At 45.2% G+C, this 72,089-nt stretch overlaps 1 protein-coding gene across 2 annotated transcripts; it reads right to left on the minus strand.

Moving 5' to 3' along the window:
- Positions 1-19,189: 19,189 nt before the first annotated feature.
- On the minus strand, positions 19,190-48,147 carry TFAP2A (transcription factor AP-2 alpha). 2 transcript variants are annotated; one of them, XM_089516709.1, is made up of 8 exons: positions 47,983-48,147; positions 43,961-43,987; positions 42,017-42,451; positions 37,966-38,017; positions 34,906-35,137; positions 31,861-31,979; positions 25,367-25,508; positions 19,190-21,183 (listed from the first exon to the last, which is right to left on the minus strand). In XM_089516709.1, exons 1-8 carry the CDS (start codon positions 48,031-48,033, stop codon positions 20,895-20,897), a joined length of 1,347 nt encoding a protein of 448 aa, XP_089372835.1. In that variant the 5' UTR covers positions 48,034-48,147; the 3' UTR covers positions 19,190-20,894. The 2 variants fall into 2 exon arrangements, with proteins under 2 accessions (XP_089372835.1, XP_089372834.1); XM_089516708.1 differs by lacking the exon at positions 47,983-48,147 and adding an exon at positions 46,923-47,666.
- Positions 48,148-72,089: the final 23,942 nt, after the last annotated feature.

Genomic DNA, 72,089 nt, shown 5'->3' on the forward strand with positions numbered 1-72,089 from the left:
TAAAATTATTAAAAATATTATATATAAAATTATCTCCAGACTATATGTATGAGATGTATATGAAACATGAATGAATGTCATGTTCAGTCTTGAGTCCCATTTCCAAGAGATCTCGTTCTGTATATACGGATATTCCAAAATCCAAAAAACCCTCCAAAATCTAAATCACTTCTGGTCCCCGTCCTTTCAGATAAGGAGACTCAACCTGTATTATTTTTATATTATCTTATTGTTATCATATAAAATCCAAAACTGATGTGTTCCCCTACCGTAATTTCAAAAAAGAAATTAGGAAACATATCCAAATCTCAAAGTTAATCCAATACTTTTGTTTGATTAACATAATCAGTTTATCCATTTCAACAAGTTCATATAACTTCACTTGGTCCTCCTGTATTGGAATAACAGCTTCTTTCCGTCTCTAGGCATACAGGGCTTTTCCCCCTTGTGTTCAGTGTAAATGTTCAACTAATGTTTTAGGTTACTGCAATGGAGACTGGGGGGAAATTACACTGAAAGGTAATGCCCTCATTCCCCACCACCACCATAGCTACACCCTTCTTTATTTGCATGGATACATACAACCAGCTGCTAGGACAGGATCAATAGCATCCTATTCAAGCTGTCTACCTGAAGTGAATTTGAGATACTGAAGTTACCAATCGTTTCTTCATAATCCCAATTTCACTTTTGGAAACTGGTGTGTGCAAAGTCCATTGCTGTGATTTTTGCCAGTAAAAATGTATACATTGGTATACATTTCTATACAATAGGTGTCTTGAGTATTTGCAGAAAACAGTGTACCTAAATGGAAGGCTGGAATGATAAACTGTAATAGTTTGTTTACAGCATTGGTATGATTCAACATAATTTCAAATGTTGCTGTGCAGTGCAGCCCAATTCATTTTTGCCTTAAAGGAAATCTTGCCATTGTTGCCTGAATTACTTATGTTTGGGGAACAGTTAAAGATAGTTGAGTGACTTCCTGACTCTCAATCATCCAATCTGCTACATGAGAGACAGCTAACTTTGGATGCTTAAGAGCTCCTTCTTTCTTTTCCTCGATATCTTGTTGTACTGCTACTTCCATCAGTCCCAGAAAGCACAGTCACACGTGGGAGGAGTGATGGGAGTTGCACTCCAACCACCATATCCGGAAGGCCACAAGTTGCCCATTCCTGTTCCAGATTCTAGAATCTAGACTTGACACTAGTGTTTTCCATTCAGAGTCCCATTCTCCCCCAAGGGTACCACAACACTTTCCAACATCTCATCACTGGATCATTTCACTTTCCCCTTTTGCAACATCCACCCTAATCTTGAATACACAGATGCATCCATCATGCCTAGATGCATCCATCATGCCCAGTGATTGTGAATTAATGGTGTTTCTAGACCAACAACATCTAAGGACTAAATAAAACCTAAGATGCCATCTCACTTCTGTAGCTGCCTGGCCATTGCAGTCATCTTTTGTGGAACATCAACAGCTGACATAAGGCAAACAGTGATCAGAGAGAAGGCGTATTAGATTTTAGCACCTCATTTATAAAATTGTCTTCCTGAGTGGCTGCTACCAACAAATAAACCCAATCTCTGGTCACTACCTGCCTTGTTAGGGTTGGTGTCAGTGTCATTTTGTTTTTAATTTGTCCATATTTTCTAACGCTACACTTACAAAGCCATATTTTATTTTAAAGACAATAAGATCTTAATTTGAATGATCCATATTACTGTGATTGCTTAGTTTGCCTGCCCTATTGATTGTTGGGAGTTTTAATGGTTTGCATTGCTTTATATGTAACCAAATCTGAGAGACTCAGCTGTAAAACTGGGTTTAAAAAATCTGTAACAAACCATGAGTGTGAATGCTGAAAAAAGGGCAAATGAAGGAAGGGAAAATATGGAGAAAGGGATTGTATAAAGGTGAAGTTTGTGATACCGGCTTGTTATGGGGGATTCATGAGCATTGTCTTTCCTTGAGCCTCAGTATTTTCCCCCAAAAGCCTGAGGACAGGATTATTCACAAATTAATGGATTCAAATGTGAGTTCATAGGGCAGGGTAATAGGCTTTTTCCCAACCAGGAGGGAGAGAAAGAGGAACTAACCCAGATAAATGTATTATTAAAGGAACTTGGGCAGACGGGAGATTTACCCTCTGAGTTTTATCATTTTTGTCCAGGGACAATATTTGCCATGCAGATGAACCTAATTTCACAGAGAAAGGAAAGGCTTAAAACAAAATCTGGCCTTTAACTGGGGATGCTTTGCTTTCTTTCCCAAAACAAGGAGCCCACATGTAAGAGAAACAAATCCTTTCCCCCAAAGTCCTTTGATGGAGCTGCAGGGAACTTAGAAAAATCAAACGATGAAACCCACTCTGCCCCTCAAATATGCCAAAAACAAACAATGAGAGGAACTGGGTAAAGAACTGGCTTACAAGAACTTGTTAATATGTAAGAATCATACCACAAAGGCTCTAGTCATATTTCTGATCTTCCTCCCTTCCTTCCTTCCTTTTATTTAACCCCTTTAACATACATGGAGCCTACTCACAAGTGAAGTTACATTTTCGAGAACAGCAGATCTGGTTAGGGATGACTCAAAACTATTTTGTGCATGAGGAAAATGGTAACTCACCCCAGTTATCTAATTCCATTCACAAGTGTCTACTAGACTGGCAACATTACACCTGAGAAACAGCAATATAGCTTAGGAAGAACAGAGCAAGGTGTGTGGATACAGGTCTGTCCATTCAGTGCACCTAAGCATCCGCCATTTGAGGCAAATGCCTCAGTCTAATGAAAGAGTCCTAGAGTTGGTATCCCTGTTATTATTATCTTGCCTTTTCCCAATCCAGCACTCAGGGCAGCTTACAGAAGTTGAAACACATGCAGCTAAAGATTTGCACAATAGGAAAGTTGAAATATAGTTAAATTATCAATAAAATGAAAAGCAATTTTTTTAAAAAGGCCAACAAATGTTGACAGCACAGCAGCTGAAAGACCTGTAAGCAGCCAGCCCTCCAAGGCCTGCAAAACAAGATCTTTCCAGCCTACGAAAGGAGGGCACCAGTCTAAACCTTTTAGGAAAGAGCTCTAAAGCTTGGGAACTGTCACCAAGTAGGCCCTCTCCTATGTTCCCACTTGGGACAGCAAGAAACACCTCCAAGCCTAGGTCTGCACTGTACTATCTCAGAGTGAGGAATGGTACAGATAGCTTACATGCTTCTTTCTGCACAAAATATCCCTGTATATAAAGCTTGGTAAGAGGAAGGAGAGCTCAAACCGAACCTTTTTTCCTAACAAATGCTAGTTTTGTGAAGTCAAAGGCTTTCATGGCCGGCATCCATAGTTTTTTCTCTAAGTTTTGTCTTTGCAAGAAGCCACCTGTTTGCCTAAAGTAGCAGAAGCACCTCATCTGCTGTTGATGAGAATTAGATCTGTGGAGATCTGGTCAACATTCATGGGTCTAGTTACAAACCTTAACCTATGAACTACAAACCTGACATTTACAGGAGGAATTCCAAAAATGCCTTCCATTCTGAGCAGGAGGAAGAAGAGTGGCTTGAGCTTTTCTTTTGCCCTCCATTTTTCTCACACATGTCCAACATTTTGAGCAGGAGGAGGAAGGAGAAACTGATATTGATATGAGTGGCTTTAGCTTTTTTTTGTTTGGGTTTATCATTATTATTATTATTATTATACTCTGTTTTTCTGACCAGTCCAATATTGTGCAGGTGCCTTCTCCTCCTTGGCTGTGAAGAACACATCTGGCCACCCTGCAGCAGACACACTTTTGTGAAGCTTTTAACAAATGCTTCTCTTTCTCCTGTTGGGATCCCCATGACATGCTGGACCTCACTCATGTGAGGAGGAGTGAGTTGTGGTTGTGTTGTGGTCGTTTGTCCTCCTCCTCCTCCTCCTCGGCCCCAATCTCCCACACACAGACACAGACAGACACACACATCCCTACTACACAAAGGCTCCTCTTCCCCCATTTGCCCAGGCTGGGATGTGATCAAAGCAGACAGTCTTGGAGAAAGAAGTTGATTGAAATGGCGTGTGCCAAGCGGAGGAGAGCCAGGGAGGGACAAAAGCGTCCAGCATCCAGGGCCACTCCGGCAATTATGCCTCCCCGCGAAAGGTGGATTAGTGCGATGGAAAGAAGCATATGTTTGGCCTGGGGCGACTCTCTCCCCCTGGCTGGCTGGCTGGAGAGAATGAGAGCGCAGGGGGAGAAGAGGAGCCTGGACCTGGAATATCAAACTCCAGCAGGCAGGCAGGCAGAAGGAGGGAGGGAGGCAGGGAAGGAAAGAAAGAAAGAAAGAAAGAAAGAAAGAAAGAAAGAAAGAAAGAGGTGAAGATGACAATGGGAACGCATCAGCCCTTGCTTCCCTCCACCCCACAAGCCGAATTCGATTCTAGGGCCGGGGAATGGCTCAGAGGTCGGGGAAGCTGGGTTTCTGCACACACACCCAGCTTCTCCATCCTCCCTTGGAAAAAGGAGAGTGGTGTTTTGGGGATCAGAGGAGGGCTAGGTAGGGTGACAAGAGGTCCTCATCCCCAAGGAGGGGGGAAATGGGGGGACAGAGCCCAAGAAAAGCTAAAAACACTCATCAGATCGATAGCAATCCCTGCTTCTTCTTTTTTTCAGTCCTGCTCCAAAAGTTTTGCAATTCTTCCTGGGCAGGAGGTGGACATAAAGGGCATGGCCTGGAAAAGGAAAAGATGGCCAGACGTCCTCACAGCCGAGGAGGACAAGGCACCGCAAAAAATGGAGGACGTTCAAGAAAAACGTGGGACAGGGCCACAGGAAAGCTCAAGACACTCATATCAGTGCTTCCTCTTAAATCAGGCTCCCAATGGAGGACATTTTGGAATTCCTCCTGGACATTAGGTGGAAACGTAGGACATGTCCTGGGAAAGGAGGGCATCTGGTTACCCTGTGGCTACTGTTTGCCCATTTGTATGTCCGCTTTTGATTGATAGATAGATGTCCGTGTGTGTCTATGCTCAGTTTTGGAACCATCCTTGAAATCTGCGACACAGGACCAAGGCCAATTCTCCCCACCCCCCATCCCCGAAATCCATTTGTTGTTATTGTTGTATGCTTTCAAGTCGTTTCGGACTTATGGCGATTCTAAGGTGAACCTATCATCGGCTTTTCTTGGCATGTGTCCTCAGAATGGGTTTACCATTGCCTTCTCTTGAGGCTGAGAGTGTGTGACTTGCCCAAAGTCGCTCAGTGGGTTTCCAAGGCCAAGCCAGGATTCGAACCCTGGTCTTCCAAAGTCATAGTCCAACACTTCAAACCACAAACCATGTTTTTAATACATATATGGTCTTATTGCTTGCTTGATTTGTTTTTTAAAACCCTTTAGGTCATTTCCACAAGTGAAGATGACTCTATTTTTTTAAAAAAAAATAATTTATTAAGAGTTTACATAGTATAATAGTAAATTATCCCCTGTCCATAGAGCCACAACCCCAAATAACTGTCCATGATCCAAAGTACAATCCGATAATACTGTCAAAGACAATGTCGCAAGAGTGTTCATCGTGACAGCTTCCAGAATTTCATGTGGTTCAACAGTGAGCAGTGACTATCATTAACACTTATGTAAGTCACACTCTCTCAGCCTCAGAGGATGACGATGGCAAACCCCTTCTGAAGGAAAAGAAAACCCCCGTGATAGATTCGCCTTAGGGTCGCCATAAGGACTTGAAGGCACACAAGAACCACAGATATGTTATGAAGGGGGGGCATGTAGTCTCCAAAGTGTCTTCTTTTTTGGTGTGTCCATCCCAAAAGGCTTCCTCCTTTTCCTCCTGGAAAGACTCTTAAGTTCTTTTCCACTTCTCTGCCCCACAGAAAGAGTATTTGCACTGTCTCCTGGTTGGGTTTAACTAACTGCCACAGACTTCAGGTAGACAAGGTTGCTATCCGCATCACTCCTTCCACAAAAGCAACTCAAAAGGAGGTCTTCTTGCTTGTGCCAACAAGGCTCTTGGTAAAGAAGAAGCCAACCTGATTCTACAGTCTGGACTTGCAGACACACAAATGGTGTTTATTTGTAGATCCACATCCACCAGTCTGAAAACTGGACCATTTTTACCTTGAAAACTGGACCATCTTACCTTCCTTCCACCTCGTCTCCTAGAACTGAAGTAGCAGGGAGCTCAAGGTGAATCACATATGGATGCACTTTCCTATACACAATTACGCACACACTTGGATCAAACTCCATTAGATACAATGGGGTTCACTTCCCAGTGAGCATGTCTACCAGTAGATGATCTTCAGCCAAACCAGTGTGAGACACATCTCAGCCAAAGTGTAGGGTCTGAGACAGTCTTCCCACAACCTGGCCATTTTCAGATGAGTTGGAGTACAACCCCCATAACTCCCAAAGCTTAGCTGGCTGTGGGATTAAGGACCCTGTAGTCCAGTTTATGTGTCAGGGACAAAATCTGGGAAGACTGACCTGAGGGGATGTTTTCAGGCATCCTGCAATGGTGACCAATTCACACATGTAGTAACCACAAGTGCATCTGCACTCTAGAAACAATGCAGTTTGACACCACTTTAAGTGCTATAGCTGCATCCTATGGAATCCTTGGACTTGTAGTTTCACAAAGTCTTTAGCCTTCTATGCCAGTGTGTGCTAGTGCCTCACAAAACTACACATCCCAGGAATCTGTAGGATGGAGCCATAGAATTTCAGGTGAGGCCATACTGGCTTACTTCTACAGTGTAGATGCACCCCATGATTCTCTGGCCACTATTATGTACTCCAACCCTTTCCAATCCCCCTTGGGCCTACTACAATGTTACTGAAACTAATGAGACTAACTACCATCACCATCACAACCGACCAACACTAAATGAACCTTATGGCAAACAATCAGTGAGTGTGAATCTGAAATACAGCATGCAATACTTCTGAATTTATGGACAAGAAATACTAAATAGCTCACACTTTCACAAAAGGGAAGGAGGGGAAGAGGAGGAGGTAGAAGAGGCGAGGGGAGTTATGTCTAATGGGACCAACATGCTGAAGAATCATCTCAAAATCTGTGTCTTTCATCAGCATAATAGATACAGATAATCCTCCTCCAGCGGAGCTTCAAAAGGTTCCAATATGTATAATGTGCATTTTGGTTGGCCCAATACAGGTATCATTGTTTTGAGGATTTTGGATGATGCTGTACTTTGCTATTTAGCCAACTTAGCTATCCTCCTGTGAGTCTAGATAACTGGTTTTCCTTGTGCAGAATAAAACAATGACCAACCTCACTACTAAGTCAAAGCATTACTGGCAGTCTTCTCATTCCATACACACTTGAGGACCTGCATACTATGCACATATCCAAGGACCAATACCGGAAAGGCAGGTTCCCATTGAATCATCAATGAATCTATATTATGAATAAAAGAGTGGGTTACATCCAGACAGTCATGTTTAAAAAGTAGATGCATAGAAACCAATGAGTTTCTACTAACTTAAACCCCACTGAATTAAGTTGGTCAACTTGGAGTATGACTCAGCTGGGATCCCATCCCAGTACTCTGGGAATGCTACTGGGACAAAGTCTGAAGTGGAAGGAATTACCTCAGAGGAAATAACAGGGTCTCCTTACATCCAGTGGAAACGTGCTTTCTAACAGAGTAACTTGGGGAAGTAACTTGGGGGAAACTGCTCCCACCCAATACTCACTGTCATTCATAGGCCCTCAATTGAATGGTCCTCAGACTATTTGCAAACTGGACCGATTCAGTGATTTCGACAGTGGCTTCTAATTCTTAGAATAAAGAATTAATTCTTTATTCTTAGAATAAAGAGTGTGGAAAATAAACAAAGCAATGCTATATAAGAACAGGTTGAAGAAGTTGTGCACCTTTCTCCCAAAGGCTAGCAGGAAGTTAAAGGGTAACTTCTAGTGAAAATTGGAGGTGGGGAGTTAATATCAGAGTTCCACAACAAAATGCCCAGACTGGCTTCCCTCTTTTAAAAGATAACACGCCTTTTCAAAAACACATAAGTACATCCATAGACATAAAGCGATAGTCTCCTTCTAGTGGACAGCAAAAGCATCTATCCTCCAAGAAAGGTAACCTGACCCAGCAGAAATTGTTAAAGCTGTAGATGTAATGTGTCTCTGCTGTAACAATACAAAAAGGTCAACAACAAAGAATGAGCAGGTTCCAGCCAAAGGTAAGCTGCAATTCTGTAGATACTTACCTGGGAGTAGGTCCTATTGTACTCTGTCCATAGATTAAGTCTGTGTTTTAATAAAATCCTATTAATTTCAACCAGACATTTAACTCTCAATTTCACACTAGAAGGGTTTAAAATTACTTTACCTTCTCTGGCTTGGGCCCATTGTGTGTCAGGCTGCAATGCAAAGCAGTACACTTATTAGTAGAATGTGTGGCCCTCTAGATGTTGGACTGCAACTCCCATCATCCCTCACTATTGGTTCCTATGGGAGCTGCAATATCTGGAGGTTGGACCACAAGTTGTCCACCCCGTAAAAGGCAGATGAGATGAGGCATTGAACTCAAAAAGGAATAAACCTGTTTAGGATCATCTCCATTTTTCTTTTCCATTCAGGTTAATCTCTCAAGTTCTCCTTTATTACTGTTACAGCTGCAGCTTACTAATGGAGAAGTCACAATTATTTTAGTCTCTTTTGCTTTTAGGAGTGCAGTACATTTAATGTTTAATTCTCTTCCTATCGTTTTAAATGCTTTTAAAATGTAATAGGGATATAATGTAATTTTTTAAAAACGTAATACAGGGACCAGTCTGCAGTACTTCCTTTCAAAGATTAGATCCAAATTGTCAGAGATTCTGACATTCAAAATGCAGGACCTGGGAATGACCTTTCTCTTCTTTGCCTTCACCTTCCCTAGATGTATGCAAAGCACACTGGGTTTTTCCCCCTTTAAAAACAGAAAAAGAAATCCCTGGAGTTTAAGAAGTTCAAGGCCTTGTTTTCCTATACAAGGGATTCAAAACGGATTCTGATGATGAATTATAATTTCCATATATAGGATAAAGGTGTTTTGGCTTGTCTCAAGAAGGACCTCGAGGTTCTTCCTCTAAAACAAATAACTTAAGCTCCTTAAAACATATTCAGGGGTAGCCAAGTTGGCCATACAGCAAAGTACAATAACACCCCAACCCCCCCCCCAAAAAGGGGATACCTTTCTTGGCCAACCAAAATGCACAAAATACATGATCCAAGCTTTCAAAGATTGCAGTGGAGCTTCGAAGGTTTGCATCATGTATTTTGTGCGTTTTGGTTGGTCCCATAAAGGTATCACTGCTTTGTGGATTTCGGATGTTATTGTCCTAACCTCTGGAGCTTGCTTGTTAATCCTTTGGTTTACAGGGAGAACTGGTTGGTGCCATTGACCCAAACTCAACCAAATCGTTTTTGGGAGAGAAACGCCACTCCACTTAAGTTAGAAGCGAATGTTTCAATGGATCTACACACTTTAAGCCCCGCATCGAAAGCAGTATTACATAGCCTCATGCGTTTATTAAAAAGGAGTCCCTCTGAGTTCAGTGTAAACGCTAACGAGTGCAATTTTGAGGTTACTGAAGGGTCTTGGTTTCTTGCCTACAAACTAGACACACATACACACACACACCAAAAAAGATGTGACTAGGCAAATCAGTTTTGCCTGTGTGTTCACAAGAAAGTAAGAAGTTCCCATTTTCCTTTCTGTCCTCCTGCATCAACCTCGAGAAAGTTCATACTTGCCTTGATCCAAAGGAGAACGTTTTCCTCCATATAGACACTCCTTAATTCTGGATGAATTCATCCGGAACAATTTACAAATTTGCAAATTTACAATTTACACCTCCCTTGTTTCCCTTGAAACCACTAGTCTCGATGGCATGGAAATCACAAGTTCAGGTTACCATTTGGATGCCACCCAGAAACATTTCACGGGGAAGGAGGTGGGGAAACTACATCTCTCCACACACATCCTTCCGACTTTAGGAACAGGACAAGGATCGTTTAAATCTGGATCGTTCAATCTGGGTGAGACTGAACAGCCATGAATTGTTCCTTTCCTCTCGCGGGGAGCGGGTGCTCCTTTCCTTTCTCTCTAATAATAATAATAATAATAATAATGCATTTATATCCCGCCTCTCTGTGCAATTTGTTCACCAGGACGCACCGAGTATAGATCAAGAGGGTTCTGCTGCTTGGCAAAAGCAATCAGGAGGTGTAAGGGAAATTAATAATAATGATGATGATGATGATAATTGTATTTATACATCAGAAATGCTCTCTACAAATAGTTCATTTGACAGTCCTCAGGCTGACAATCTGAAAAAGACAGGACACAAAAGGAGAAGGGAATGGCAGCTGGGAAGGGGATCGAGTCCAACAGATACTGCTGGTTCTTCTCTCCCTCCAAGACCTGCCCAAGGAATGGGATGCTGATGGGTCATTCTGCTTCTCTTACCCAAAGATTATGGTGGCAGCTTACTAAGGGTCTCCCCCCTCCCATAAGCATTCTGCTCTCTCCCATAAATGAAATCTTCCTTCAGTCCCCCTCTTTCCAGCAATACAGAGGGTGAGATGCTGGGAAACGTTGGCACCTTGGTATCGGCTGCTTTCGCCTTACCTTGCCAACATTGTCCTTTTCCTTCGGAGACCTCAACTGTATTTCTAAGGACTGAGGCAACTTAGATCTCAAGAGGAGCATCTCTTTTTGCCTGGGTAATGATGAGGATTATTATTATTATTATTATTATTATTATTATTATTATTTTCCAGGAGTACCCACATGGCCAGAAGGAGGAGGAGAGACTGACCTGCATGAATGTCCCTCCAACAACACCTGGACTGAGAACAGCCACATCTTGACAAAATGCAGGCTTGAGACTAACATCCTCATTATTATTATTTTCCTCCTGTATGATTTTTAACTCCTTTGCTTAATAAAGCCAGTGGAGCTTTGAAAGCGTGCATTTGTACATTTTAGTTTAGTTTAGTTTTGTGGATGTTACTGTACTTTGCTACATGGCCAACCCCTGGATATGTATTTCTCAATGTTCAACTTTTAAGTTCCTGAAAAGGTAGAGATTGGGGAGGGGGGGGGAGTGAAGGAAAATATCACGGGGGAGGGGGCACAAATCCTTATGAGGTAATACCTTCATTTTGCAGCCCTTTCCCTTGTGCTAGAAGGAGTGATGAAACCAACTGGGTGATGACCATGGGCAAGTCACACTGTCTCAGCCGCAAAGGAGGGCCATGACAAACCTCCTCTGAGGAAATCTTGCCAAGAAAACCCCATGACAGGTACTCCTTAGAATAGCTATGAGTCGGAAACAACTTGAAGGTGCACAACAGAGAGAAAGAAGGAGAGATTTGCAAAACTGTACTGATGTGGGAAGGAAAGGAAAGACGGATCCAAGCGCAAAGGCACCCCTCCGCCTTGCATTTGCGACACAGAGGACCGGGATGAGAAGTCCTTTGTGTCACCTCCTAGCTCATCCCCCTCCCAACATACATCACACACACACACACACACGCCACAGCAGAGACACTCCAGCCGTGAACTAACGATCTGCCCCCGTTTTTATGGCCCTGACCCCTGCCCACGACTTGCCTGGTTTTCCAATCACGGGATGCTAAAAGGAGAAGGGCTGGGCTGCTGGGTGAGAAGGGGAGCAGATGGGGATTTTCAAGTCCTTGTCTAACCCGATTACTCTCGGGAGGCGTCAGGCGGGACCCAGTGATGGATAATGATGGGCATCCAGGAAAGAGACCAAGGGACAGACACCGTCCGACCCGGCCCTGCCTGGAGAAACCCCCCTGGCCTGCTGATAAGAAAGGGGTCTATAAGTGGGAATCCAACCTGGTGGGGGGCTTTGAGAGCCCTGGTTTCCAATCCCACCCAGCCATAGGTCTGACCTGCACTGCAGAAATAATGTAGTCTGGCACCGCTTTAACAGCCCTGGCTCAGCGCTATGGGAGTCCAGGATTTGTTAATTTGCTCACCTCGCCCATGAAATCCCTGGCTAAGTCACATGCTCTCAGCCTCAGGGAAAGGCCATGGCCAGCCTCCTCTGGACTTATCTCGCCCAGAAAAATCCCAGGATAGGGATTTATTTGTGAGCCGCCTTGAGTCGCTTTCGGGGAGAAAGGCGGGATAGATAGAAACCAACCAAATAAATAAACTGGCTCGCCATAAATTGCAAACAACTCGAAGGCACACAAGAACAACCGTTTTCTGAGGCATTGAGCCTTCTCTGGCAGAGTGTTCTGAGGCCACAACAAACTACAAATCCCAGGATTCCATAGGATGGTGCCATGACAGTTAAAGCAGTGACAAACTATGTTATTTCTTCAGTGCAGATGAGACCACAGAGACTCATTACTCCTTTCTGGGTAAATCGATCTGCCCCAGCTTCAGAGGAAAGCAAGGGCAACCTCCTCTGAATAAGTCTTGCCAAGAAAATCCTCACCATAAGATCGTTATAATCTGGAGGCAACTTGCAGGCACCTAACAAGAACAAGAAGCACGATAAAGTCAGGCAGGAAGCATGGAAAAGGTGTTGGGGGAGAGGTTTAGGGTGCTACTATGCCTATCTGGGCATCCATATTCTTTCTGCAAGGAATGAGGTAGCAAAATGTAAACCACATCCGAAGATGACTATACCGAACTCCAATGTGCAGTCTCTAGGGACTGAGGTCCCAAACACACTGCAGAAATAACCCAGTCTGAGACCGCTTTGACTGCCCCGGTTCAATGCTAGGGAATCCTGGGAACTATGTTTTTGTGAGGCATTTAGCCTTCTCTGTCAGAGGGAGCTCCGGTGCCTCAATAAACTACAATTCCTAGGATTTCCTAACCCTGAGCCAGGGCAGTAAAAGCGGTCTCGAAGTGGGTTATTTCTGCACTGTGTTTTGGACCTGAGTTATAAACCTGGAAAGTATCTGGTTCAACTCTCGAGCCTTGCTCTGAATCTGCCTTAGCCAAACTACTGTTTCAAAGCTTTAGAGCTGTGTAATATGAGGTAACAATATCGACTTACTCCCCACACACACACAGACACACAGGGTTGTTGCATCATTGACAAAATGGATGGGATGTTTTCTAGATAGCTTTTTAAAGGTGAGTGCATTTACTGGAATAGATCCAGACTCAGCCACGCTTAGTGAAGACCCATCGAAATGAATGGGGCTTAATTTAGTCACGACTGATTTCTCCCATTAATTTCAGCGGGTTTGCTCCAGGCCCAGACTAATTTGGATGCGATCCATTGTCATTAGCTACACTGAGGCCTCTTCTTTCCTCCAATGAGCTCAAACCAGTGTAGTAACTTTCCCCTCCCCCGACCCTTTATTCTCACAACAATAATACAAGCTGCATCCACACTGCAGGGAAAAACAATGATCCCGTTTGACACCCCTTTAACTGCCATGGCTCCATGCTATGGAATACTGGGAAATGTAGTTTTGGGAGATATTTAGCCCTCTCTGTCAAAGAACCCTGGCGCCACAACAAACTACAAATCCCAAAATTCCATAGCAGGGAGCCATGGCAGTTAAAAGTGATGTCAAACTGTGTTATTTCTACAGTGCGGATGCAGCCAGAGTCACCGGATCAAGTCCCCCTTGTGAATTTCATGGGGATTTGAACCTTGATCTCTCCAATCTCTCTCCAAAGCTTCAACCACTACACCACATTGCCTCTTCCGGTAATAGTAGCAGCGGCAGATAAACGCATAACTACATAAATTGTATGTAGGATGCAGTTCGCATTCCAATAAAGTCAATGGCAATATTCCCATAATTCCTAACCCGTTTTAGATATCATAGATCACAGATAATAGGGACAATAAGCAAGAGGCTTTTCCTGAATGCTGGAGAGACTGTAATTAAAGGGCAAAACGGGGGTCTTACAAGACAGCGCTAATTTGTTTAACCCCTAGAAGAAAACAGCTACAACAAAATACAACAAAATTTCGTACTTCTCCTTCTGTTAACTGTTTTCGGGATCGGCATATTCAACATCTTGTGCTATTAAAATCGATGAGTGTTGGAGTCTCCCAAACCACAGCGGCCTACTAGGAAGTAAATTCCAACTAGATTTATGATCCCAGGTAATTAGGCTCCAATTCCAGATCTACTTGCCCATTGAACTGCATGGACCTAGGCCTGAGTAGATACCTGTACCTATACTGTGTCTGTATATGCTTGCATGATATACTGTGGGCAGCCCAAAAGACAAACAAATGGGTCCTTGAACTGATTAACCCTGAAATAACCCTAGAAGTCAAGATGGTTAAATGGAGGCTGTCCTACTTTGGCCACATCATAGAAAGTGGAAAAGGCAATAATGCTAGGAAAGGTCAATCATAGGAAGACTAAGAATGGGGAGGGCAGCTATGAGAGAACTAGAAAATATCCTAAAATGTAAAGACATACAACTGAGCAAGAAAGTTAGAATCATACAAGCCATTGTATTCCCTATCAACTTGTATGGATGCGAGAGAGCTGGAGAATCAAAAAAGAGGATAGGAGAGCATTAATTCATTTGAGAAGTGGTGCTGGAGAAGAGTACTGAGGATCCCATGGACAGCCAAGAAGTCAAACAAATGGGTTCTAGAGCAGATCAAACCAGAAATCTCTCTGGAAGCCAAGATGGCTAGTCTGAAGCTGTCTTACTTTGGTCACATCGTGAGGAGGCACAACTCACTGGAAAGAATAATAATGCTAGGAAAGGTGGAGGGAAGCAGAAAGAGAGGAAGGCCACATGCTAGATGGATGGACTGTGTTAAGAAGGTCATGGGTATGAATTTGCAGGACCTGAGCAGAGCAGTGGAGCATAGTCTTGGAGATATCAAGGAGAAAGAGAGGAAGATCGGAGGCCAGATGGATAAACTCTATTAAGAAGGTCATGGGTATGAATTTGGAGGACCTATACAGATCAGTGGAGGGACAGCAGGGTCTTGGAAATGTCTCATCCACTGGGTTGCCATGAGTCTGGATCGACTCGGAGGCCTTCAAGTCGTCTGTCAACTTGTGGTGGCCCTATGAATGTCATAGGGTTTTTCTTAGGCAAGGAATCCTCAGAGGTGGTTTTGCCAGTTCCTTCCTCTGAAATAGAGCCTACAGCACCTAGTATTCATTGGCGGTCTCCCATCCAAGTACTAACCACTAACCCTGCTTAGCTACCAGGACTCGATCTGCTGCCTTTAGGGTACTATTTAGATATTACCCCTATTAATGATGAACATTGGCTGTTATGTGCCTTCTAGTCGACTTATGGAGAGGCTCTCCTAGTAGGGTTTTCCAACCGGTTTGTCACAGCCTTGAAATAGTACCACAAGGCGAGAGAACTGGGGCCTGTGAGGACATTTCTTTCCCCCAGCATTTATTTGCGAGTTCTGCATTATTCTGACCTTGGTTTTTGCCATGAGACAAATGGCAACCCAGTCCACAAATCATATAAACATAATTAAGACACACACACATCCCAAAAGACATTTTGGGATTGACATTTACTTAAGGGTAAATCCCACCCCTTTCATTGGGAACTTAATCCAACGTTGAATAATCTTAGTATCACAACCGTTTCAAAGGGAACTGGGGCGAAATTGTAGGTTACCCGCACGCCTACATTACAAAGCAAACGAGATCCCCATTATGGCATCGAGAGGGAATCCGAGCAAACAAGGCAGGGCCTTGATCTGATTATGCAGTTAGATGGAACAGGGACAATCAAAGAAACCTCCTTTATATTTAAGGATCGGGATAAAATGAATATTCCTAACAAGTGGATAGAAATGTATTCAATTAACTTGAAAACCTCGTGCACTTCTGAACTGAAGTGGAATCGACTGTAATTGATTTATTTGAAACCAGAGGTTAAGGACTGAATTAGCTAAGTACAACTGGGTATTTCAAGCCACTGACTTATCAAATGTCAAATCTCTTCTATTTTAAATATTATTTCAGCTGCAGGGCATTGCTATCCTGATGGCTGTTCCACCAGTTAAATCTCAAATTATATTAATATTCGATTTTGGAGGTTTGGGGGAAGGAGGGAGGGATAGATGATGATTTATTACAGAGGAGGGTGGTAACCATTCAGCTAGAAGGAGTGATATATATATATATATATATATATATATATATATATATAATTTTTGTTTAAAAAATGCATAAATTAGCATAGCATGGAAGGGCTGAGCTATAACTCATTAACATTTCACCATTCATCCTAATTTCAAGTTAATCTGAAAAAGGGGGAGGAGGGGTGTTTTAGGGTTAGGAGTTAAAAGCATGGCCTAGAATTTGAAAGGCTGGAACAATGATTGATTGCAATGCTTTAAATACATCCCCCTCAGAAAGAATGCGAAAGTAATTAGCATGATTTTGTAACTGCACTTTGGTCACAGCAGATGAGCCCCAAACTGCAAGGGCTCTCGTTGCCATCATTATTGTCTCTTGACAAAAGAGGGAGATATATATATATATATATATTAAGAAAGAAAGAAAGAAATCCTTAAAATGAATAACAGTGAGGTATATTTTCCCAACCTCACTTAATCTAAAGTGGAATGAAGAAGCCCCGGATTAATAATCAGACTTGAACAGATTACTTGGAAGTGAATATCACCAAAAAAAAAGAATGCAAATGAAGGGGATTATGTTCAAATAAAGAGTCAAGCCACTAAACTCGACTAATATATATATATTTACTTAATTATATTAGGAGTTCTAAATTGGGATATTAGTTACTAATTATGAACCCAACACAAAAATTTCAACAGAACAAATCGTTACCAAACCAATACTAGTCTTGACTTCTTTCCAAGCAGAACCACTTCTTAAATATATATATTTCCTTCCAAGTAAATGTCTTTAGGACTGGATTATTGAAGCTAAAGGCAAAGCTCTAATTGATTTTAACTAGCCTTGTATTGCAGTCTTTTTAAAAATGCGGTATTCCAAATCAATTGGTTAATTGTATATAATATATAATCCTTTAATATTATAACTGGGCAGTATATATTAGCTGACAAGTTGCAAGGCCTTGATTATCCTAGGTTCGCAAATGACTGTTTTATATATCATCGCCAATGCATTTCATCTCTCAAATTATATTTTATATCCAATAAAATAAAATAAAATGCATTATTCATATCCTTAAAATTATTAGGACCTCCTTGTGTTCAAAGATTAAGACCATATATATATCTCGCCCAGCTATAGCCCCTTAAACGATTAAGCAGAGGGGTTTATAAAAGAAAAAAAGTAACAAGCATCTGTAAATCCAGATATGAATGAATGGTATTTAATAAGATTGTTTCTTTCATTAAAAAAATGCGTATGTATGCCTTGCTGGAGAAAGAGCAGCAGTGTGTGCGTCGTGGCTGTTTGCGAATGCCATTGTGCCTGGGGTTAGGATCCCCCACACAATCTGCGAGGCAGCCAAGAAAAACAGCCCAGATAGACAATGCCTCACTTCACCTGCTGCAACACTCTGCATTTCATTTCACGTCAAGGCAGCCTCTACAGTTAGGGTTCATTCACCTCATTATTTTGTTACATCCACTTTACAGTTAACCAATGTATCTTGGGGAGGGAGATGAATAAGCATTTTTTTTCTTCCCAAAACGATGCCATCTCTACATGCATAAAACCAGTTTCTCTTTCCTTCCTTTGCAACACTGTACACACACACACACACACACAACCCCTGCTCACTGTGTTATTAAACCGTCTTTCACTGCAAGATAGCATTTCCACTGCTTTCTTTTAACTCGATTATGAAACGAGAAGGCAAAGGAACAACTTTTGCTTTCTCCTCCTGCATTTGCTTCACGTGACAACAGCCAAACCACAAAAGCAAGGGCCTAATTCTCTTTGTACAATGCTAAGAAAACTAACCTCTTTCAGTCCTGCCTTAAAAACAGAGAAACCTCCACAAGACAGTTGTAAAATATCACTCCAGATCTGACTATTTTGCAATGCTTGACACAACCCAAGATGGACCCAATTAAGCAGGAGACAACCAGATTCTGCTGGAAGTAAAGTTTCACAATGTCTTTGCTCAAAACTCCCCAGGTTTAAGCATTGTAAGCAAATTGCTTTTTAAAAACAACAACAACCTTTCCACAGGGAGAATATCTTAAGGTCACTATTCCATGCCCTTCCCCTGCTTCCTTCCTATCAAAGCCACCTTTGCACAAACCACAATGAAGTTAGGGCAACTGCAATTTTCACAACGAGCCAAGTTTAGTCCTCAGAAACAAGAGGAAATATCTGTTTTAATCAAGTATCTGTTTGGACTGGAGCTGAACCATAAAAGAATATTCTGCATTCAGTTTCTGTGCTACAATTTCAAATTTCAAATGTAAAGGCTCCATCCAAAATGCTGTGATACAACTAAATATATACATTGGCTTATAGTCTAAGCACACGGACACAAATGTTATCAGGCATGTACTGTAATATATTCCTTAGTTACCTTTAAGTACACCACTTGACACAGTCTGTAACACACACACATACACACACAAACACTGAATTATTTCCAAGTTGTGTGCAGTGTGTGAAGCCTTTTTTTAACCTGCACATGTATACACTTGCTCATATTCTCAACCAGAAATATCCATATCCAGAATGGCATTAAGAATTAAAAATAAAACAAAAAAACCCATTGCAAATTCATATTATGACAACCCCTTAAGGTCAGTAGTACTGATGCATCGTTATTAGGAAGCAGGAATAAAAACCTAAAGATCAAATAAATAAAATAAAACTTTTATTTTTTAAAAAAATAAAAATAAAATTACCTTTCAGTTAAAGAAAAAGTATGCCATTTCTTTAACAGTACAATATTTTTTTATATATATATATATATCCAAAAGAGTACATTGTGTTTTATTGTGTAATTTGTCTGAATACAGACTCTGTGGAATATCTAAATGATACCCTGCTCTGAACTCCAACTTGAAAGTAAGTTTTTATTATACTTGAGGGAAACCATGGGTTCAGCTGCTTATTGCAAGGAGCAATTGTCAAGGGAGAGTTAAACTCAATTACTGTAACCATGCTGAATAAAAAATACTGCCAAGAACAAAAACACGCCTGGGTAAAAGACAGCCACTGAATAAAGTAAAAATAAAAAAATCGACATAAAGCGTATCAAATATTTATTTATCTGGGCAACAAAGGACTATGATACATTGACAGGCATGGAAACTACTGCCAGCACAACTCAATACAATACAACTATAACTGCTTCCAATATGGCCGGTGGAAATAGAGGATACCAGGTGGTCCCAAATGTATGGAAGTTGTTTGAACCCAAAGACAACTCGAAATGAAAAGGGAGGAAAGGGTTGGGAGGAAGGAAGGAAGGGGAAAAAACACAACCCTTATCTTTTATCCGAAGAGTATTGCTCTGATGAAGGTTTCAAGAGAAAGGACACTGGATATATAAACTTTTTTGTTTCTTTTCTTAAATCCACAACACATAGTAAGTTGTCAGAAACTACTAACACAGGGTCAAATCTGTTCTGAAGGGGGGCCCAACATCATTTCAAATGGAGGTGTCTGAGTCTGACTCCTCCTCCCCACTTTATCCATGAGAAACTAAAGGTCGCGCTAATAATTTATTATTAAATTCCAGGTTTGTTTAGCCGTTTTATTGTTGTCTTTTTTAATAAAAAAAGAAAAAAGAAACATGCTACAACGGGGCTGAAGTGATGGGGAAAACAAATGCCACCCCTCCCTCCAAAAAACATCCCTCCCCACCTCTGTTTTCTAAGCAAGTTTAACCATGAATGAAGCACAGTGATGGAACTAAGAAAGGGGGGATGATTTCTTTTCCGAAACCCACTAAACAAGAGGTAAAACGAGATCACCAGATAAATAATTTAAAAAAACAAAACAAAAAGGCTTCCAACAGACTCACCATATTTACAATTCCCATTAAATTACACATAAATAAATATATACATACATGAACACTGATCCCCTTATGGAAGAACCGTGAACCCCGGCGTCACTGATATAAGAAAGTTCAGGTCGGTGTGTGGCTTTTTTACCTTGAACCAGGAGAGAAGAAGAAGAAGCTCTAGAACTGAAGGCATGACATGGAAAACGGGATGGAGTTTGTGTGTGTTCAAGTTTATTCACAATACTGATAAAATGTCATTCATCGTCATCATCGTCATCGTCCTTTTGCCTCTTGGGTTGTGTGTTTGTGGAGTTGTTTTTAAATATGGCTACAATCTTAAACCGAAGAAGTTCGTGGAAAGAGAGGAGGAGGAGGAGGCGATTCAGGGTCCTATGAAGCTCGGGAGGTTTCCTCCACATTTTGTGTCTTTCCTTTTTAAAAAGGTTTGCTTTTAAGTTTCTTTCACTTTTTTTTTTTCTCCTTTACGGGGAAAAAAAAGTTCGGGTGATGTTTAAAAAAAAATTACCGGGCTTTATTTATTTATTATTATTATTATTTGTAGAAAAAAACATGATGAAAAGTTCACATAAACAACCAAAAAGGAAAGGAAAAGAAAGATTTCCCCCCCCCCAAAAAAAAATTAGGCAAATAGACACACCGCCCCCCTCTTCGTCCATCTCCTTGTTCGTTTTTCCTTAGGCTCCAAACTGGTTAGCAACTGGGAGTCAAACTGGGAAGCGGTGAAAAAGGGAAAAAAGGAGGAGTGATGCCGCTGGTTGTGTGTGTGTGTGTGTGTGTGTGTGTGTGAGTTTGTGTAGGTTTCCAGTCTTTAAAAGTGTGTCAAAAAGAGTCGGGGAGAGCAAATCTCTAGGCTCCTGTCTCTCTGGGATGAAGGGTTTTGGGGGGGTCTTGCAAGAAGGAGGAGGAGGAGGGTCCGTCCTCATTTTCGGTGCTTCTCCTCTTTGTCCCCGCTTTTGGCGTTGTTGTCTGTGTGGCTGTTGGGGTTGTTGCTGAGGTACATTTTGTCCATGGCCTTCAGGGCCTCGGTGAGATAGTTCTGGAGGGCGGTGACGGCGGCGCAGACGGCGGGGCTCCCGAAGCCGTGCGAGATGAGGTTGAAGTGGGTCAGGCAGCTCTGGATGCCCGGCTCCAGGATCGGACTCGGGCGGGAGTTGCCCAAAGGAGAGCGGTCCTGGGCCAGGAGGTCGGTGAACTCCTTGCAGATCTGTCTGCGGCACAGAGGAAAGAAAGAGAGAATGAGAGAGGGAAAGAGAGAGGAGGAGAGGGACGTCAAGGAGGCAGCCTTTGCGACTTCGGACTTCGGTTGCAAATGGACCACACAAAAACAACAGCAGCTCTCAGCAAGTGGGCAAGGTGCAGTGTATACACACGCGCACACACACACACATATATATTATATATATAAAAGAGTTACCCGTGTTAGTCTGCGAGCACCAGCCCTCCTACTATGCTCTTTCAGGGATTGTGGACTTCAGCTCCCAGAATCCTCAGACTACAGGCCAACATGGCTGAGGGCTTCTGGGAGCTGAAGTCCAAAATGGACCACTGTGTAGCCCCTTTGAGACTAACTGAAACAACGAAATTGGCAGCATGAGCTTTTAGAGACTTCAGCCTCCTTCCTCAGATGCTTTTTTTTTAACTGAAGAAGGAGACTGAAGCCTAGGAAACCTCATGCTGCCAATTTCTTTCTTTCAATCAGTCTCAAAGGTGCTTAGACGGTGGTCCTCAAACCTCTTATAAAGGGCTTTTGGACTTCAGCTCCCAGAATCCCAGACCATTGGCCAACATGGCTGAGGCTTCTGGGAGCTGAAGTCCAAAATCTCTTAAAAGGGCAAAGTTTGGGGAAACAATAATTCCCACACACACGTCCATCTGTAGAGAGATCTTGTAGCCCCTTGGAGACTGACTGGAAGAAAGGAATTTGCAGCATGAGCTTTCCTAGACTTCAGCCTCCTTCCTCTTCAGTAAAAAGCATCTGAGGAAGGAGACTGAAGTTCAGGAAATCTCATGCTGCCAACTTCTTTCTTTCTATCAGTCTCAAAGAAGCTGCAAGATCTCTCTACAGACTGGACCTGTGTGGGGGAAATCTCTCATGGGTCCAAAACACACTGCAGAAATAATCCGGTTTGAGACCGCTTGGACTGCCCTGGCTTGATGCTAGGGGATTCTGGGAATAGTTTCATGAGATATTTAGCCTTCTCTGTCAGAGAGAGCTCTGGTGCCACAATAAACTACAATTCCCAGGATACTCTAGCACTGAGCCAGGGCAGTTAAAGAGGTTTCAAACTGGATTGTTTCTGCAGTGTGTTTTGGACCTTGCTTGCTGCTTCTTTTCTTTTCCTCTGTCTCTCATCCCATCCTATCCAGCCATGATCAGAAGACACATTAATACAGTGGGCCCTTGGTATCTTCTGGAGTTTGGTTCCAGGACTCCTTCCGTGGATACCAAAAATCCGTGGATGTGAGGGGCTTAGTGTATGGCCTTCTTCCCCTTGCCTTCATATGTACACACAAACACTTCCAGGAGCAACTTCCCTCTCACTTTTGCCCCCTATTTCTTTATGTAATAACTCCCCTCTCCTATCTTTCTCCCATCCCTAGCTTTTTAAATCCTGATCTTTTTCACTCCTTACCCCACCTTTAATCCAACCCCTTTTAGTGAGTCTAGTCTCTTTTCCTTCCATTCTATAGAAATTAATAACAACCGTCATAGTAAATATAATCAGAATAGCAAGTAAGGTTTTCTCAGGCACCTCAATTGCAAACTCGCAGCTTGGAGGTTTTGCTAGCTATTCCTCACTTTGACTTCAGGCACATAAAATCGACCACACAAACACACAATATTTCTATTTTAACACAACTGCTTTCATACAAACAAGTACGCAAAGGGATCTTGTAACATCTTGTGCTGCAAGATCCCTTTGTATACTGATTTTCCAGACTAGCAAGGCCATGTCTTTGAATTCTCCCATCACAGAAACAAGGACATCATCATAAGTATGCCAAAGGTCTCAGTGAAATACAACAGATATTACACAACCAGGCTGACTGGGGAAAGGAAACAGGCATCGCTTCAAAACATTATCAATTACAAAATAATAATCTATAGTATCATCCAGCATATATAGGCTATATGTCTCCCTAGGTACACCTCTTGTTTAAAGGCAAGGATGAGCTTGTAGCATGATTGCCCATAGCCACCCCTCACCTTGGAAGTAAGTAGCATTGATTTAATTAGTGCTTGAACCCAAAATATTTGCTTTATCTGATCTAATCTGATCTGATTTACCATACCAGTAAAAGAAAAATCAGAGACAGGGCTTTCAAGGGATGTGTCTTGTCAAGGTATGATCCTATATATTCATGTGAATTGATTTAAGTTTAATTTCAGATAGGGTAAACAGTATATAAATCAATTTAATAATGATAATGATAACGATGATGATGATGATGATGATGATGATGATGATGATGATGATGATGATTGAGGATTGTCCCTTATCAAATGCAATTTAATAGTGGGATGAGTGGGAGGCAGGAAGGTGGTTCTTTAGGGTTGTCGTCGTCGTCGTCGTCATCATCATCATCATCATCATCGTCGTCGTCGTCCTGGTAGATCTGCCATTGCAAGGATTCAAGTAAGGGCTTATATGACATTGACAGAAATTAAAATGTTGGGCATGGCTGAAAAGGGATAAGAAGGGAAAGATTCTGCTCAGAAGTCAGACACAGAGCAGGGCCTGAGAAAACATTTGAGGGAGGAAATATAGGAGAGGGGAAAATGCAACTTTCAGCTATCTAAAGGCCAGCATTGAACATGTCCCAGCCATAGATTTCCTCCAGTGTCAGCTGTTGAATGCCCTATAGCCCAGTGCCCTAGCAGTCATTAAGGGCTACTAAAGGAGTCTTTTAATTTCTAGCAAGCACATTATTCACAACAATGCCTGGATTGCCTCTCCTCTTACCATGACACCCCCCTCTTCTTCATCCTGGAAGTCTAGGCTGTTTCCCTGTTTCTTCCCCAAACTATTTTCCTGCAACAAATTCCACTTGCATTTAGTGGCTTACAAGTTAAACTTTTGCATTGTTATCCTTAATAGCAGGCTGAAGATACTTTCATAGGAATAAGAAAAAAAATGAACATCCTAATAGTCTGAGATGGTATGACAGCCTCATTCTTGTTGGGGGTTATAGGAAAAGTCTGGTAATGGGTTAAAATTTGATATTCATATATTAAGCTGATCATAGCTATGAGGAAGGCACCCTCCTTTTCTCCTAACTCTATAGGCACAAGCATGGATGCTATACTCCAACAATTCTATATCTAATAACAACAACAATCTGGAATTAATGTCACTAAGATCAATGCTGTTTATTCCAGGCATGTCTACTCAGAAGTATGCCCCATAGAGTTTAGTGGGACCTACTTCCAAGAAAGTCTGTAAAAGAGTGCAGTCTAATAATAATAATAATAATAATAATACAATTTGGAATTAATTTCACTAAGATCAATGCAATTTATTCCAAGCATGTCTGCTCAGAAGTAAGCCCCATAGAGTTTAGTGGGACTTACTTCCAAGAAAGTCTGTAAAGAAGTGCAGTCTATTAACAACAACAATAACAATAATCTGGAATTCATTTCACTAAAATAAATGCTATTTATTCCGGCCATGTCTACTCAGAAGTAAGCCCCATAGAGCTTAGTGGGACCTACTCCCAAGAAAGTCTGTAAAGGAGTGCAGTCCTGCAACACATCAACACTATGCATATTTACTTCAGATTAAATCCCACTATGTTCAATGGTGGGGGGGGGGGGGGGGGCTTAAACCATGCAAGTATGACATGTTTGTTTCCACTGTTAAAAAGTTTTTTTTAAATCCCTGCAATTTGAAAGTATAAACTCAGACATTCTTGAATGAAGCCATACCTTTGGCAACCACCATCATCTACTTCAATTGGGGGGTGTTGAAAGGATAGATCTTACTCATTCATCTGCATCAATGATGTCCAAATTCTGGCCCTCCAAGTGTTTTGGACTTCAGCTCCCAGAATCCCAGACTGTTGGCCAAGGTGGCTGGGGCTTCTGGGAGATGAAGTCCAAAAACCTGGAGAGCAAGGGTTTGACATCATTGGTCTGCATTAACCAGAATAGATAGACCTTACTCATCTGCATTAATGAATGGATAGCTCTTATTCATCTGCATTAACCAGAGGGTTGTGATGCTGGCATATAATAGCACATTTACTCCACACACACACACACACACACACACACAAAGTGAACCCACAGCATTCTCAGCAAGAAGGGAAATGATATCCAACCCTAAACGCAGAGACATTCCTGGTACAACAAGACAACAAACGAGAGATCTTTCCTCGGAAATGTCTTACTTTGTAGCTAGGAGCATGTTTTTTCTTGTGACTTGCTCGTTTGGATCGGAATGTTGCCGGTTGAGAAAATCAGCTACTGCTTTGGCAGGGAATTCGGTTTCGCACACGTAACCAAAATCTCTGGCTAGATGCACTGCTTCTCCTGGAAGACGAGGGTTGGGGAAGACACATCGGATCAATCCATAAAGCTCAGGCAACAGCGGAGCAACCCAGTTGGGCGAATCATCCCCCCCTCCATTGCAGTCCATGGGAGCCTGCTCTTTAACTCGAGTAGAATCCCACCTTTGGATGCCTGTTTTATACCAATGGAGAAGACTCCCACCTACTTACCGGTTGTACATTTCTGAACTGTGAGTATGGGTTTAGAGGAAAGCAGGGGTTTGAGGATCCCAGGCTATGAGTATTCAGAATAGGGTCCAAAACACACTGCAGAAATAATCCAGTTGGAGACCGCTTTGACTTCCCCTGGCTCAGTGCTAGAGATTCCTGGGATTTGTAGTTTGAGCACCCTGACAGGGAATGCTAAGTGTCTCACCAAAATTACAGTTCCCAGGATTCCCTAGCACCGAGCCTGGGCACTTAAAGCGGTCTCAAAGTGAACTATTTCTGCAGTGTGTTTTGGACCGAAGTGACTGCTTAAAAAAAATGGCAAAATCCTCAGCGCAAGAAGTGTTTTTAGAGGAGTAAAGTATGATGATTGAAGAGCGGGGTATAAATAAATCAGTATGATTATGATTATTATTATTATTGATGTTTTAAGGGAGGGAAGGAATAATTGGGAGACTGGGGAATGTTATGCTTCCTTTTTAAACTGTAAGCCGCCTCGATTAGCGGGGTAAAAATAAAAAACTACTTTTATTTATTTAATTAATTAATTAATTATTAATTTCTCACCACTTTGAGTGGGGAGCTTTTGAATTGATTGTTTTATATCAAACCATGGGCTCAGTTTGCATTGTGAACATCAACCCTGAACACTGTTTCCCTTCAGAGCCAATTACCAACGTGTTTAAAAAATGCTGGTGGGATGGGGTTTTTTTTTGGGGGGGGGGGGGATAGAGACTGAGTCGATTCAGCAATGCTTTGGGCCCTAATTGATACGGATTTAAGCCATTTGGTTCCATATCCTCTATAGTCTATTCAGAGTACCTCGTTCCTGTTGCGCAAAGTGGAAATTATGCGCTTGTTATTTGTCTCCTTTATTTGATCAGTTCAAAACTTGTAGCAAGAGAGGGATAAATTATGTGTAAGTGCAAGGGGAAACTCATTGGGCTAAAAGGATCCTCTTCACTCTTCTTTCCCCCCCCCCCTTTAAGCATAGAGATTAATATTGATCGTCATTACTTCTCCAAAGTCCCATTAAAATAGTTAAGTATTTAAAAAATGTAACTTGATGGCATATCATTATCCACCTCCCCCCCCCTCGTTTTCTTTTCCCATCCACCCCACCCCCCTTGAAACGATTAACCATCAGGATTTTAGGGTCATTCCGCTGAGTCTGTCTGTTTTGTTGATTTTTTTTCTCCCTCCCAAATCTTTGGTTTTAATTTCCTGAAGCAGTTGGTTTTTACCGCAGGGCTTCCTGCCATTAGCTCTGGGTCCGGAAGAACGCATGCGCCAATTAGGGCTTCAAAGCCTCAGTCCAGCGAGCTTGTTTCCATAAAATGGAGCGGATCATAAACAATAACAGTGCTTTGGGAAGCTGCCTCATCATCGCACAGGGACCCACAGCCAAAATAACCCTATAGTATCTCTCTCTCTCTCTCTCTCTCTCTCGAGGAGGAGGAGGAGGAGGAAAAATTAGCCACTATTATCAGTTTATCTCAGCATTAGTCCTTTACTCCTTTGGTTTGTTTTCTTCCCTGCAAAGAGGATCAAGCCCCAGCCATGTCCCCCAAAGCTCCTTCAGAACCATTAAACCTTTTTACATATTGCTTAACATCACAATAATATTTGCATTTACCAGTTTCTTCTCCTCACTCCTTCTTTTCCTTTTCTTTTCTTGAAAGGGAGATATATTTCTGGGTTTGTTCTTTCTCCCTTTTACTCTTCTCCCTTTTTTTTAAATGGCTTCTGAACTTTATTTTTCCCTTTCCTCATACCATTATACATTTATTAACATGGTTTAATTGTATTTTAAGGGGGGGGGGGATTGAGGGATTTGGATTGTATGGTTTTTAAAAATCTTTGTAAGCTGCCCCATTGCATCTTGTAGAGGGGCAGGATATAAATAAATTATTATTATTATTATTATTATTATTATTACTATTTGCTAACCACAATGAGAATCTTCTCAGTGATCTCTCGATTGCAGCTGACATTAAAAAAACTTTAATAAATATGTTCTTGAATATTTTGACTCTTATTTATCTGACATTATTGTTGAAGTGATGTATTGGATTGGATTTATTGCATTTTATTGATTGTAATTATATGTATTTTTGCCCTGCCTCAGGGAGAAATATAAATAAATTATTTATTATTGTTGTTATTATTATTATTAAATAAAGCAGGAGGGGGCAGGGAAAGAGAGGGGAGAACAGGCCATAAAGCAAAGGAAACTATTTGGTTCTCAAGCCAAGCCAAAAGTAACCCAAAGATCCAAAACAAGGTAAAAATCAATACAGAAAAAGTAACCAAAATGGGGGTGTTAAAGGTCTTAAAAATTAAAAGCTGGAGAGGACAGGCAACAAGAATGTTTATCCATATCAGCTTCCTGGTGTGGACAGCCATGACAAACCAACTCTCTTCCAGGGCTGATCGTTGCACTTCTTTCCCCAGAATAAAACATGTGATCCCATAAAAAGGCTCTCCCCTCCCTGGCTGCTCTTTCTCCTCAGTGTTAAAATAGTCTGTCCACTCCCCCTCCCTGCCATCCTGAGAGTTAAAATAGGAAATGGTATCAAAGAAGGTGCCCCATATTCTGCAGCCGAAGGAGAACAAAAGAGGAGTTCAGGGGCTGGCTGCAAGGCTTTCAGGACACCATTAAATCATGACTTAGGTCAAGGATTCCCAAACTAATTCAGGAAGTAATGGTCACGCATTTCTCCAATGCAGATGTCAGAATAACTTAAGTGATTTACTGGTATGTAGCTTAAAGGCGCAGAGACTTATCTTTGGGTAGCTGCAGCACCTAACATTTTAAACTGCTCCGTGATTGACAGGGAATATAATGGAGAGTTCCATTAATACAGGTTTTGGTCAAACAGGTGATCTCCCGGCCTACCTGTTCCCTCACATTAATGTAACACTCTGGTTATAATGTAACATCACTTTAAAATAAATGTTATTCCTGATCCCATTTCTAAATAGGAATCTCCCAACATCTCACAGAAATTAGAATATTTGCTGGAAATATCCTTAGATTATTTGTCTGAAATACTACTTGTTCATGAAGGTTTCACATCCTTTCTCAGGCAGTAAGCAAATATGGGATCTGATTAGTGAAAGGTAGTGTTCCCATACATTTTCAACATTATAACATTGTTAAATAACGTGAGAAAAGGTCTGCTAGGACAGTGGACCTCAACATCTAGTGGTCCTCCAGGTGTTTTGGACTTCCACTCCCAGAAGCCCCTACCAGCATGACAAATGGTCAGGGATTCTAGGTGTGGAAATATCAAGCATCTGGAGAAGCAAAGACTCACTATATGACTCACTCCACTATAAGACACTTTAGGCTATTTATGGGCCCATACAGACAGGCCAAAATAAAGCTGCTTTGGGTCACTTTGGAGGTATGCTGTTTAAATGAAACATGCATCTTAAGAGGCCAGAAGCTGTGCCAAAGCTGTGCTCTAGTCCTTAGGACTGGAGCATGGCTTTGGCACAGCTTCTGGCCTCTTAGGACGCATGCATCATTTAAACAGCATACTTCCAAAGTGACCCATAGCAGCTTTATTTTGGCCTGTCTGTACGGCCTCTATATTATCCTAATCATAACAATGCCCCATGCTGGGTAGGCCACAAGAAACTGCCATGTGTTTGTCTATATAGACATTTTGTCTAGAGCTGTATATATTTATAGTGCCTTCACATATGATAAGGCTCATTTAAGATTGACTGTATCCAGCAAATAAGGCAATATATTAAAATTCCTAATTCATTACACCATCAATTCTGTAAGCATTGGTGGCAAATACTGACCTCCTCCAAGAGACCTTCCTCATCACTCTAAATAATTCTCACAGCTTCCAAACATATAATCCCTCACATGTTGGGAGGCAGCACAGGTGGCCCTTCAGATCTTATTTCATTGTGCATCCTATTAGCCCTAGTCAGCATAGTCAATGGTGAGGGAAGATGGTAGTCACAGACAACATCTAGATCACTATACATTACCCTACCCTGGCTTACATAGTTAGGATCTAGAACAGGCCTGCACAACATATGGAGTTGAGTGGAGTCTCCTCCCTTGGTGGCCTTTAAGCAGAGGCTGGATGGCCATCTGTCGGGGGTGCTTTGATTGAGAGTTCCTGCATGGCAGGAGGTTGGACTGGATGGCCCTTGTGGTCTCTTCCAATTCTACGATCCTGTCATTCTATATGGCCCAGGGGCTGCATGTGGTCTGTCAAAGGGTTTTGAGTGGCCCGCAAGGATGTGGAACAACTTCAAGGCTCCTCTGCTGCTCAGTCTCCTACTGAGCAGAGGGCCATGTTGAGGAGGACAGGCACTCACCATGCAAGACTTTTCCACTGCTTGGCTTTCTCTGGCTGAGAAAGTCAGGTGGAAGAGGAAGAAGAGGGGCAAATGAGCACCCCTCAAGTCTTCTCGGCCACTCGGCTTTCTCCTGAGGAGAGGGCCAGGCACAGGAGGGAGATGATAGAATTAATATTCATAATATTTATTATTATTAATTAATATTTAATTTATATTTAATCCAAACCGATTTGCTGCCCAAAGAAGTTCAACCTATTTTAATTTTAGCCTCTGCCTACTGCCAATTTGTGCAGGTCTGATCTAGAACAAAGTGTCTTTAGTTCCACTCAGATGAGCAGGCCTAACATAATAATATGGTCACAGGGTTCAAGGATACAAAATGTATACTTTATTCTAGATAGGGGTGGGAATCATCCAGTCTTCCAGATGTCACTGAACTGTATCTTCCACGATCCTCACCATTGGCTATGCTGACTGAGACTGCTGGAAGTTACAGTCCAACAACAGGATTACACTGTTGCCAACCCTGTTCTAGATACTACAGTGAGTACTTGCTTTTGACTGCCAGCTTCATGAATAAAGTAGTTAACTCACTGTTCTAAACTGAGTGTGATTCCCATTCTTGTTAGACTCAGTGAAATGAATGGGACTTAAGTTGGCTGTGGGTAAGAACTCCCATTTACTGCAGTGGGTCCTTTAAGCAAGACTGATTGTGGATTCATCCCAAGGTATTTAACAGAATTTTAACACTGAATGAAATCAAATGATCTTAACAGTTGTTTCTAAAATGCAGGTTACAGTACAACTGAACTATCTAATGCTGAACAAATTTACACCCATATCCTAGACACATTTATTTGCAAATATTAAGATTGGCAAAGTTCCTTATAACACATTTGAAAGAAAATACATTTACAACACACTTCTAGACACAATTGAATCAGTATTAAGGGTCACTGGCAGCAATGAGATTTACTTCCACATAAGTGTATACAAGACTGCAGTTTTAGGAAGCATTCTTTATTGATAGAACTAATGTAAATGGGATAAACAGATTTAAAATTTCACTGGCTTATATTCTGCCTATCCATTTAGACTGAAACACGCTAGCTCCACCAGTCTGGGAATCACATTCCAATTACCTATTTTAACATAATTAATCAGTTCATTAATCAATTAAAAGTTGAAATTATCCTGGAGAAAAAAAAGCAGCTGCTTTTGAATAAATGGCCTAGCCGACTGATATATTGTTTATAAAACTATCATAACCAAGTCCCTGGTGCCTGGATCAAGATATATACAATGATTGTACATATCACTACTGTACCTCTTTCACTGGAGACTACACTGATTAAAATCCAATTAAAATCCACCATGTCAATCAGTGATTAATAAATTAATCCATTAATTATGCTTAGTCAAGTCATGTTTTCAGTCCTACTTAAAAAAAACAATCAGGCAGCAACCTAGTTAAAGTGAAGTTTCAGAATTTAAGCCAACTTTTTCATTCACTTCACCAAGACTTGGCACCTCAATCCTAAATGCATTACAAGAAGTCCAAACAGATTTCAACAGAGCCCACTTCCAAGTATTTTGACATAAATGGTTTTTGGACTGGGCTGACAGTTTCAATGCACCTTTTGAAGGGAAAAAAAGCACAAAGCAAAAGGTCAAAATGAACATTCTCTTCAGACATAATGATTTAAATCAAGCAGGACCCATAAACATTTCAGCACAAGCCTTCAAAAGGTCCCTGTTTTGTCCAGTTGGCAAATATACTCACACACTTCCCAAAGACTGCCCTTCCCAATTCCAAATCCAAAGCCATCACTTACCCTCCACTAGTGATGTCAGCAGGGTAACATTAGCAGCTTTACGTCTTCCGGCTGGCAAATTTAATCCTATTTTGTCCAGTTTTTCTCTCAAAGATCTCCCTCCATTTTTTGATTTTGCTCTGTTCCACACATTAAAAGGAAAACACAACACTTAACACATGACTAATATCTACCAGATCATGTTGCAACTCTTTTCTAGATATTTTCCTCTAAAGCTATTTTTACAAATCCTTATTGTATGAAGGATGTTTAGTGAAATTTCATTCCAGGAAATGTTAAGCGTGGAAGATATGCCATGAAGGTACAATTAAATGCAAAACAGGAAAACACGCTGAAATGTTTCCCTGCGTTTGAAATAAATATGGAGATAAAGTAGCCAAAGTTAAGCCCGTTATGTTCTTATGGTACCAGGCAATCCTTACAGGGGTTGTAACATGTTCTTGCAAATTGTGACTGATGGCATAACCACTGTTAGTGCTTTTACTCATTAGTGATCCAATGGGGACTTGTTTTAACTCGACACCATTATAATTCACAATAGTTAAGAGCTTGCGTTCATGTTGCTCTAAAGACTAAACTGGAAAGATCCAAGGTAGGTGTACTCAAAAATAGATATGGTTTTCTTCTTTCAAAAGAGGAAAGCTCTATACCCAGCTAGCCGGATAATTTCTTTACTGGAGCATTCGCTGGTGGCATTCCTTAGTAATGCAATGCTGGTAGTGCCCTCAGCTGGTGTGTGTTAGCTTTCAGCAAGCATTGCTATGAAGTGTGTGGCCTGTTATGCTGGATGAAATTTATCCCTTTCTAGTGTTGATTTGGATGATTAGGTGTTTTGTGGCAGGACAGGCTGTCTGCTCTGAACCTTTTATTCTGAGGTATGAGTTTGTGCTGTGTGATGGTAAAAGCGACAAATAACCAAAAAAAAAAAAAAAAGATTGTTGTTAAATCTGGCTAATAATGATGCTAATCATCTCTGTGCTTTCAATAGCTGCCTTTGGGCCTGAACAGACAGGCCAAAATAAAGCTGCTTCGGGTCACTTTGGAGGTATGCAGTTTAAATGACACATGCATCTTAAGAGGCCAGAAGCTGCACCAAAGTCCATCATCATGCCTCTCAGGATGCATGCACCATTTAAACAGCATACCTGCAAAGTGACCTGAAGTAGCTTTATTTTGGCCTATCTTAGTTAGGGGTACTTTGAAAAATACTGGCTGGTATCATTTTGGGTAGTTACAACTAGAGCAGAGCCATTCAGTGGCTGAATGGTGAGCTAAGACCATAAATCAATCAAATGGGTCTGAGGAGTCTACACTAGTCAGGACCAAAATAGGGTTTAGGCCAATGTGTAACTTTATCCTGGTGTGTTAAAACTTTTATAACACACCGGGAAGGACGTAGTTGGTATGGTCTTTTTGTTTCCTTCTCAGCTGCAGAATTAATACTGAGTGCCTTGCTCAACACTATCCTCTGCTTTACTGGTAGAACCAGAACTTGAAGGTAGGCCTTCCAGGTTCAAAGGCTTGAAGGTAAATCCAAATGATGGTTAAAGGTACCATGCTTATTTATTCATCTATTTGTTTTTGAAATGACATACTCCAGTTAAGGTGTTCATATGAACTTGTCCCATTGAGCTGGGGCACTCTGAAGTCCACTAGCAGTCCCCAGCCTCCATTTCAGCTCTTGCAAAATGGATAAACTTTGGCAATTATTAACCCGGAGTAAAGATTAACCCCAATCATAAATTAAAACAAGGGACACTGGACATTGAGGTCAGGCTGAGGTGAAGACAAAAATCACTTAATGCAGGAGTGCTCTCCCTTATGTAATACTACAACCTTTCAGGTATTTTTTTTCCTCCCCAAATCTATAATATTAAGGTGGTTATGCTCCATTTGGGATGTTCCCCAAGCATTGCAGTCATGTCATGAATATACATTGGAATGCAGAACAGGCAAAGGTGTTGAAAGATTTCCTTGCACATGAAATAACCACCTAAACTGCATTTAAGGGGAAAAAATCAGGAAAATCACAGAATATATTTCAATACTAGGTATAAAACCTGGGAGGTTGCATACCATTATGAATGTAAATTATATTATGTTTTGTGTGGGATAAGTCCTTTTTAATGTTAATGTATTTTATTTCAATAACAACAACAACAATAATAAGCATAATCTCATTATGGATGTGTTTTTTGGGAAGAATGGTTGTTGCTTCATTTCAGACTAAACCTGTCCAGTCTTCACAGATCAGAAAAGAGCTGTCTCAAGCTCGTTGAGCCCCAGGCTCTCACATTATACCAAGTCAGCCAAGGATGGGATTGTGAGAAACTGGTCCAAGACACACTGCGGAAACAATCCAGTTTGAGACTGCTTTAGCTGCCCTGGCTCAATGCTAGGGAATCCTGGGAAGTGTAGTCCTGGGAGACATTTTAGCCTTCTCTGTCAGAGAGCCCTGATGTCACAACAAACTACAATTCCAAAAATTCCATAGGGTTAAGACAGGGCAGCTAAAGCGGTCTCAAACTGGATTAGTTCTGCAGTCTGTTTTGGGCCTGTATAAACAACCCAATCTGAGACCCCTGGCTCAACCCTATGGCGTTTTTGGGAACTGTAAGTTTGTTGTGACGCCGAGGGCTCTCTGACAGAGAAGGCTCAATAATGTCTCACAGAACTACACTTCTCTCAGGCCCAGACAGACTAATCCAGTTTAACTGCCCTGGCAGGGAACCCTGGGAGAAGTGTGGTTTGTTATGGCCCCAGAGCTCTTCAGAGAACAAGACTACAGTTCCCAAAATCCCCTAGCATTGAATCAGGGCAGTTAGAGGGGTCTCAGAAGGGATGGTTGCTGCAGTGGAGCATTGCCGCCTTTTGGGGGAAGGAGGGCCCTAATTGGCTGAGCCTGGACGCCTCAAGCTTCTCCTCCAATGAGCTCCCTTCCCTCCAAAACCAAACCCCCCCTCAACCCCCCTGTCAGGCAAAGGGAGCCCCCTCAGCCTCGTTTTCCCGCCCACCGGGAAGGGACCTCTCCTCCTTTGGCCCTACCTCCGCAGCACTCCGCCCAGCAGCGAGGCGTTGAGGCACTCCGGCGGGGAGAGGCGCCTCTGGACCTCGGCCACGGTGACCTTGTACTTGGAAGTGGAGCTGAGGAGGGAGAGGCGTCCGGGGACGGAGCAGAAGACCTCGTTGGGGTTGACCACGCCGCCGAAGAGGGTGTCCTTGTTGATGGGGATGGAGGAGACGGCGTTGGCGTTGGACTTGGAGAGGGACACCGGGCCTGAAGGGAGCAGAGCCAGGCGTTAGTGCCCAAAGGCTGAAGGGGGTTAGCAGCCGACACTGGAGAAAGAACCCGGTTTGGCACCGCTTTAACTCTTTTCCTGCCTCGAGGCTATGGAACCCAGGGCCCACCACAAACTCCAACTCCCAGAATTCCATAGCCTTGAGGCAGAAAAAGAGTCAAAGAGGGCCAAAGCGGGTTATTTCTCCCGTGTGGATGCCTAGAAATAATATAAAATTAAATATAACATTCTTAGTCAGGCAAGAAATGAAGGTCACTGGGGGATTCCTCCTGGACAGAGGGTTGAAATGGAGGACATGCCTTGGAAAAAGAGGACGTCTTTTCGCCCTGGGAAGAAGGGAACTGGGAGACACCAGGGTTGGCAAGATGGGGACCTCAGTAGAGACCCTGGAGGCTTCACCCTTTCCGTTCATCGTGGATATTCATCCCTTTCTTTTTCTTCTTTCCTCCCTCGCTCCCAGCTCCGCAAATGCACCTCCTCCTTTTTTGCCCCAGGCTCCCAGCTGCAGTTGATGTGTGCCTTCAAGTCCGACTTATGGCGACCCTATCATGGGGCTTTCTTGGCAAGTTTGTTCATGGGGAGGGGGAGGAGGTTTACACTGGCCATCCTCTGAGGCTGAGAGAGTGCGACTTGCCCAAGGACACCCAGTGGATTTCTATAAACCTGGCCTCCCAGGCTCAAAGCATCATCACACCAGGCAGACAAACTCCTAGACCACCAGTCTTGGCCCAAGATAATGTTTCCAAAAGGGACCAATTCTAGGTTTTGCACCTCTTTTTGGTGTGTGTGTGTGGGGGGGGGGGAGTAATAGCCTAAGAAGAGCCCTCCTTGAAAATGTATCCTAGCTATTTCTTGCACTAAACCAAAAGGAGCTGGCCTCGGGGCAGAGAGGGACAAGCCAGGCCAGTGTCTCCTCCTCCCCTTCCTCCTCCTCCTCCTCCTCCTCGAAGGGCCAATCTGGGGCTGGGTCCTGCTGCCTGGTTTCCAATTGGGCGGGGAGGAAGGGGCGGGGCTTGGCCAGGCGTGCTCTCCTTCGGCAAACGGAGCCCTATTGATTTCGCGGGAACTCGGAGCCAAACCGGGCTCCGGGAGGCTGAGGCGGCGTCGACCGCCCAGGGAGCCTCGGAGACCCTTTGGAATATATATCTTCAGCCCTATGGCACCCATTGGCAACAGCAAGCGATCCTCTTTCCGAACAGCAGCTGCTCTGGAGACTTTAATGCCTCCCCTTTCAACCCAAACTAGGGTTAGCGTCTCTTCCGCCTGAACTGTTTCTAAAGCATCGGGTGGGTTGCCTTTGCAAAAGCCCCTTTCTGCACGTTTTCCCCAAAGCCGGGAATTTGGGAGAAAGCATCCATTTTCTATCACCCAAAGGAACAGACAGTTCAGTCCTTTGTTCCAATGAGAAAACGTGCATCCCAACCCAAAGTGAAACCTCTTTGCAAAGCCGCTGCTCAAAATGGGCAAGCCTTTCCCCTGCCATTTCTCCTCTCTTTGGCCACCTTTTTCTCTCTCTCTCTCTCTCTCTCCAAAAGGATGGAAGGTACTGTACTATATTGTCAAAAGACGCCTACGACCCAAACTCTTGGAGTTGAGCTCAACAGACGTGGAAAAATAAGGCCAGCCTTGTTTGCCTGCCATGGCGTTGCATCCTAGTCCCAGCCCCGCCACACTCCAAATATTTACTCTTTTGTCCTCCTCGGTTTCTTCCCCTCCTTCCTCTCTTTTGGTAACCTCCCTTCAGTGGGCCTAATCCCAATGTTGAAAGGGAGGATGGGGGGGGGGGGGGAATATCTAGGTTTTGGATAGATCACTTGTGACATTAATAGCTCTGGGGAGGCTAATAGAGACAATAGGAGTTAAACGAACTCTTGAGATTACTAATAAAAGAGCCAATTATCATGTCGGCTTGGAAAGAGCATCTCTTTAAGATTTATTCCTTGAACATCTAATTTGACGTGACAAAGGCTCCCCAGGTTGGGGGGGGGGGGAGAGGAGGGGAAACTTTAGCTTTCCGTGTGAACCTCTCCTTTCCAAAGGAGAGCAGCTTTACTCTGGATGAGGCCTAAAAACAGAACACTCCGCCGGAGCGAAGGCAAGACCGGGGCCGTTTTGTCAGCAAAGAAAGCAACCTAAAGAAGAACTCGAAAGCGGAGCCAATCCTGTTTGCACCGAGACACACATTTCCACAACAACAAACTTGAAGGGTTGGGGGTGTGGGGGGGGAGAAACCCAGCATCCTATAATCGCGCATTATTTCCCTCCAGTCCCCTTGCACACTCATTTGGAAGGGGGAGAGAGGGAAGGAACACACAACCCTTGTTTTCTGGACACACAACAGCAGCAGAACCAGGAGATCCAGGTTCCTCTCCTTGTTCCAACAAAGCCCTCGCATGGAAACAATCCTGGACAACCTCATAAACCTGAAATTGGGAGTTTGGGAAAGGTTGGGGGGGAGGAATAGATGGTGGCGATGGTTAAAATGGAAGGAGAAGGGAGGGGATGCTTTCTTTTGCAAGGAACAACCATTGCGGCGCAGAGAACTCCGAATGGGATTAGGAAGAACTCAAACCGGGCTGAAGAATATATTCACGCAGAGACACAATCACAGGAGTCGGGATGAAGGGAAAGGGGGGGTGTCAATGTCGTTTCCCCCTTTTCCAAGCCCCTTGTAAATTACATTGAGGTGGGCGGAAAGAAAGGAGGAGGGGAGGGAAACAATAGCTTCAGCAAGTTCTCTGGGTATCAGCAGCAGCAGCGCCGAGCTTGTGAAGACATGCTTGGAATGCGAAAGGAAATGGCTTACCTTTCTTAATTACAGTTTGATCTGGGATGTTAATACCCGGGTCTTCTACGTGCTGCAACAAAAGGAAGAAGACACGCGGAGGTGAAGGCTTCAACGTTATTGACAGAAACACGGCTCTCAAGCGGCTCTGGCCAGTGCTTTCCCCTTTCTTTTTCTTGTCTACACTGGACTATCAAATGCTTGATTGATTGATTGATTTTTAATTATAAGGAAAATGCCCTTTCAATATATTCACATTTTCGGATGCCTGGGAGGGAGGGGATCCCATTCATATATATGCATATATCTCCCTCCATGGATCCAAGGGTGTGTAGATAGATATAAATATAGATATAATATATACACATCCTTGGGTCCATGGGGATATATATATATATATATATATATATATATATATATATATATATATATGATTGCCCCCTCCCAGGCTAATCATTGGGAGGTGGGGAACGAAAGACATGAATAGCTTGTGGGTTTAGATTTAGATTTAGGAGCCCCACCGTAGGGCTATTCCCTTCCGAACTAAGACCCATCGACGTCAATACAACTGACTCCTCTGCCTAGCATTGCTAGACCTGTTTACTCCCAAATAACACCCTCCGACTTTGGTGGGCCAAACCCAAAGAAGGAAGCGTGCCTCGATTAGCATTCCCACCAGCCCCGTAGCACAACCTTATATAGTATTTTCTCTGGAGAAAGTTGTAGTGGACTCAATGGGACTTACACCCGAGTAAAGGCGCGTGGAGAGGGGGTGCTCGCCTTAGTGTTTCCTTTCTTTTGCCAATGGTAATTTTAAAAAAACCCACAACCACCATTCTAGATCTCACAATCATTCTGACATGATGTTCACCACCCTTGATAAGGAAAATGGCAAGGTTTGGGGAGTGGGTGGGTGGGGGGTGGAGAAGACGACAACAATGGAAGCCTTCCAGAAGCAACCCCGGTCCCGGTCGTTGCCGAGGGAGGCAAGGATGGGGAAGAAAAGTCTGAGGACAAGGAAACGGGGACCGAGGGGGCGAGGAGGTCCCTTAAATTAGGGGGGCCCTTTGAGAAACTCAAAGCAGGCCTGCTTGACTCGCTATTGTCTGCCAGCGGGTTTTGCTCCTGTTTTTCCGACTCTCCTGGAGCTGGATCTGAATGTGTGTGTGTGTTGTGTGTGTTGTGTGTGAGAGCGCAGAGCAGGCGCAGGGGGGCTAGGGACGTGATTAGAAAGTGAAATTGGGATGTGTGGGTCTGGGGGGGTGGGAAGAAGAAGAAGAAGAGAATCATGTTTTCTAATTCCCAGCCTGACAGTCCCTCTGATGTGTCTGTGTTTACAAATGAGCACCAGCGCGGCTGAGAGAGAGAGAGAGAGAAAGAAAGAAAATAATAACAATCTCAACCAGGTTGCAAAATGTGTGGGTGATACCAGTGAAGCCCCCCCCCAGTTCACCCCCAAACTCCTCTTCTTCACCCCCCACCCCCCCTTCTAGGCTCTGTCCAACCCATAAGACCGAGGCTAACACAGTTTTCCATTCTGCCCTGGATTTATGCTCCTCTTAATTGTGCCTGATCTCAATGATTCCGGGTGGATGGTACGAAGTTGCTTTATTACAGGTTTTATAGTACTCAATGCTCTCATTTGTAACTTGCCTAAAGTGCTTCTGGATTTGAGCATAATTAAATTGAGAAATGTTCAGAAATGACGACTGCGGCCGTTCTCTTTGGATCTTTTTTTTCTCTTTCTTTTTAACTATATGGGGAAATATGATCCCTTCAAACAGGAGGCCCTCAACTCATAAAGTAAATGTAGTGGGGCGTAACGCTTTTATTTGTCTGATTTCTCCACCTTAGATGGAGCCCAAGCAAGCCGCCGACTGTTCAGGTTTTAAAATCCCGCCGAGATCTTTATGCCTAAATAATTCTCGCCCTCGACTTCACATCTCTTCCCTATACGGAATAATGGCACTTCTATGAAAAGGTTAACTGCAGCAGCAAGGGGGGGGGATTAAAAACGACCCCTTTCCATGACTCAAATTCCTTACCTATGTACCCCACACCCGGCCAATGAAGAAAACCCCGTTAAAGGAGCCTTCCACAACTCTCCTGTTCTCAAAGTCATCCGTTTTGCGACTGTTTTTATCTGCTTGATGCAGAGCTACGTCGCCTTAACGGATTTCAGGATCCGACTAAATTTAAAGAGGGAGTGGATGATAGGCAGCCGTTTAAGGATTTCAACCACCCGGCAACTGTGGGTTTTTTGTTTGGGGTTTTTGTGTTTTTGTTTAATTTCCAGGGATAAGGAATTATTCTCCTGAAAGGAATTGGAATAACGCCTCTTTGCAATTTAATGTGCTAAACAGATTCTGGGGTCTTAATACAATGTTAACAGAACGAAATTCCAGTAAAGAAAAGGACCTATCTTCGCTGTTTATCTCACATTAACCGAAACTCCAGCCAACATCAGATCACTTTACATGCTGATATCTAAACACACGTGCTGGGAAGTCCCATTGGTTTCAACCGGACTAATTCTGGTTTGCTTACAACGGAGGTTTCCTCCAATGTACATTTACGGAGGACCAGAATAGACCTCTGCTCTGAAGTAAGGCCCATTGGATATCACCAGGGTTTACTCCCAAAAAAGATTATAAGATTGCAGAGAACTGCAGCCTTATAACCACAACCCGTTCTCAAAATTATTTCCATGCTGTCCTTTTTCTTGGAAATTAAAAAAAAAAGGAACATTTCCCACTCATATCTCCCTCGCCGTTTGCTTACTAAAATCCGCCTTCACCTCCCACTTTAAGAAATGCATGCATTTATTGCAAAACATCCGAACATCATCAGTTGTTGTTTTGTTTTGTTTTTCCTGGGGTGGTTTAAATCCTAGGCGGTCTGTAATGAACTGCCGATTCCTCACCCCTCAGGAACTTTAAAAGGGGGTGGAATAAAACGTTTCCAAATCCCCCCACCCCATCAAGTGAACCCATCGGAACATCATTCAAACCCTTGCAAACCTGGGACTGTAAATCATTAAACTGTCAGCCGATATATTGGAGCAATATTTGATCCTGTAATTTGAAATGGCATTTTAGCTACACAACAACAACAACAACGGGGGAGGGGAGGAAGAGAGAGGGAGAGAGAAAGGGGTTCGGGGGAGGGGAATCACATCCACACACCATAGGCCCCTTCTCTCTCTCTCTCTCTCTCTCTCTCTCTCTCTCTGACCCACAAAAGCTTTCTGCCTGGTGTCACCCGCCACGAAATCACCAATTCGGCTTTCTGTTCCCAATTTCGGTTTTCACTATCAACGTCGGGAGGGAAGGGATCCTTTAGATGGCCTTGGCTTCCCCACACAATTCCAGCCAATGCTGGACAATAGCCTTTCCCAGGGTTCCGGCCATTCCCAATGAGAAAGACACCGGAATTTTATTTGAGGGTCAGGGAAATCAGTTCCCCTAAGCCAAGGGGTTGAGACACCAAAATCCTCAACTACAAAGATAGTCCTTGACTCCTTATTTTCAACCGATCGCCTTTTCCACCTGCCTTCCATTAAAAATAATAATAATAATAAATAATAAAGCCGTTTCCCGCAGCTTCCTACCCTCTTTTCCCCCATTCAGTTAAATCCTCCCATAATAACCCTTCTAAGTGGGTTTCTTTCGAGGGGGTGAGGAAGACTGAGAATTCATTCCACTACTCATCTCCTTTTTCCCCCAAGGGATGAAAGATTTGATACATGGGGGGCATATTTCAAGCGAAGGCTTTGCTACCTAAGAGAAAGGCCCTCCAATCTCCATGGGATGGAACCTATCCAACCTTCCCCAATTTGGAACTGACCCCGAAAAGGGGATCTGCTGGATTTCTTTCTAGGCAGGTCCTCACCCAAGAGATGAGAGGAAATGCTTCTTTTCCGTCGGGGGAAAGGGGGACCAAGAGGGATGGGGGACCCAGATCAAAAGAACCGCTCACAAAGCAGAGGATCACCACCACCCCGAACCAGATTCTGGGAGAAGAGAATTTGGGGAAGGGGAGGAATCTTGAAGGAGGCTTTGCTCGGCCTTACCGGGACGTCTTCCAAGGAGTGAGGTATGGAGTGAAGGGGGAGATCCCCCAGTCCTGAGCTCAAGCCGTGCGGTCCGTGCAAGAGGTCCTCGTGCCGCCGGTAATCCCTGCGGGGATCCAGGCCGGAGAGCTGGTGGGGGAGTCCTCGGTGCGTGTGCAAAAGGCCCGTCTCCTGGTTCTGCCTCTGTCCCGGCCAGCCCGGGTGCTGGGGCTGGGGCTGAGCGTGGAGCGGGTTCAAGCTGTAAGGGTCGTTAACGTGGGCATAGGGGTCTTGGGACTGCGGATAGATGGGCTGGTACGGCGGGGGGAAGTAGGGGGGCTGGAAGTCGGCGTTGGGGGTGTGGGAGAGCGGCGGGGCGCTGGTGTAGGGCGACTGGCCCACCGACCCCAACTGGGGCAGCCGGCCGGTCCCGTTGCTGGTCCCGTCGTGGCGGTCCTGGGGAGAAAGGAGGGTCGGGGGAGAGAGGGAGGCAGGAGACCCGGGTCAGAATCAAGAGCTTGTGTTTATACATCCCCCCCACCCCCCTGTATCCATATATTCCACCCTGTATCCAGTTTTCCGTTTGTTTGGTTCAAAACAAAAAGCAACAGTCTGAGATCCTAAAGGACATCAGCATCTTCACAATGATAATTATTTGCAACAACCCAAAAAAGGGAGCTTTCATGGGCAAAGGGACCAAGACCCTACATACACCAACTGCGGGTGCAGAATTGTTGTGTTTTTGTTTTGTTTTGTTTTGCTGACTGGAGAGGGACATCGTTTTCTTTTTTCGTTGAAAAGAGAAAAAATAATATGAAAATCTGAAGCAACATCTCGGGTGTGGGTTTGTGGAAATGGAGTGGCATCGTTTGAAGCCCAAAAGGGTGAAAGGGGAGAAGCATATCTCCATTGGACTTTTAAAAGGGAGAGAAAGCATTAAAAAGAAAGAGAGGGTGAGGAGAGAGGAAGCCTTATCACGGTTAAGGGTTGTTATTCGTTTTTCCAAGGCAAAAATTCGTTTTATTGTTGTTGTTTTTAAAAAATAGATCGCATCTTCTTAGGAAGGGAATATAGAAATAGGAGCAAAATGTGGTTTTCAATTTGGCGGAGGAAAGAGAATTTTTAAAATCCACCCTCCATAAAAAATGTGCTGCTTTGTTGATTGGAGCCATAACATAATAATAAAACACAATATGGGCTGAGATAGAGCGAGAGAGAGACCCTTAAACAAAGATTACACATATACCTATGAGCATACACAATATAATCTATGGAAACAGTGAAAATATTTATTATTATTATTATTATTATTAAAAAAGAGTAAAATAAATAATGGTGCAAAAGAAATAAAAGAAAAGCGGGTGAGGATGAAGAAGAACCTAAATGTAAATGATCTTGTTAGTGTACAATTGGGACTTGGGAGGTTATGAAATTATAGCCCACAGGTATATCCAAAGGAAATTAACAGCCACACAAATGGAAGGTGGGGGTAGGTGGGGTTGGGAATTTTTTATATATATATATATATATATCGTGAAGTGGTGCCTTGGACTTCCATCTCCCAAGGAAAAGACAGAAGGAAAATGATCGGAGGGAGAGGTTGGGGAAAATCATAACAAAACCGAAAAGAAAAGGGGAGGGAAAAGAAAGGAGAAAAACAATGGACGGGTGTGGAAGCTTGGCTAGCCCTTTGTGGTTAACTGGAAGCAGCCAAAAGAATTATAATGATAAAGAAGTGAGGCGGGGAGGGGGGTTGTATTCTTCCTCCCCACCTTTTTAAAAAGGGAGATGAGAGAGATCTCAGCAGGATGCGTAGCCCCCAGCAAGAGAGAGAGAGGGAATAAGGCATAGTTCAGCACGATCCCTCCTCCCGCCGCCGCCGCCGCCACACACACCCGACAAAATGAATTTTTTAATAAAATTAAAAAACCCAGCCCCGGAGAAGAGAAGTCTAAATCCACTCACCATCGCTGAGAAACTGTGAACTAACATCTGCGCGGATGCGGGGTTACCGAGTCAAGGCAGGAAAAAGGCAGAGAAAAGTATGGCTCTTTAGCACGCGTTCTCTCTCTTTCTCCCTTCCTTCCTTCCTTCCTTCCTTCCTGGCTCTGGCTTCCCTGCCTCTCTCTCTCTCTTGCTCTCGCGTGCAAGCTCTCACGCTCTCTCTCTCTCTCTCTCACACACACACACTCACACACCAACACACACACAATAGGAAGAGGAGCCCAGGTCTAGACTGCAACTCCCCCCAGTCCTTTCCAAAGCCCAGGCTCCCGGTCCTCCTCCGCTGGAGAAAAGCGTCTAGAAGCCATCAGGACTGGACCCCATGCAGCCCCGAAAGCCAGCGCCAGAGTCTGTCGGCAGAGCACGAGTCAAACTTGGGTGTGTGAATGAGTGTGAGTGTGTGAGTGTGTGTCTGTGGGAGTGTGTGTGTGTAGGCGCATGTGTGTGTCAGCCCCCTTCCCCCCTCCTTCTCGGGCTACTTCACGTGAGCTCCCAATGAGAGAGAGAGAGAGAGAGAAAGAGAGAGAGAGAGAAAGAGAGAAAGAAAGATCTGCCGCCTGCTTTTCCTTGAGCGTCCTAAGAGCAGATCTTCATGACTATTAATATTACACGAATACTTAATAAGGGAAGAATAGCTGGAAATCGAGCGTGAAGCGAGGCAGCAACTCAAGGCAGAGCCTGCTCTCAATGACGTCCATTGAAGGAAGAAGCGGTGTATCTAATCGGGGAGAGAGAGGAAGGGAGGGAGGGAAAGAGGGAGGGAAGGGGAAAGACAAAAAGGGAGAGAGAGAGAAAGAGAGAGGGGTGGGGAGGAAGGGGGGAGCGAGCCAGAGCCCGGCGTCTGACGAATCACAGGCAAGGGGCAACATTTTAAAAGGTTGCAGGGCATGGAGAAGCGAAAGAGAAAGAGCCAGCCAGAGCCAGAGGGTGGGAGACCAGAAAGAGAGAGAGAGAGAGAGAGAAGGGGGAAAGGAGGAGGAGGAGGATCCAGGGGAGGAAGGGGAAAGGAAAAGAAGGGGAAAGAGCAGCAGCCAGCCAGAGAGGAGGTAAGGCCAGGGCGGGGAGAGAGAGGAAGAGAAAGTGCACTTGAGAACAAGGCGACTAGCGTGTCAGGGCCCTGGGGGGTGAGAAAAGGAGAAGGAGAGCTGGGAGCTAGAGAAATGGAGGAGGGAGGAACAGAGCCGGGCCCATGGGAGCAGAACCAGCCCCAGAACCAGGGGATCGGGGATAGGGAGGGTGAGAGTGAGAGTGAGGAAGGCCGAGGCCGGCGAAGGGCGCACCTCGGGCGTCGTCTGGGCGAAGGAGGGCGCCGTCTGGGAGGAAGCGGAGGGGAGGCCCAGGAGGTCCCGCTCCTGCTCCTGGGCTCCGGAGGCTCTCAGCTCGGTCCCCGAGGAGCCGGTGGTCCCCCCGCCTTCCAGCTCCAGGCCCGGTTCTTCTGCTCCGGAGGCCTCCGAGGGCTGCGTCGCCTCCATGGCTCGACGGGCCAGCAAGGGAAGGGGAGGGGAGGGAGGGAGGGAAAGGAAGGAAGGCAGGGAAGGCCCGTCCCTGCTGGCTCCGGGCGTGGGATCCCCGTCCTCCTCGTCGTCGCCCCGCCGTCTTTGGCCCCTCTGCAAGGGCCCGCGGGGCTCGGCTGGCCCGTCTGGGGAGCCCTGAGGAGCTGTTCCCCCGGTTTGGGGCCGAGGATCGGGGGCAGGGAGAGGGAGGGAGGGAGGGAGGGAGGGAGGGAGGAAGGGGAGGCGACTGGGGCTCGGCTGGCCCGGACAAGCCCGGCTCCCGGCGCCGCGGCGGCTCAACCCGTCGGACCGGCTGAGCAACTCCTGGGATCAGGGGAACCGCCGGCAGAGGCGCTGGGCCTGCTCGGGCTTAGCCCAACCGGAGGCGCCGGGCCAGAGGCAGGTCTGGGCAGGAAGCCCTGGGCCCAGGGAAGAAGGAAGGAAGGAAGGAAGGAAGGAAGGAAGGGAACAACCCCGGAGAGGAGGGAGAAAGAGAGTCTTCCCCGTCTTCAGACTCGGCCAAAGGCTCTCCTGTGGAACTCCGGGATCCGGAAAGGAGGGATGTCCCCACGATCCCCAGGTGGACTCCACCAAGGTCTTTGGTTTCGAGGGAAACGTTCCAAGGCCTCCACAGAAGTTGTTGAAAAAGTCACATGAAATCCTCCCGACTCTGCAGCCCTGCCTCGGTTGGCGAGTTGGCTTGGAAGTCAAGCCCACTGCGCTCCGTGAGGCTGACTCGCGAGTAAGTGGGTGGAAAGGGGGCATCCCTAGCCAATGTCAACACAGAGATACATGCATACATACATACATACATACACACACGAAGTCACTTTCAAGCATTTCCCTCCCCGGTAGGGTCTCTCTCTCTCTCTCTCTCTCTCTCTCTTTTTGTTGCAACTATTTCTCAAGATTAACACAACACACACACACTCAACGCCTTCGCCCAGGTTCGTCCAAGCCCAGCAGGGAGGCTGCTCGCTGTTTGTTTGCCATCTGGGGGTGAAGCCACATGGGCAAAAATAAGCAAATAAAGAAGGCACCAAAGACACGGGCAAGCAAAGCCACAGCGGCAGGTGGGGCCCGGATGACTGGCTTTCTCCCCCCAAATGACTATGGGGATGGGAAGAGTCACCGGGAGGGAGGAGAACCCCACTTTGTCCTTTCCATCATTTGAGTGACCCAAGCCAACTCCACTATCTGTTTCTGACATTCATAAATCACAACAGCGACCCACGTTTGGTTTGCTCAACCTCCCAGGCTGGCCCACGCCTGATTCTTTCGTGTGCCCAGCATCCAAAAAGGAAACTCTTTCTGCTCTTGGGTCTGGCAACCCTCTTTGAAAGAGACCGAGAGGCGGTGTCAAATGGCCCGCTTTCTGCAATCTACCAGGAGGAGGGAAGATGCTGTGAAAAGGAGTCTCACGGGGTTACCTTATAAGGGTACTCACACTTCCAGAGCACCCTTGTCTGGACGCTGGCGGTCCCTCACCCTGTCTATTGCATCTTTGTGCCAATCCCTCTTTGACCATCAGCCTCTAACAGCCTAGGTTGGATCAGCCTTTCTCTGCCCTCTTTGGCTCCTCTGCCGTCAGAAAATTCGGGGCAGAAAGTGTTCAGGGAAGGCGCATCTCCAACCCTCTGGGTCTCTGTGCGCTCTCCTTCCTCCTCCTCTTCTTCTTCCTCGTCCTCCTCATCCTCATCCTCCTCATCCTCCTCCAGATCCTTGTTTCCCAAAAGCAACGCCTTCCAGGCGGCTCCGAGGGAGAAGGAAAGGCGTGCTCAGAGCCCAGCAGCATTCCCTAAACCCTCGACGACTGGCTGAGCAGAGGAAGAAGAAGGAGAAGAAAAAAGGGAAACATACAACGCCCAGAGAGGCTTGGCAATGGAGTAACCCACCATCCCTAACCAGTCCAGAAGCCACCACTCGGGAGCAGGAGCGGACTTGTGGATCCCAAGCAGTTCTGATCCCACCGTCGAAGCAAAGAGAGGACTCGTCCAGAGATCTTGGGGATCCCCCTACCGGCGCAAAGCTGATGGCTCCTTCGTTGGAGTTTTTCTTTTTTTCCTCCTCCCCGAAATCCATCCATCCATCCATCCCATCCGACCCATTCATTCCATCTCCTCTCCTCTTGCGCTTCTCTCGTGGATGGTGCTCTAGAAAGACCTATAGTTCTCCCCTCCCCTCCTCGCTTCCTTTGCTCCCCTGCTGATCTCCTTTGGCCAAGGTCGGTTCTCCCCCATCCCACCCCTCCTCAACATCCCCCAATGTGAAGCCTCCGCCTCGCCACCCCCTTTCTTTTACAAGCCCCCCCACCGGTCTCTAACTACAGGTCGGGCCAAGTCGGGTCCCCCGAGCTAGTTGGTTCCTAGGAGATCCTTCCTTTTGGTAGCTGGGGAAGGGAGGGATGGAAAGGGGGAGAGGAACAGGCGAGGAGGACGGAGGGGTCTCTCCTGATCTCGGGGGTGCCCCCAGCCCCTGCCAAGCGCTTACCTCACATTCCTCATACTTGATATTATCCGTCAGTTTCCAAAGCATTTTCATGGATTGGCGTGGCGAGAGACAAGTGAGAGAGAGAGAGACGGAAAGGAAGAGAGGGGGAGAAAGAGAGAAAGAGAAAGAGAAAGAGAGAGAGAGTGGAGGCTGTGATGCCCTGCCTGCCTGCCTGCCTTGCGCTCTCCTCTGGCATGCAGAGCGCGCCCGCTGGTGAGCTTCAGAAGAGGAAGAGGAGGAAAAGGAGGAGGAGGAGGAGGAGAGGAAGAAGAAGAGGAGGAGGAGGAGGAGGCGATCCGCTGTGCCCGCTCTGAGATCTCCCTCTAATGGTCGAAACTTTCCCCCCTCTTTCTTCCCTTAGCCACTCTTCTACCATCGCCGCCGCCTCGCCTCATTAGCATAGGGACCGCAGCCCAGTTGCGCCTCCCGCGCAACAACCTGGATGGGCGCAGCCAGCGAGGCAGGTAGCCTGGAAGGAGCGGGAGGGATGGATGGATGGCTCCCCCTCCTTTCAAAAAGGCCAGAAGGGGTCTCTCTCTTCCCCCAAACACACCCCAAGGGCAGAGAGGGAGAAGGCTAGGAACGGATGGGGGGGGGGTTGGATTTGTTATCACCCTGTTTTCCTTTTGAAAGGCAGGCTTTCCACGATCCTCTCTGCCGAGTCTCTTCATCCATCCATCCATCACTCACTCATTAACAGACACACGCTCCTTCTTCCTCCTCTACCTGTTCTTCCTAGTTGTCTCTCTCTCTCTCTCTGACAACTGAAAGAGAAACAACTGATTTCCTTGTTCTTCCCCAGGAAATCAAAGCCAGGAGCAATTGTTGCTCCCATTGCTGCAATTGATAGGAAACCTCCAGGCAAGCGCCAGCCTGCCTTAGGTACCTTTCCTCAAAAGTAAGGTTGAGTCCAAGGAAAGAGCTTTGCCTCGACAATCGCCAGCTCCAACTATAGTCGGCCAGTCCTAGCTGATCCAGTTTTGCTTATAACTAACCCCTCACTGAGTTCCAGGGAAAGGGTCACTCCTAAATCAGGACCGCAGTCCCTTAAATGCCCAGTTCATTATTGCAAACATGAAAAAAATTATCTATCTATCTATCTATCTTTTAAGAGCCCACGCAGTTCTCTCTTTTAAGGGCCTTGCCTTGCTGGAGGAGACAGGGCACTGAACAGCCGGGCCTTTAAAACAGAGAACCTGGCTCATATATATATATATATGCGCGCCAGGTTCTCTCTCTGTGTGTGTGTGTGTGTGTGTGTGTATTCATGTTTGCAATCATGAATGAAAGGCACAAAGTCTTTTTAAGCGACAAAAGTGTTTTTCCCCTCCTACCGCTTTTCCTGACCTCGCCCACTTTTTAATGATTTTGCAACAATTAAGCCTGTTGTCTCCCCCAAAATCATGAGTCCAAACTTTAAAGCATTGGTTCCTTTTAGAGGAAGGAGAACAGAGTAAGGGCCACGCGTTTCTTGGTGTTGGGAAAGGAATGGACCCCTGGCGACAACTGTCAGTGTGTGAATTTTTGTTGGTCTCTTTGCTTGTTGCTTCGAAGGCTTTGCGGCTGAAGGATGATGCACAAATCTGCCCCAAGAATCTCCTACAGGGATCCTGCACACAATTGCTTCGGATCCTTGAGATCCTGTCCACAATTGCTTCAGAGTAACCTGGCAGAAATCAAAGGAAGCCAAGGGAAACTTTAGGATGGTGAAGGCTGTCGGTGGAAGTGCTCAGCTCGCAAGAGGTTTGGGCTGCAATCCTAAACCAAATTAATTCCATTCAAGGCAACACGATTTATTTCTTCTAAATGTCAGGAAGTTTAGCATCACAGGAACCTATGAAATTTCGACTTAAACAATAGGTGGGAAGATCACCATCTTATGGACAGAGCCAGAAGCCTGGAACACATTGAGTAATAGCCAAAAAAGAAAAGAGCCCTCTGAACATAGGCAGAGTACATTTTTCTTTACAGATGTATACCTCCTGCGACATTGGGGATTAAGAGGCAAGGTTTTTTGAGGTCGGATGGTATAGCATTTTTAATGGTTAGAGCCCCGTTGTTTTCTGATATTCCAGTGACCATGTTTCCATGGAACTTCCCTGTGTTTGTTTTTTCAGGTCGCTTGTCAACTTATGACAACCCCACGAATATCACAGGGTTTTCTAAGGAATACACAGAAGTGGTTTTGCCAGTTCCTTTCTCTGAATTATAGCCTGAAGCACCTGGTATTAATTGGCGGCTTCTCATCTAGGAATTAACCAGGGCTGACCCTGCTTAGCTTCCAAGATCAGACGGGATCTGGTGCCTGTATGGAACTGACTTCCACCTAAATATAGTGAAAACCAGCCTCCAACTGCGCCTCTAACAGCTGTGACCCTTTCTCTCGATGGTCTCCGTTTCTCCCCAGGTCTCCAAGGATTCCCTCCTTCATTTGCTTCGCTCATTAAGGTTTCTTCAAGCCCTCTAATTTGGGACCTATGCGGTCTGTAGCTGCTTTCTCTCTCTTGTCATCATTACTATTCTCAGGTGCTATTGCTATGATCAGAAACTGACGTCGTTTCTCGTGACACCATTTTCCCCATCAAGACTCGGGAGGGGATCAAACAGGTCGATCTCCTCGGAAGTAAAAGCCCAGTGAATCCGCCGGAGGGCACTTCCATGCGGGCGGGTATAGGATCGCTCTCAGACAATCCCTTTGCCCCCAGCTCAAGATCAAGAAGCCACTGATGGCAGCCGGGCGGATAGGTTGATCCTTTGCAGGGATCGGGGGATCGTTGCCTTTTGGTGAGTCGAGCCCTGTTGTAAAGAACTGAAGTGCGATGGAGGCCAGGCTTCAGAGTGGACCCAGCCAGTGTGAAGTCTCTCATGTTGAACTACAGCGAGATCTAGGTCCGAGAAGGCAGAAAGCCGCCTCTGTTTAGCCTTCTTTCAGGAGGCCAGGAAACTGGCTTGCTCCGGTGCTGGATAAAGCGGCCCCGACTGAGGACGAAACCGGATTAAAACCCACTGGGGAGTTGAGTTGGCACCGACTCAGATTTGCTCCGGTTTAAGCGGCATTTTATGGATTTAAATTTTATGCTGCTTAAACCGGAGCAAATCTAAGTCTGTGCCAACTCAACTCCCCAGTGGGTTTTAATCCAGTTTCGTCCCCAGTCGAAACCGGTTTAAATCCGGAAAAGGCAAGAAACGGGCACCACTTTATCATGTCGAGTCACTTTCTGGATTTTTTGAGGGATAACTGTCTGGTAAAGCCGACCCTGATCCCCTTTCTTTCCCCACTTTTGTCTTTCAAAACTCTCGGGAAGAAACCGAGGAGAGGCAGCAAGCCCGAGAGGGCCCCCTGGAAGGGAGGTCTCCCAAAATGTAGGACATTCCAGGATAAATGGAGGACACGGCCATATAAAAACACGACTATAAATGTCATAAAGTCATGGTTCTCAGGCAAGCTCAGAATGGGGGACGTTTGGAGGTTCCTCTTGGATAGCAGGCTGAAACGGAGGACATGTCCTGGAAAAGGTGGGTATCTGGAAAGGAGGACCCCCAGGCAGTCCCACAAGTGGAAACTACTCCAACCTCCTTCCTTTCCTGATCTCAGCCTGCAGGCTAGGAATCTCCTATCTGTGGGGAGAGTGAAAGGCCAGCGTGGGTGGCAACTTTGTCAAAATTACCCTGGCCTTGAAATCTTTCAGAATTACAAACCCTGGCTGAGACAAATGTGGAGAGAATTGCAGGCTTCCATCTTGGAGAGACACGATAGGAGGCCTTAGCAGACTGGTCCTCCTTTCGGGTTTAGAAAGGTAACATAAACATACAAACACCGGTCCTATGTCACCTATGACATCTGTAGCTGCAGGCTACAGCACATGCATCTATACACACAGGTATCGTAACATCACCTGGGCATCTATGGCTACAGTACATAACATGAGCACACACCATACATCAGGTATTCATATTGTAAGTCTATGGGTGCAGCATGCATCAGATATATTATCACATGTATACTGTATTTGTCTAGCTATTTGCTGTCGTGTGCTTTCAACTCATTTCCGACTTATGGTGACCCTAAAACGAGCCTGTCATGGGGTTTTCTTGGCAAGATTGGTTCAAAGGAGGTTTGCCATTGCCTTCCCCTGAGGATGAGAGCATGTGACTTGCTCAGGATCACCCAATGGGTTTCATTGCTAAACAAGGAATCCAATCGTGGTCTCCAGAGTCCAAGTCCAATACACAAACCACTACACCATGCTGGATATAGGTTGCCCTACACACACACACACACACACACACACACACACACACACACAGAGAGAGAGAGAGAGAGAGAGAGAGAGAGAGAGAGACTTACATCACAGAGTTTGAAGAGACCACAAAGGTCATCCAGTCCAACCCCTTGCCATGCAGGAAATCACAATTAAAGCATCCCCAACAGGTAGCTACAATGTATAACATGAGCATATATCATATATTACATAGAGATTATTTATTTATTTATTTATTTATTTATTTATTTATTTATTTATTGTTTTATAGCCTCCCTTTCTCCCTGAGAGTATTACAAAATGGTTATCTTATATCTACAGGTGATATATCATCACCTGCATGTATCATGTCTTTCTAGCTATAGGTTGCCCTGCATACACATAGATATGCACGTGTGTGTATGGAACAGATGTAAACATACAGTGTGTAAAATGTAGGAATCTCACACATCACACATCTATATACGTTTAGAGCGACATGATATAATGTACACATATTCACAACCCATATCACATATGTCTATCATAGACTGCAGGATATACCCACAGATAGCATATCATAATAGAGCACATGTGCATATCACATACAGTATCTCTGTATGTACATATACACAGTGATATAACGTATTACACATTCTCGCATACAGTGTGTGCCAAGTGCATCTATACATCTGCACATGTACTTAGGGACCCCCCCATCTCTCACCTAAAGTTTACTATCCCCCCCCCCCCCCCCGAAATCCCTTTCTGACTTCCTCCCTTGAAGCCTTGGGCCCAGTTCGCTGCTGTAACAATGGAAAACTTTCTACAAACCGCTGACTCTGCTCTAGTCTGGATTTCCGTGTGAACGGGGTTGGGAATCTGGCCAGGACCTGTAACAAGCCACAAGGGATCCCCTTCTTTCTATGACAGGGCAATACTTGAATTTATTGTTGTGTGCCTCCAAGTTGTTTCTGACTTATGGCGACCTAAAGAGCACCCTACCCAAGGGGTTTCTTGGCAAGGTTGGTTCAGAGGGCTGTTGGCTTTCGCCTCCCTCTGAGGCTGAGAGAGTGTGACTCTCCAGAACCCTGCAACCCTGAACCAGAGTCGTAGTCCAGCACTCAAACCACTACTCCAGGTTGTCTTTAATATCTGAATTGCAGGGGAGCCAGCAGAGCCCATTTACATTTCGTGAGTTTTTCGACCATGGAGCACACCTGGATAAAATCAGAATGAGGGGGGCTTACGGATTTCACTAAAGGCCTTCACACACAAACACACACAAACACTGCGCTGAGAGCGCCATCGCTTTTTACTACCCAACCTCTGTGCTTAAATAGAGCTTCTTCATTTCAATAGGCACAAATATGCTCTAAACGAGTCTCTTAATCTAATTCTGAGTCTGATTCAGACTATTTACAAAGCCATCCTCTGGGTATCCCTTGGTAAACAGCCCCATGGGGTTCAATAGAGATGCCTGAGATCACTGCCTTCCACCGATCTTTCTTCTTCTTCCTCTTCTCCCTCTTCTTCTTCTTTCTCCTCCTCCTCCTCCTCCTCTTCCTCTTCCTTACACTTCGGAGCCAGTCAACCCAGTGGTCCACCTTATTTTTCCAGATGGCCCCCAATGATCCCGCGGAATTGAAAAAGTCCCATGGAAGTTTACAATCCCAAGCTAAACTTTCCTACAAAATCAGTGGACTCTTCTCTCCAACACACACACACACACACACACACACACACACACACACACACACACACACACACACACACACAGCCTTTAAGGGTCCTGCCCAATAATGCTCAGACGTTTCAGAAAAACGAAAACGGCCCTGGACGCCCCGACGATTAAACTCAATGCTTTCTTTGGGCGCATTTAGCTCCGAAAACGAAGAACTCTCGCAAACTTGCAAACCCTCCCCCCCCCCCCGTTTGTGGAAAAAGGAAGAACTCCGTATATTGGGGCCGGGGCAGGGAGAGGGAGAGGGAGAGGGAGAGGGAGAGGAAGGAAGGAAGGAAGGAAGGAAGGAAGGAAGGAAGAAGACAAAAAAAGCGAATTTTAAACACAGCCGGCACGGAATGGGCAACAAGTTGAACGGGAGCGGAGACTGGAAATGTGAGCAAGCGTACAGTTAAAGCTGAACTTGGGGGGCTGGAGTCCAGGGCCCCACCGCCAAGGGCTCCAGACAAGCGACCACCCGCAGAGTTTGTGTAGAACAAGCCACCCAGGCCGGCAGGAGCCCTCCGAGACCGTGACCCTTCCTTCCTTTCTTCCTTAAATCGCCCAAAAACATCCTCTTTATACTGTACTCTAGAGATCAGATCTTTGCCATGGAAACCCACTGGGTTGACCTTGGGCAAGTCACACTCTTTCGGCCTCACAGAATGGCAATGGGAAACCTCCTCTGAAGAAACTTGCCAAGAAAACTCTACGGCAGAGTTCGCCTTAGCGTCAAAAATGACTTGGAGGCACACAACATCAACAAAGTTTACAGGTGCTCCTTTTTTATGCCCCTTTTCTTTCTTTCTTTCTTTCTTTCTTTCTTTCTTTCTTTCCCCTATCTAGACACCAGGTCTACGCAACACAGCCTGGCCTCCTGGACGTGGAGCTCCGTTGCAAAGGCCCTTCTTCTCAGGCCCCGGCTTTGGTGGAAAGGGCCTCGGCCGGCTTCTTCTGGACTCTCCAGAGGAAGGGACCCCCATCTCTTGGACCTTACACGGGTCCCTAAAAGACCCTTCTTTCCCTCTCCTCCCCACATCCCTAGGAAGGAAAGGTTTGCAAGAGAAGGCCTTTTCCAAGCCTGCCCTGCCAGGATGACAAATCCTTGCCTCCAGCGAACGTACCGCCTCCCTTCGACCGACCGAGGGGCAAAAGAGAAAGAAAGAAAGAAAGAAAGAAAGAAAGAAAGAAAGAAAGAAAGAGCAATCCCTCCGGCGACTCCGGATCATCCTTCTTCAAAGAAGCCCCGGAGGCAGAACCAGTTCCAGGAGCGAACTCCAGGGCTCCCTTGCGAGGCCCACAACTTTCCCTCGAAAAGGGTCCCAGGACCCAGGCTACACCTGCGGAAGAGTGGCCCAAGAGCAATCCCTAGCTGGCTTCCTACCTCTTCGCCTCTGGGAAGCCGCAAGCCAAGGGCCCAGGTGTGTGTGTGTGTGTGTGTGTGTGTGTGTGTGTGTGTGTGTGGCAAAGCACAGGATCCTAGAGTTAGAAGAGACCCCAAGGGACATCCATGCAGGGATACACAATCAAACCACCCCCGACAGATGGCCATCCAGGCTCTGTTTCGAAACTTCCAAAAGCAGGAGACCCCACCAGCCTCATAGGGAGGGAATCCTCCCTGGGCCGGATCCCTTGTCCCCTTCCTAAAAGTTGAAAGAGAGGGAGTGGGGAGTGGGGAAGAGGAGGCGAGGAAGCCTTACCTGCCAGTCGCCCATTTTGGCAAGGAGGGACATTGTGGCTCGGGGCTGCCTCTCTCTCCCTCTGTCTTTGCCAGGGCCCTGCGGGTCCTGGAGTGCGCGAGCTCCGGAGGCCAAGCCCTGGCGCTTACCTGGCGGAGGAAGGGCTCACCTGGCCCTATAGAGCCAGGCGCCACCCCAGCCGCGCCTGCGCATTGGCCCAAGCAGGCACCCGGCCCAGCTCCTTTGCGCTCAGCGCCTCTTGCTCGCTAGGATCCGGGGATGATGGGCTTTGGCGGCCGGGAGCGGATCGGGATTGCCTTCCCCGCCTTCTCGGAGGGTCTCCAGGCAGCTCGGGTGTCTCGGAAGGGGCTCAGCCTAGCTATTGGCTGGAGGAGCTGTGTGTCCCCCGACCTTGGATTTCTTTTTCTTCTATTGTTTGGATTGGGAGAGATCGGAAGGGCGGCGAGACCCGAGTGGAAGCCCAAAGGAAGACCCCTCCTGTAACGTGTGAATGCGCGATACGGGAGTCAGCTACCACCGCCGAAGGAAAGGAATGGATGGCAGGAGGGCCGAGCAGAGGCTGGCCGGGGTCTCCCTGGGACCATCGCCCCGGTTTGACTCCGATGTCACTCCCGGCGGAGAGGGATCGGGTCCTCTTTTTCCTGCGTTATAAGGCAGTATTTTCCTCCATTATTGGGAGAGACAGGGTTCAAGCCGAGCGTGTAAAATGCGTGTGTGTGTGTGTGTGCAGATATTCATCCCCTGTCTCTCTCTCTCTCTCTCTCTCTCTCTCATTCTCAGGACTGGAAACACGGATAGCAAGCCTCTCCTCCCGCCCGAGCCCAGGGTAACCACAGATCCTCCTTTTCCAGGACGTGTCCTCCATTTCCACCTTCTCTCCAGGAGGAATTCCGCATGGCTACCAAGCATGATTTTTCTATCTGTATGAGTGTTCTTAGCCTTGTTTCGGTCATGCCCTCTCTGTTTCGTGAATGTCCTCTTTTCGGCGGTGCCTTGTCCTCCTTGGCGGTTGTTAGGGCATCCCCCGGCCTCTTTTTGCCCCAGGATGCCTTTCCCCTCCACAACTTGGACTTCTGCTGGAGCTATGGAAGGATCGGGTCGACAGAACCGCAGATGACGGATCGTTTCCTTCTCTTCCTCCCAAAACAAATGTGAACTCCTGGAAAGGCTTTCCTCATAATGCCAGTACTGTACGTTTAAAGAATGGGGCCTGTTGTTAGCAGGATTTGCACCGGGGTCTGGGGCTTGAATGGGGAAAGTGGGGCGGCTCAAGTGGGGAAGGGATCGCCTTGTCAATTGCTGGTCCGATTTGTGTTTGACAATAGCAGTGTAGGCGTGGGGTAGGAGCTGGTGAATGAGGAACTGTTAAAAGCGATGTGGATATATATGGACGATGCAGCTGTAGATAGAGCTATACTGATATCAGCAGGCCGGGCATTTGGGAATTGTGGGTCCCAATCCTCCAAAATGAACCCCAGAAAGGTTAAAAGGCAGCGCAGGAGGGGCGCCGCCCGACGGCCTTCCTCTCTGCAGAGTCTCACTTTCAGGGATTTTCCTAATCTTTGCCTTTTAATGACAACTTATTTATGGACTTTCAAAGTTTTCCGATTTTAAAAAAAAATTCCTGAAATTTTTCCGCAGGGGTGTTTTTGTGCAATGAAAGGGGCTTGACTGCTACATCTCAAAAAAGAAGTCGCATTTCTTGGGAAGGCATCCTACCATGTTTGGGGAACGGGACTTTGATCCCGATGTAGGCTCTGGGAGTGAGGAAGGAAGGAAGGAAGGAAGGAAGGAAGGAAGGAAGGAAGGAAGGAGATCTTTGGCCAGCTGAGCGCATGCATTGAAAAGCCTTACATCAAAGTAATTTCTTCCCCGTCTCCGCAAGAGTAGTGGCGTCTCAGAAAGCTCAGCTTTTGCGAAGTTTGTTGTTGTTGTTGTTGTTGTGTGCTTTCAAGTTGTTTCCGACGTATGGCGACCATAAGGCCATACATATCATGGTGTTCTTTTGGCCAGATTTGTTCAGAGGAAGTTTACCATTGCCTTCTCCTGAGGCTGAGAGAGTGTGACTTACCCCAATTCACCCAGTGGGTTTCATGGCCGAGCAGGGAACCAAACCCTGGCCTCCAGAGTCGTAGCCCAAGGCTCAAACCACTACACCGCAATGGCTCTGCAAAGTCCCTGAGGGGAGAGTTCTCCACTTGAGAATTGTGCAAACTCAGTCTTTCAGCGAGGAGAGGAAAAAAGAAGCCGAATTTAAAGCTGACCCCAGGACTCGCGCGATCCCTTTTTCTAAAGCCAACTGTTGCAGTTTCGGGCCATAACGACTCAGTGATAGCACTATGTTCCACTTTAGCTGCCACTGCACCATCCTAGGGAATCCTGGGAACTGCAGTGTAGGGAAGGGCACTCAAAATGCTCAGCCAGAGAGAGCTCTAGCGCCTCACCAAACTACAAATCCCAGGATTCCAAAAGGATGGAACCGTGGCACTATAACTGTGTCACATGAATGGCTATACAGGTTTTCTGAGGCCGGGAAGGTGTCTTGTGCCTTCTTTTATGGAGGGCACAACCACGCAGTGTAGAGCCACAACTTCATGCAGGCTGTGGATCTCCTCTTTGATCCGAAACATATTTTCTGGAGGAGGCAAACCTCTTTCATATGGCTGGGGAGACCACAACAAACTGCCATTCCCAGAATTCCATAATCTGGAGCCATGGCAGCCAAAGCGGCGTCAAACCGGATTATTTCTCAAGTGAGGATGCAACTTTTTTCTGGATGCGTACTTCTGCTTAGAAAGCCGTCCGTGCCGTCCTTCCTTGACACATAGGCAAAGGATAGGGGAGGTTTTTGCAAATGCCTTGAGAAAGATAACCAGGCTGCCTTTCCTGAAGAGCAGAAGTTTTTCCTCAAGGGCTGGACAGTCTCTTCTTAATCTTGCAAGCGAAGAGGAGGAACCGATGGCGGTCTGGGACCAAGAGGAAGCCAGATTCAACTTGGTGTTCGGAAGGCGATGTCCTCTGTGGTCCTGCCAATGGTGGTGGGTCCTGGATGGAAGCTCACCAGGTACTAAATCATGCACTGGATGACCAGACGTCCTCCTTTTCCAGGACTTGTCCTACATTTCTACCTTCTGTCCAAGAGAGATTTCCAAAATGTCCTCCATTTTGAGCACCGCTAAGAAACATTCATTTAATGTGAAGTCGAAGGCTTTCGTGGCCGGGATCCATAGCTTTTTGTGGGGTTTTTTTTTCGGGCTATGTGGCCATGTAGGAATAAACTCTTCTAGAACATGGCCACATAGCCCGAAAAACCCCACAAAAAGCTAACATTCATTTACTTTTGTTATTACGTAGTGCTTTCAGCTTTTGGTTCGTAGTCCTTTCCCTTGTCTTTGAATGTCCTACAGTTGTCCTCCCTTGTGGTCAGGCAGGCCATGGCCGGACTCTCCTTGGCTTCAGCCTGGAAGTCCTAGAAGAAAGGTCGCCCATGTTTTGTGTGGACTACAACTCCCAAGGAGATGGCAGCTGGTGAAGGGAGGACATCCTTACCTGACAGGTCCCAGAAACGTGTGGATTCGGTCGGAACTCCTGAAGGATAGACGTCAAGGATCAAAGCCTAAAGTTGTAAAAAGTGGAGCCCAGTCGGGGTCAGTTCTACTTCCTTCCCCCAAGTACAAGTTACTCCCTAGGTAACGCGCTTATTTAGAGCCTTTCAGTGGACATAGGATCCTCACTTTTACAGGTAACAACACATGCCTAACCTTCTGATAAAATCAAGAGAGAGTAAACGGATGCATCCTAGTTGTGAAATACTTGGAAAAGTTACTTTGCTGGACTACAACTCCATCCAAACCCCAGGCTGGGTTTGCTGGGATTATGGAAACCTTAGTCCCAAAAGTAATTTATCAACTTCTCAAAATAGGTACATTTTCACGGTATCATCTCCTCCAACTTCTATTAATGCTCTATTAATTAATTAATTGGACAGATTATCAGGGGGAAATATTTAGATTAGTCCATTATTTAAAATATTTATTTATTTATCGGTCCTATTAGTGCAAAAGCGCAAAACGCTTAAAGAAGATTACATTAATTTGGTCCTCTAGAGGGCGCTGCGATATGCGAGGAATATCCTGGAAGGTTTCAAGTATCCAAATGGACAGAGAAGGTCCCGAGCTTGATAAAAGTTACTGTTCTGGATTGCCCAGAATCGTTTTGAAATGCCTCCTGGGCAGGAGGTGGAAATATAGGACAGGTCCTGGAAAAGGAGGATGCCTGTTCACCCTGACTTTGCACCCTTCCTCAGATTTGTCATGCCTCTCTTATTTTATCCTCCCTTAAAGTATTAAAATTTAAACCAGCCTAGTGATCAACCCACCCGATCCCAGGGGCAGTTTGTATGAACAGAGAAATTAGAGCAGTTCCTGACTCCTCCTCACCACTTCATCCTCAACACAATCCTGAGAGGTATTTTAGGCTGAAGAAGTGTATCTGGCCCAAAGGACTTGAACCTGGGTCTCTCTCCCAAGTCCATGACTGGGCCTCTAGGAGGTTGCACCTTGCCATGACTTTGAGGGAGGGAGGAAGAATGACTGCCTTACATTGGCCAGGGCCAAAATCCTCCATGCAACAGGCTAAACACATCTGGTCCATTTAGGAAAGTGGGCATAGGATTTCTCCTTTATAGGATTTGAGTTTGAACATTTCTTGGTTACTACTGAGGTTGCAATACTATCCAAGTTTACATTGAGTTCACCAAGGATTACACCTGAGGAGACACGTACCCTCGGAGCCCATATTATGAGGAAACATGTATGGAACAAACTCAACAGGAGCCATGATTTGCAAAGGAGTGTTCACTCTCTTCCATGGGGGAAAGAGATAGAAAGCTATTCAGTGTGATCCATAGGGTCCAGCGTGGTGTGGTGGTTTGAGCATTGGACTAGGACTCTGGGACACCTGGGTTCAACCAGGGTTCCCTCTGCCCTGGGAACCCACTGAGTGGCCTTGTGGGAATGCTGTGGATATAGTATATCTTGATTTCAGTAAGGCCTTTGACAAAGTTCCCCATGACATTCTTGCAAACAAGCTTGTAAAATGTGGGCTAGACAAGGCAACTGTTACATGGATTTGTAATTGGTTGACTGGCCGAAGCCAAAAGGGTGCTCAACAATGGCTCCTTTTCATCCTGGAGAGAAGTGACCAGTGGGGTCCTACAGGACTCTGTCCTGGGGCCAGTACTGTTCAACATCTTTATCAATGACTTGAAGGACAGAATTGGGGGCATACTGATCAAATTTGCAGATGACACCAAATTAGGAGGAGTAGCTAACACACCAGAGGACAGGATCAAGATTCAAAATGTCCTGAATAGACTAGAAAGCTGGGCCACAGCTAACAACATGAACTTCAACAGAGAAGTTAGGACGAAAAAAAGAAATGCACAGATATAGGATAGGTGACACCTGGCTGAACGAGATTTATATGTGAAAGGGATCTGGGAGTCCAAATAGACCACAAGTTGAACATGAGTCAACAGTGTGATGCGGCAGCTAAAAAGGCCAATGCAATTTTAGGCTGCATCAATAAAAGTATAGTGTCTAGATAAAGAGAAGTAATAGTGCCACTCTATTCTGCTCTGGTCAGGCCCCGCCTGGAATATTGTGTCCAGTTCTGGGCGCCACAATTCAAAAAGGACATTGAGAAACTGGAACGTGTCCAAAGGAGGGCAACTAAAATGGTGAAGGGTCTAGAAACCATGTCCTATGAGGAATGATTTAGGGAGCAGGGGATGTTTAGCCTGGAGAAGAAAAGGTTAAGAGGTGATATGATAGCCCTGTTTAAATATTTGAAGGGATGTCATATTGAGGAGGGAGCTAACTTGTTTTCTGCTGCTTCAGAGAACAGGACCCGGAACAATGGATGCAAGCTCCAGGAAAAGAGATTCCACCTCAACATTAGGAGGAACTTCCTGACAGTAAGGGCTGTTTGACAGTGGAACAAACTCCCTCAGAGTGTAGTGGAGTCTCCTTCCTTGGAGGTCTTTAAGCAGAGGCTGGATGGTCATCTGCCAGGGATGGTTTGATTGAGAGTTCGTCCATGGCAGAATGGGGGTGGACTGGATGACCCTTCTGGTCTCTTCCAACAATATGATTCTATGATTCTAAGTCACACTCTCTCAGCCTCAGAGGAAGGCAATGACAAACTTTGGAACAGATCTTGTTCCAAGAAAACTCCACTTGGACACAACTTGAAAGCTCATAACAGTGGGTCTTAATTCAAGTGTTGTCAGAACCACCAGTCAGTATTTGAATGTGTGATTATTTTGCTTACTTTGAAAATTTTAGCTTCACTCTGTGTGTGTGTGTGTGTGTGTGTGCCTTCATGCTGACCTCATGACTTTTTAAGGGTTTTATTAGGCAAGGAATAATCAGAGGTGGTTTCGCCAGTCCCTTCCTCTGAAATATAGCCCACAGCACATGGGTATTGTTGGTGGTCTCCCATCCAAGTACTAACTGGGACTGGCCCTGCTTAGCTTCTAAGACCGGATTGAACCTGACTATAGTTTTGTTTTGTTTATAAAATCAGATCTTAACCCTCTCTGAACAAGATCTTGCCAAGAAAACATGGGCTAGGTTCGTGCCAGGGACCTCATAAATGAGAAACAGCTTGAAGACACAGGTTATTGGCTGCAGGTCCAAAGTGAGTTAGAATCATAGAATCATAGAATCATAGAATCATAGAGTTGGAAGAGACCACTAGGGCCATCCAGTCCAACCCCCTGCCATGCAGGAAATCCAATTCAAAGCATCCCTGACAGATGGCCATCCAGCCTCTGCTTGAAGACCTCCAAGGAAGGAGACTCTATCACCCTCCGAGGGAGTGCATTCCACTGTCGAACAGCCCTTACTGTCAGGAAGTTCCTCCTAATGTTCAGGTGGAATCTCTTTTCCTGTAGCTTGCATCCATTGTTCCGGGTCCTGTTCTCTGGAGCAGCAGAAAACAAGCTTGCTCCCTCTTCAATATGACATCCTTTCAAATATTTAAACAGGGCTATCATATCACCTCTTAACCTTCTTTTCTCCAGGCTAAACATCCCCAGCTCCCTAAGTCGTTCCTCATAGGGCATGGTTTCCAGACCCTTCACCATTTTTGTCGCCCTCCTTTGGACACGCTCCAGTTTCTCAATGTCCTTTCTGAATTGTGGTGCCCAGAACTGGACACAATATTCTAGGTGGGGCCTGACCAGAGCAGAATACAGTGGCACTATTACTTCTCTTGATCTAGACACTATACTTCTATTGATGCAGCCTAAAATAGCATTGGCCTTTTTAGCAGTTTTAAATTTTAGTTTCCAGGAAAGAAACAAAGAGTTGTACTCAATGGGCACAAATATCGTCCCAATCCCTGGCACACTGGACTGGGGGGGGGGGGGAAGCCCTGCCAGCTCCCCTTCCTTATCGGACCAGTTTAAGAGCTATTGGTATAATAAAGGCATCCCTACAGCACTTTCGGGAGTGACAGAAGTTTGCACCATAAACTTTGGCAGTCCACTTTATCAGATTCATCTAAAGGATTCCTTTGGTTGCAAGAGAGTGTTAGGTCTTGGGCTGCTCCTTACAGGTTCCGGCGGAGAAAATGCCTCCATTTGGACTATATCTGTAGGAAATTGCTGGCTGAAAACAAAACTGAAGCGACATCCCTTCAAGCTAGCATCAATACTTGTTTGTAGATCTGTGTTTTCTTTTCTTGAGAAGGGGCTGCCTTCTAGCAGGAACATTGATGTATATCTCTATGGCCATTTGGTCAGTGTTGTTGGTGAAGAGGTCACTCCCCACACACCTCCCTTTTCTAGGGGTCAATAAAGTGTATTGCCCTTACTTTTCTGTCTTCTTTCTCTCTCTGCTCTCACCAAGCATGGACCCAGAAACCAGGGTTATGCTACTAAAGATGTTTTCTCCTTCTTCTTACTTACACACATGAGTGTCAGCTCTAGGGCCTCTTCTACCGAGTATAGTTTTCTCTCCTGAGTAGTTAATTCTGTAGGACCTAGATGTAGCAACAAAGCAAGGTTTTTTTTTTAACCTACCAATGCATCCTGTTTATTTGCCAGAAGCTCAGATCCAGTAGATTTTTACCAAATAACTGTGGAGTATGGACACTTTTGCTGCTGCTAAATTGATTTAACCACAATTAACCAAAATCATAATTCATCAAAAACGAACCAGATTTTGCCACCTGCAGAACTGGGAAGAAGGAATGAATTCTCTCCTGCACCGAAATATGGGATTCTGCCCCTGGTCCAAAGAGAAGGGGTTTAGGAACCCCAGGGAAGGGTCTGTGGAGTAAAACAGACAACCAAAAGTGGAGGTGGGAAGTTACAAAGAGGTGCACAATGAGAGGTATGAGTCCACTTTAATTGCCAAGGCAATTAATTGCCTATAGACTCTTGGGATTTGCAGTTTAAGAAAGGGATATCGGTCCAAAACACACTGCAGTACTAATCCAGTTTGAGACCTCTTTAACTGCCCTGGCTCAGTGTTAGGGAATCCTGGGAATTGTAGTTTATTGTGGCACTGGAGCTCTGCGATAGAAAAGGCTAAATGTCTAACAAAACTACAGTTCCCAGAATTGCCTAGCATTGAGCCAGGGCAGTTAAAGGAGTCTCAAATTATACCACTTCTGCAGTGTGTTTTGGACCCAGGTCGGGTATCCAACTCAAAGAGACTTGCAGGGCAATGCTATACAAGTTTACTTCAAGTAGTATTCAAAGACATCTCCTTCTTAGTCTGTTTACTTAAAGTTTACTTAAGTAAGCCTCAGTGGGACTTGCCTCTGATTAGAAACACATAGGATCTCTGTTAAGAAAGTGACACTGGAGCCTTGGATACTTGGACTGCCCCATTTTTGCTCTCTAGACTCTGCTGGGCTTCCTCATATTTGGCAGAAAGAGGCGAATTACCTTTCCTTTAAGCCTTCAGAAGAGAATAGTTTGCAAGCCCCACCCCCAACATCACAACATGCTGGGGCCGTTCCACACTACAGTTATAGTGGTATGATTCCGCTTGAACTCCCATGGCTGCATCCTATGAAAACCGTGGGGTTTGGTGCTACCCAGTTTAGCATTTTGAGGTCCAAAACACACTGCAGAAGTAATCCACTGGCTCAGTGCTAAAGAATCATGGAAACTGTAATTTTGTGAGACATTGAGCCTTCTCTGTCAGAGAGCTCTGGGGCCACAGCAAACTACAAATCCCAGGATTCCCTAGCACTGGTCCCAGACAGCTAAAGCGGTCTCAAACTGAATTAGTTCTGCAGTATGTCTTGTACCAATATCCCTTTCCTAAACTACAAATTCCAGGAGTCCATAGGATGTTGCCATGGCAATTAAAGTGGAATCATACCTCTCGTTGTGTATTGCCAAACCTGAAGTGCCCGTTCCAGTTTTGGTTTGGTTCGGATTTTTGGGGAGCCCTCCTGGACAGTCACCGATCCTACAAAACTGAGGACTGAGACCCCCCAAGAAGTAACTTTTTCATGTTCTCTTTTACGGTTTAGAATCCGAAGCTAGAAGCAAATGGATCTACAGTAACACAATTATTCTCAAACGCATTAGAGACAGGAAAAGAGTTTAGGAGTTACAGGGGTTTAAACCTAAGTATTTCGGATGAATTAGCCTACGGTATTAGAAGCAGAGGCCAGTGTGGTATAGCTAGCTCTTGCAGCGTTTGACTCTGGGGACTAGGGTTCCAATCCCGGCTCAGCCATGAAACGCCTTGGGTGACCTTGGGCCAGTCACACTCTCTCAGCCTCAGAGGATGGCAAGGGCAACTCCCCACCTCTGAAGAATTGCCACAAAAAACTCATGATGGGTTTTTGCTTTAGGGTCGCCATAAGTCGGAAACAACTTGAAGGCACACAACAACAGCAACAAATCGGAAACCCGAACTGACCAAGTGCAAGGAACTGAGGGTCCTCCTTGGATCCATTCTTTTCGTCCTTTTGGGGGTGGGTCGGTGGGGGAATTTCCTTTTCAAAGGTTTCCAAAAAACCTTTCCTTTTCAGTCATTAGTGTCAGGGAAGTCTTACGTTGCATCTCCTAAGTTTCAGGGCCATTATCGGTCTGGATTTCCCCTCTGTTTACCCAGCAATTCCTCCATCAAAGGAGACCAAAGCACCACTCGATCCAGCCTGTCAAAGTTTAATCTGCCCCGGAGGAAAACGGTAGGAATACTTGTGGTGTGTGTGTGTGTGTGTGTGTGGAGATAGAGAGAGAGAGAGAGAGAGAGAGAGAGAGAGGTTAAGGAACAAGAGGAAACACTTCCACTAGCGTTTCTTTGTTCTCTTTGCATCAGAATCGCACTTCTATAGACATCGGAGGCTCCCGGTTGTGTCCCAAAACGTTAGGAGTCCATCGCGGGGAACTTTTGGAAGAAACAAGCCAACCCTCGGTGCTTTTGCAAAATTAGGAATCTGAAACGTTCCTGGGAGGGAAGGAGGAAGGGATCCAATTTTCGATAAAGGCCTTCCCTTGCTTCACAAACGGGCAAGGTCCCGTTAAAGTAACGTCGGGAAATTCCCCTAGTTTTTGCACACTGACATTTTTCCAAGGAGCTGAAGGAGATCAAGTTTTTCCTTGGAAACATGGGTTATTGAGGCTGGAGTCTTACCAGCACTGGATCCATCAGAGGGGTCGGGCCACGCAACGCGTTTCAGACGCGCGTTAAGTGACGCTGACTTCGGCTGCATCTGCACTGGAGAAGTAATGCACTTTGACACCGCTTTAACTGCCCTGGCTCAATGCTATGGAATTCTGGGGTTTGTAGTTTTGAGAGATTGAGCCTTCTCTGTCGGAGCTCTGACAGAGCCGCACCAAACTACAAGTCCCAAGATTCCATGGCATTGAGCCACCCACTGTGTCGAACTGCATTAATTCTGCAGTAAAGATGCGTCTTTATTCAGTGGGTGGGTTTGTTTTTTGTTGGGAGGGATGTAGAAAAGGATCCTGTGTTGGTCCTGGAAGGAAATCAGGAGCTGAGGGAAATTTGACAACTCGAGTACAGGTGTGGTACCTTTGGGTAGGTATATTTATTCGAGTGGAGATGTTCAAAAAGCTAGAAAGGGAATGCACTGGAAGTCCTTCAATTCCTCTCCGACTTATGGCGATCCTAAGGTGAACCTAGTGGGGTTTTCTTGGCAAGATTTGTTCACAGAGGGGCTGCTTTTACCTTCCTCTGAGGTTGAACCAAACAGTTTATTTAGCCTTTCTGTTGTGCTTTGCGGTGTCCAAAGTCCTCCTCTCACAATCTCACAACAGCCCTGTAAAGCTGGACACTGTTATGCACCAGGGCTGACTCAAACACCTATATTATAAATGCAAGTCACATTCTAGTCTACTCCTCACCCTCCCTTTTTCACAGGTGTTTCCAAGCCTGTTGTTGTTATTGTTGTGTGCCTTCAAGTCATTTAATAGACTTACGGCAACCCTGAGTCTATTAGGGTTTTCTTAGCTAAAATTTGTCCAGAGGGTGTGCCATTGCCTTCTACCGAGGCTGAGAGAGTGTGACTTGCCCAAATTCACCCAGTCAAGCCTGTATATTTTTAAAAACAATGAAGACAAGGGATGAACCTGGTAGCTGAACATCCTAAATATACCTAGATACACGAAACCAACTTTTTTTTCTCTTAAACACTTTGCAGTCCGGTCAGTTTTAAATAAAGCTTCCGGAGCAAAACAAGGGAGCTTAAAAATAGTTGGCATTTCTTTCATAGATATCCACTACAAGTGAGATCAGGGATGAATGTGGAGATGCCAGCCGCTTACTCTGATGAAGACTCTGGATTTTGCTGGGAGGAAAAACGTCCAAAATCAATGGTTTTGTGGATTATCTTGGTAACTGGCTTGCTTTATTTTTAAATACTAACACACATTCCGAGATTGGACCAGTTCCTTCTTTGAGGTCCAAAGCAGCACCCTTCAGAAATAAGCCAGTCTAAGACCTCTTTAATTGCCCTTGCTCAATGCTGGGGATTCTGGGAAGTGTGGTTTTGTGAGACATTGAGCCTTCTCAGTGTATTAACTGCATTAGTTCTGCAGTGCCGATGTACCTTTATTCTGTGCGTGGGTTTGTTTTCTCGTTGGGAGGGGTGTAGAAAAGGATAAATAAAATGTATTATTATTATTGTTATTATTATTCTCTGTCAGAAAGCTCTGGTGCCACAATAAACTACAGTTCCCAGAATTGCACTGGATGGAGCCATTGCAGTTAAAGCGGTGCCAAACTGCATTAATTCTGTGGTGTGTTTGGGACCTTAGACTACAAGCTCCAGCATTCCCTTTCTGGCCTGTTAGTCTGTTGCCCCCCAAACAACAGTCCAATATATTAATAACTTCTATTTGGCATAAGCTGTCCTGAAGTCTATCCCAATCCACCCGAGGAAGAGGGCTGGAGTCCAAGCAAGGCTGTGCCAAACAAAACTTGTAAGTCTTTAAGGTACCAAAATACAACTTTTCTGAGCTCTGCAAGGCACAATGCAATCTAAGGTTTCTCCCTCTAGGCAACCCTCTTGTAAGGCAGCTACTATACTCCTTGGTTTAGAAGTCAATCAGGATTGGAAGTAACACCCAGACAGTGGTTAAGAGTCTCCATAGCACTGCTGTTGAAGGGATAGAGTAAGAGATCTGTTCAAAAGATGGGCAAACCATTTCACTTAGAATGTATCTTCTACACTGTAGAAACAATGCAGTTTGACACCACTTTAACCGCCATGGCCCTATCCTGGGATTTGTAGTTCAGTGAGACACCAGCACCCTTTTGACAGAGAAGGCTAAAGAGCCTGGGAAACTACAAATCCCAGGATTCCATAGGATTGAGCAGCCGCACTTAAAAGTGGTGCCAAACTGCGTTAAGCCAGGTAGCTATGAGTGTAAATTCGCAGCCTTGCAGACATGCTCTCCTTTCCCTGTTCTGGGACTGAGGAAACCGATTTGTTGTTGTTGTTGTTGTTGTTGTTGTTGTTGTTGAGTGCCCTCAAGTAGACTCCGATTTCTGGAGGCGCTCCCATGGGGTTTTCTGGACAAGATTTACTCAGGGGAGGTTTGCTGTCTCCTTCCTCAAAGGCTGAGAGTTGGCTTTTCCAAGGTGGGTTTCCCCTTACAGAGCAGAGATTTGAGCCCTGATCTTCTGGAGTCCAGCACTCAAAAAGACCAACTCTAGGAAACAGATGCAGGAAGGAACCCCAGTTCCAGCGTTCCTCTTTTATACGATTAGATTCTATACGTTTATTATATGATTAGGTACTTGCGATTTCTATTAGGTACATGATTTCCTCTTGTGAGTTCAAAGAGCGGTATACAGCTCTCCCTCTCTATATTATCTTCCAAACAACCCTGTGAGGTAGGTCAGGCCGAAAGAGGACAGGAACAAGGGCAATGACTACGGAAATCTTCTAAGAGACAGCCTAGAGCTCCTTGGGACTACCATGACAGTCATCCACCGGCCTCAGGAGTGCTTTCATGGCTCGGCTGAAGGGATTTCCCTTAAGCCTCGAGGGAGTAATTGAGTCTCATTTGGGACTGCAAGAACACAATGGGACTCACTTCAGAATAAGGGCTGTGCCGCAATTCCCTCCCGCCCTAAAGTACCAGCTTTTCCTTAGTTACAAAGTATATTTCTGCTGCCACTCAGAATGTCAATGCAAGGCAATAGCTTTGCGAATGATTTCCCGTATTATATTGCCCCGACTTGACTCAATTTCTCCGGATCGGGCCCAATATTGGGAGTGGGGCCCTGCTATGATAAAACCGGGGCAGGGACAAGCCATTCGAGTACAAACCAGAAATAAAAACAAGTTTTCTTTTTACCAAGTCAGCTTAAAAAGTGTGTGTGGGGGGGGTGAAATTTCACCCGACACACACTTTTTAAGCCGATCTTGGTAAAGAGAAAACTTTTCATTTCTGGGCTTCCTTTCCATCGTTCAGTTCTATCCTCTCTTTACTTTTACAACTCCTGAAGGACACACACACACACACACACACACACTTTGTAATGACCAAGATCTTTTTGCAATTCAGAGAAGATGGTTCCTTGGAATCCAGCGTGTCTCCTTCCTTTGGCTCCTCTGTAGGTAGAGAACACTGATTTTCTCAAGACGTCTTCATGTTTTGCCTGATGAAGAAGCCAGTGTGACTTCGAAACCTTGCAACATCTATATTGTGCGATTTGGTTGGGGCTCAATAAAGGTATCGTTGTCTGGACGTTATTGGATTTGCTATATGGCCAACACGGCTACCCCTAGATGATTCTTGCAAATAAGTTTAGGATTGCGGCATTAAAGGTGCGGCATTAAAGGTGGCTCACAAATTTTATTGAAAGACATTATGACAACTTTGCAGAACCTTTAAAAAGTTGGCTTTAAAAAAAATTAAGACTACAGCTCCCAACTCTACTATGGCCAATGCAGGCTTAAAATGAATAGACATTTCCTTGTAAAGGTGTGATTCCAGTCCATTAAGCCAAGCAATGCCTTATTCATATTCAAATGCATAGCCGGTTGTTATAACTCAGGACTAGTCTAGACGAAGAGTGCATCTGTCATAAAGCTATCCTTGGAGGGTACCATTTCAAGGCTGTAGGTGGAAGGTGGTAGAATGACTGCTTTCTCTCTTTCTTACACACACACACACACACACACATCTCAAGACAGGGAGGAATCCAGGAACAGCTCTGCTATTAGACAGACTACAGAGGCAGGCAGCTCACTGATTTGGTGCGTTGTGAAGGGTTCGAATCCTAGCTCGGCCATGTTGGGTGACCTTGGGGCAAGTCACACTCTCTCAGCCTCAGAGGATGGCCATGGCCAAGCCCCCTTGGAAGAAACTTGTCAAGAAATTTGTTTTTTCTTTTCTATATGGTAATTTTATCTATTCCTCTTTTTAATTGTTACTATCTTAGAGTGTACGCCTTGGGCAGGCTTTTATATACTCTTTAAGTTTACCGACCTTGTACAGCGCTGTGTATAATTACAGCGCTTTAGAAATAAAGTTTAATAATAATAATAAAGAAAACCCCATGAGAGGGTCGCCTTGGAAACGACCTGAACAACCACACAACAACAACAGCGACAACAACGCAAACGTTGGAAGAATTGGAAGAGACCACCAGGGCCATCCAGTCCAGTCCCTTGCCATACAGGAACTCACAACCAAAGCACCCCCAACAGATGGCCATCCAGCCTCCTGTTACAAGAAAGTAATGATTCCCTCCCTGAGGCCCAGTTTGACATAGTGTATGCTGGTTTCCATCCAGGGAAAGGTGCCCTTGGAATCAGGTTGCCAAACAAAGGAACTGCCCCTGGCACACTGACTGAGGGGCAGAGGAATGGCAGCAAAATATCCTGGAAGCACCAAGAGACACACCATGCTAGGAATGGAGAGGAAGGATTCTCCCCTGGCTTCCCATAGGAACCTAAGAGAGGGGGGGGGGGCACGTATAGATGTAACTTCTCCATGTTATTTTTTCACATGGAGAAGCACCTCAAACTCGTTTGCATGATACAGTCCTGGAGGGGATGACCAAAAATTGTGTACTTTGCACCCCTGTTCTTAAGAGGGCAGCTTGTTAGGTGAAAAAGCCAGTCCTCTGTGCCTGGGGTGCTGGGATGTGAGCCATCCAATCTTTGGTGTTACACCGCCTTGACCAACAGACTTCGAAGATATAGCTGTGTTAGTCTGTGGAATCAGTACGTAGAGAGATCTTATGGCACCTTTTAGACTCACTGAAAGAAAGAAGTTGGCAGCATGTGCTTTCTTAGACTTCAGCCTCCTTCCCCAGATGCAGTGAATGATGATTTCCACAGGGAAACATACTGGGAAAGATTTAAAGGCAACTAGGGCCAGCATGATGTAGTGGACTGCGCGTTAGACTATGATGCTGGAGGACAGGGTTCAAATCCCACTCAGCCATGAAACCTGCTGGGTGACCTTCAGCAAGTTACAGTCTCTTAGCCTCAGAAGATGGCAATGGCAAACCTCCCCTGAATTAAATACTGTATGGCAAAAAAACAAAAACCTGTGATAAGGTTTGCCTTAGGTCACTGCAAGTCAGAAATAAAGACACCAAACAACAACATAAATGCAATTTCAGTTTGTTTTGTACTCTGTCTGCATGTGTCTCTCTGCTAGGGCTCCCAAAATCTAAGGTCCTGCACTCCCTCCATATAATAGCTGGAGAAAATCCTGAGTTTGAAAGTATGTCCTTGAAAAGCATTTTTAAAAACCCACCAATGTGGCACTGGTTACTGCAGCTGGAGGTTGCTTCATCGTGGGGACTGTTTAGTCTGCAGAAAGTCCGCCTGGGCATTTCCTCCCTTCCATCTCTCCATTGTCAAGATCTCTCAAACCAAAGGTAGCACAAGGGCCCAGCAGGACTGTGGGAGAAAACT

Source organism: Sceloporus occidentalis, unplaced genomic scaffold (assembly GCF_023333645.1).
Source record: "Sceloporus occidentalis isolate IW3139 unplaced genomic scaffold, rSceOcc1.0.p SCAF_3, whole genome shotgun sequence".
NCBI lineage: Eukaryota > Metazoa > Chordata > Lepidosauria > Squamata > Phrynosomatidae > Sceloporus > Sceloporus occidentalis.

What these genes read in the sequence shown, in the direction of transcription:
- TFAP2A (XM_089516709.1), bottom strand. Translation starts at nt 48,033, where the DNA reads ATGAAAATGCTTTGGAAACTGACGGATAATATCAAGTATGAGGAATGT. An exon ending in TTCACAGTTTCTCAGCGATG is followed by an intron (nt 42,452 to 43,960) that starts GTGAGTGGATTT and finishes CTTTCTCCCCAG; the next exon opens with GACCGCCACGACGGGACCAG. An exon ending in GCTGACATCACTAGTGGAGG is followed by an intron (nt 25,509 to 31,860) that starts GTAAGTGATGGC and finishes CTCGTCTTCCAG; the next exon opens with GAGAAGCAGTGCATCTAGCC.